The sequence below is a fragment of the Miscanthus floridulus genome, chromosome 10 (genome assembly GCF_019320115.1).
Source record: "Miscanthus floridulus cultivar M001 chromosome 10, ASM1932011v1, whole genome shotgun sequence".
Lineage (NCBI taxonomy): Eukaryota > Viridiplantae > Streptophyta > Magnoliopsida > Poales > Poaceae > Miscanthus > Miscanthus floridulus.
Window position 1 is genome coordinate 35752230 of NC_089589.1, and position 72089 is coordinate 35824318.

At 42.8% G+C, this 72089-nt stretch overlaps 1 protein-coding gene across 1 annotated transcript; it reads left to right on the top strand.

The window, feature by feature from the left end:
• The first annotated feature begins 19857 nt into the window (after nucleotides 1-19857).
• On the top strand, nucleotides 19858-28216 carry LOC136490007 (protein ACCELERATED CELL DEATH 6-like). Its single transcript, XM_066486519.1, has 6 exons — nucleotides 19858-19930; nucleotides 21455-22036; nucleotides 22192-22724; nucleotides 25237-25957; nucleotides 26058-26590; nucleotides 27617-28216. Exons 2-6 carry the CDS (start codon nucleotides 21460-21462, stop codon nucleotides 28214-28216), a joined length of 2964 nt encoding a protein of 987 aa, XP_066342616.1. The 5' UTR covers nucleotides 19858-19930; nucleotides 21455-21459.
• Nucleotides 28217-72089: the final 43873 nt, after the last annotated feature.

Sequence of the window (72089 nt, forward strand, 5' to 3'; positions counted from 1 at the left end):
GAGATATCTCGGACCGTCGCTCAGGACTTGGAAAAAGCGGCACTTGTGTTGCTCTGTAAGCTGGAGAAGATCTTTCCACCCGGCTTCTTCTTGCTGATGCAGCATCTGATTGTGCACCTCCCGTCCAAGGCACGTTTGGGGGGGCCGTGCAGGCCCGTTAGTGCTATCCAATCGAGAGATGTCTAAAGAGTCTTCGCAAAAAATGTACAAATAAAGCCAGAATTGAGGCTTCCATTGCAGAGGCATGCCTTCGAGAGGAGGTGGCAAACTTCACAACGCAATACTACAAGCCGAACCTTCCTAGCAATCATAATCCACTCCCTTGTTACAATGCTGGCGAAAATGAATCGACCCTCAGCCTTTTCCAAGGCCAATTCGACAGCGCAAGTGGATCAACCCTGAAACTATTGGGAAATGAAGAGTGGCGCAGTATCATGCTATATGTGTTGAATAACCTTACCGAGGTGCAGTCGTTCATCAAGTAAGTTCTCAACGAACTTGTTTCAATACGCCGTCACTATTCTACATCCAACCCCATTGATTCTCGTTCGGACAGGGAATTTGTTCGTGAATTCTGGCATCAATCAAGGGATCCTACCTTGCATGAACAAGACACCCTTGTTTTGCGGGGTGCGGGAGCGGGGAGGCCTGATTTCATTTCTTGGTTCAAACAAAAGGTAATGTCCAATTTAGCTCGTACGTTCGATCGTCCAAGGTGATCGTACGTTTGATTAATATAACGATCTATCATGCTTCACCTTGCAGGCCCAGACCGGTTCGTGCATGAGTGACGAGTTGAAATAGGTTGCAAACGGCTATGACGTTAGGGTGAAGTCATTTACCAGCTATGACGTGAACGGATATCGCTTCCACACAAGAAGTTACGAGCAGATTCGGCCTAAACAAAAAACCACAAATAGCAGAGTTTGTACGCCCGGCACTGATGGCCTCGACTATCATGGTAGAGTTGAGGAAATCTATGAACTCTCATTTCATGGAGACAAACCTCTTAAACCTATCATGTTCAAATGCCACTGGTTTAATCCTCGATCAACGAGACGAACCCCTCATCTTGGGCTAGTCGAGATTCGAGAAGATTCCATCTATCCTGGAAAAGATGTCTACATTGTGGCTCAACAGGCCATGCAGGTGTATTATACTCGATACGCCAACCAAGACAAAGAGGATCTTAAGGGTTGGGCTATTGTGCACCAGGTATCTCCACACGGTAAACTACCTACCCCAAACGATGATGATTACAACTTCAACGCAAACACAAATGATGGACAGTTATATCAAGAAGATGGGCTACCAGGCACGTTTGAGATAGTATTACCTGAAGCAATCGAAATGGAAGTAGACAACAAAATGGTTGATGGCGAGGTCGATGGAGATGTGGTGGTAAATGCCAAGGACATAGCAATGCTTGAGCGATTACTTCTAGGCAATGACTACGATGACAACATAGAACCTTCGGATAGTGTTGCCCATTTAGACAATTTTGACAGTGATGATGAGACCTATGATCCCAATCATGAAGATTATTCCTAATACATGTAATACTATGTTTTTTTAATTTGTGTTTTGTTTATATATTTTGAATCTATTTCTAATATATATACTAATTAGTCTTGTTCATTCTTTGTGATTGCAGGTGATTGAACAAAGATGGAGAGCAGACGTCCACGCCGTGACACGCCCTCGGTTTACGGGAGAGACCGCCCTCTCCTTCGAGGTGAGGGGTCGTCGTCCAGGGCAGCGTCCGCAGGAGGTGACGAGAGGAGGACCAGGGGCAGCAGCCGCAGGAGGCAGCGGTCTCCTCCCTCGCCATGTGATGAGGTGCTGGAGGAGGAGCACGTGACGGCCACGGCCACGTCCTCGTCGGAGGATGAGAGGGGTCAGCAGATGGGCGAGGTAGGCGAGGTGCTCGAGGGCGAGGGAGGCGAGGGGCTCGAGGGCGACGGAGGGGGTACTGCTACTCGGCCTCCCTACGAGCGAGGTCCCGTGAGCCTCCCTCTGGTTCCGCTTCCTCACAACCGCCCAGTGATTCGGCCTATGGCAAAGAGGTAAGTAACTATAGATGTTATCACAATTACTTCATAAGATATGTTGGAAATCATAAGAGAAACTGATAAATTTTCTTAATCACTTGTGCAGGGCCTGGTTGGTTTTGTCAGGTACTTTAGCACGCACCCCCGCGAGCATCCTTGGTGTTTTGTGCAGGAAATGGTACCTCGGCATTGTGCAACTGTCCAAAGAGCCGGTGGTGCGGGAGCCGGCCTCCAACTGGGACAGGTACGCGCTGGTCACGGATGACACTTACCGCAACAAGCAGAAGCGGGTATTGGCGGAGTTTTGGGTAAGTTTCTCTCGCACAACATTGCTTAATACAACTCATTCATTGGTTAAATGTTTTATTAAAATAATGAATGGATACATCGGTTTTGTATGCAGAAATTTTTCAAGGCCGAAGAAGGACTTGAGGCCCAAGCGGATCGGGCGGCTGTCGCAGCTTGTAGGAAGTACGTCACCGAGATGCACCACCATGGGCGCGTCCAAGCCCACATAGACTACTACAGGTCGGTACTTAAGCAGTCCCTCCCCAAGCCTCAAGCAAGACTGATTACGCTGACTCGGGACCAGTACCTTGAGGTTGGCGAATAACATTCATAATGATTCGTTTTGATATTAAGTAGGTTCAATTTCATCTTCTTATATGTCAAATACTCGATGACTTGTAGGTGATTCCCTAGTGGTGCCGATCGTATCCCGAGTGCTGGGCCATGATCGTGGACAAGTGGTTATCACAGGACTTTGTTGACACGCACGAGAGGCAGCAGGAACAGCGTCTGATGAGGCAAGGTCCAACTCACCATCAAGGCAGCCGCAACCTCCCCGGATACAAACAAGCATACGTAAGTGATTTCTTTCATTTATTTTAATGCTCAATTCTGCTTGATTTCTCACCATCTTCCCGTCTTTCTCGCAGGAGGCTGCGCACCCGGGCGAGGTCTCAGAGTTCTCTGTGTGGGCTATGTCCCACATGGGCAGGGCGTCGTCCTCTGTCTCCTTTGACCTGGCTGCCCCACCCCAGGTGTACTCCGACCCGAACGTGTACACTAAAGTCCAAGAGTACACGTCCTTGGTAAGGGAGATCTATGGGGAATATTACAATGTGCGCACTGAGCCCATTGATGCAGAGACGATCATGAGGCTAGGAGGAGGCAAGAAGCACGGGCGGCTGTGGATTGCAGACGGCGCCATCGACTCCACCACTGTTCCCTCCCTCGACGCTATCCGAGCACGGAGCACGAGCTCCAGCCAGCCCATACGCTCACGGCCTTCTCCAGCACTGTAGCAGGTCCAGGCACTCCAGGTAATTCCTGTTTTACTCGTCGTACGTTGATATTTACACACCTAAATACGATTTGTATTACTGATACATTGGAGTGAAATATTGCAGGCCGAGCTGGAAGAAACAAAAAGGCAAAGTCAAGAGCAGAACGCGGAACTGACCGCACAGCTGCAGGCCCAGCAGGTCACGTTCGAGGCCGCGCAGAAGCAGATGGCGGAGATGATGGTGATCATGCAAAGTCTTGGGCAAGCATCGGGTGTACCTGTGCAGTTTTCAGCTCCTCCACCTCCTACTCCTGCAGCTACTCCTACAGCTACTCCTGTAAGTATGAAAGTTCACTTTTCGCTTGTGCTTTGCATGTATGTCGGCCTTCGTGCCATTGTGGATGTCGACATTCGTGCCGTTGTGGATGTCGGCGTTCGTGCCATTGTTTCTTGCAGGTTTTGGAAACCCTCCTGTGCAGGGGATGTGCTGCCGAAATTTTCAATTGAGTCTAATCTTTTTGTATTCCTAGATTATTAGACGCAATCTCTAAGTTCCAATACTGTTTTCTTGGATTACTCACACATGCAATCTCTGCTCCTTTGTGCAGCCTCCGTCCGCGGGTTCCAATCATCCCGGTAGTGCGTCACCGGCTGATCCCGCCTTTCCTTCACCACCGTCTCATAGGCTACCTTGATGAGGACTAGTGCTAGGTGATGTGGTTGGACTTTATTGTAATATTTGTGGTTTATGGTTCTGACTTGTGCTTGGATTTCATGAACTTGTTGTAATAAACATGTGAATGATGATGAACATGTGACTTGTCATTGTAATATATTGTGATTTGTGGTTCATAATTATGGTTATGATATATTGTGAGAAAATGGGTTCTGTGTGATATATATATGAAATGCTTGTGTCGATGGAATGCAAAAAACAAAAAAAAATTAAATTTTTGCCTCTTTGCCGAGGGAAATGACCAAGGCCCTCGGCAAAGAAGGGTCCTTTACCGAGGGCCGTCCCATTGCCCTCGGCAAAGATTTTTTAAAAAAAAATAAAATTTCTGCAACATTTCTTTGCCGAGGGCCATGGTTGTAGGCCCTCGGCAAAGGCTTTTTTTTTAAAAAATAAAATTTCTTTGTCGAGGGCCTGCGTGGAAGCCCTCGGCAAAGAGTTTTAAAAAAAAAGAATAATTCTTTGCCGAGGGCCGTCCCATTGCCCTCGGCAAAGATTTTTTGGAAAAATTCTGCACATTTCTTTGCCGAGGGCCATGCTTGGAGGCCCTCGGCAAACATCTTTCAAAAAAAAATCTTTGCCGAGGGCCCCCCGGAGACGGCCCTCGGCAAAGACTCCGCCCCAGGCGCCGGCGCCGTGACAGCTGCTTTTCTTTGTCGAGTGCCGCTCCAGCCCTCGGCAAAGGCTTTGCCGAGTGCCCGATAAAGGGCCCTCGGCAAAGACCCTCTTCGCCGACTCAAAATTCCCCGAGAGCTCTTTACCGAAGGCCGCCCTCGGCAAAGCCTTTGCCGAGGGTTAATGGGCCTTTGTCGAGGGCCTAAGGCTCTCGGCAAAGAGGCCGTCTCCAGTAGTGAATACATCAAATAAAATAAGTTCATAGGTGAAACATGATTCAAATTTTATCTATTTTTCATATCTAAAATATGGTATTTTTCGATGTACTTTCAAGCATATAGATATGCTTCAGGTAATTAATGACCCAGTATTTGCTTATAAGTAATGACAAAGTAAGCATAGACATAATAGACACGGAGAAGCACGCATAGCAAGACGTCACTACGGGAGATGCACCCGATCTGGGGGCTCCACGGGCCAGCAGCTAGCGGCCAGGACAGCCGTACCATCAGACCACAGGCCTTTTCGCATTTCTACTCACCTCCTACCCATATAGGTTGAAGATTCCTTTCTTTCTATATAAAACAGAGTACTAGAAAGTTCCTAGACATGCAGACATAGACATCTATAAGGGTTTGTTTGGATCCATTCGTTTTGAAGGAATTGAAATTTACTTAATAGACTAAGCTATTTGGCTTAAATTTTGATATTCCATAACTTTCCAAATTTCAAATGTAAGCCTATCTTAAATTTATGGGGTGGGAGATGAAAATGGATTCTATAGATCCCAATTCTATGTTTCTACGTTACAACTTATAGCACGCTCTTCGACTCGCTTCCCTATAGTAGAAGTGTAGCACATAAGTATCTCACTTATGTGGCAAATAATAGTATATATATAAATATACTTCACATACAACTATATTAGCTTTATTGATTTGTGCCTAAATTATGATTATTTTTTGAGAAAAAATATTATGATTATTGGAATAGAATTCAAGAATTCCATATTCAATCCAAAAGGGGCCTAAACGTCTATGTAAACATTTACCCAATAGACCTTGACATTGATCACAAAGTCATTAGAAGTGGCTCGTATCGACGTGCACGTGATCTACTATTAAGAATAACCAATCCTAGATATGCGAGCATTCGTACGTATTTGCTACCACATGATGATGTTGTTGTTCCATATATTGAGCGGTGACAATCAAAACACTAGTTCAAAAAAATCTTATCTCGGCCCATTTCATATTTTCACCTCGGTAGCCATTGCTCTGCTTTTTCGAGAGAAAGGAGATGCCACGTGTCACAATAAAAAATGTGAATCCACACGTATAGGACACAACGGGACAATAAAAAATCTTATCTGCTTTTTCGAGAGAAATGATAATGGCCCAACTCTCTTTTTTTAGGGGTACTTTTGGTATGATCTCAAGAAGTTAAGAGAAAAAAACAAATATTTTTTTAGTTTTTCATGATTGAAATATTTTGTTGAGCAACCAATCTGCAATACCCAGCTATTTCGATAACTTGTAAGAACGCGTTGAGCGATTTGAATCTAAACTGCAGTTGTTGACTTTTCTTAAAAGTTGCAACATATATCTGTGAGCATCCATGAATGTATTCAGTTTCGGTAAAAAAAATCAAACTAAGACCCAAAATTATCAAAAATAAAGAGGAAGTCTGAAACATTTCACGAAATGAGTATTTCGATGAAATGAGGACCAACAAAAAGAAATATAAAACCACGAAACATCCATCTTAATTTCCATTGGCCCAACATTCTTAGCCAGCCCATCTAGTTATAGCCCCAAGCATTTCCAGCCCAACAAAAAGCCCATACAACTAAAAACATTGCACCCAATTACTAAGTGAAAGGCCATACATATACAGCAGTCCGAAAAATGAGTCACCAGTTTTCAACAATATGGCCTCGATATATGTACTTCAACTAGGAAGAGGCCTAGCTAGGGCCTTGTTGTCAAGACCTACTGGAGCATGTACATCTGTTACTCTTTGAATTATGTGTGCTAAGATAGTTATCTATTTTATCTGTTTGCACTTTCTCTATGAAGCTTTAAGCACTAAATTTGTAAATTAAAATATCTAACTTTTGTTACTAAAACACAACGCACTACTACACCATTAGAATTTTTTACCACACGGAAGAGGCCACCATTTATAAAGCCGCGCGTCCCTATACGATGGCAGCTACACCAAATCAGAAACCTACATGTCGGTACACAAGTTTTCTTTTCTTTTTTTTTTTTGATAAATTGACGCTGGGGGATCCCCAACGTGGATGATATATTGATGATTGGCTCTGAAATAGCCATTTGATTACAAATACACTTTTCGGATTTTGCTGGTGCTAAGAGTACAATGCGCTAGATATTACAAAGCACAAAAAAGAGGCGAGCTGTCAAGTTCTAGTCATGTTGCTGTAGACGAGCACCCCATAGGTAAGCTTCATGTTTGCGTGTCATGGTCCATTGACAACACCACAACTAAGAGGCTAAACTCTGCGACCTCCACTCCAACGAGGGTTGTTAAGCTTTGAGTCGATTCAGATAGATGACCGTCGTGATTACATTGTCTTAGAAGCACATCCGGGACCCAATTGACGCCCGCCAACGCCCAGTGAGGTGAGGAATTCTCAATGGAGGGAGGGCTAGCAAAAAGGAGCACGAGGAGATCTAATAGAGGGGACCATGGTCTCGTTAATGGCATTTGATGAAACAAGGCAACCAAGGATCATGGAGAAAGGGAGAGCTAGGCCACTGGAAGCGAAGCATGACAGTTAGAACTTATGCAAAACATCGGAGAGAAGGGGTTGGAACTGAGGCGGGGTTTTGAGAAGTGCACAGCATGTCATTGTGCACCGGCAAACAACACTCTCAAGTGACAAAACTCCGAGGACCTCCAATCTCCATGCAACTGTTAAGCTTTGAGCCAAGAAGGCAGACGACAGTCGTGATTTGCACTATCTTGAAGCACTTCCGGGATCCAATCGACACCCACCAACACCCATCAAGGGAAGGAAGCCTCGAAGGAGGGAGGGATGGCAAAAGGAGAACAAAGGGATCCAAGAGAGGGGATCATGGTCCCGCTAACCCAGCATTTGGTGAGACAAGGCAATCAAGGCTCATGGATGATGGTGGAGTAAGTACACTGGTAGCGATATTTTGGGCACCGTGAACAAATACTGGCATCAATGGCCATACCTGAGGCTGACAATGGCGAGGAGCCCCACCTCCACCTCAAGGAGCCCCTAGAGAGGCCGCCACCCTGACGACATGTAGCAGCAGCGACAAGCCTAGCGCGACGGCATGGTTCTTCAGCGACGCCTTCAAGAAGGAAATCGTCGTCGCTGGCCCAGCCTAGAGCTGGGCTGAGCTTTCGCCTAGAACCTTGCAAGTGCTCTTGCAGCTGACGCCTAGACGCCGCCCCACATTGCCACTACCACCGCGGGCACAGGCATGGGTGACACCACCAATATGAAGAACCGGCGTTCTGCCCTCCCCAATAGGGGGAGGGCGCCCACGGACACGCGGCCCCGCCGCTGGCTCATTGGCGGCCAAATTGCGCGCACCATGCTCGCACGTGAAGAAGAAACCACCCACAGGAATGCAGCCCCGCCGCTGGCATGCCCGCGGCCAAACCGCGCGCCTAGGGTCCCAACACACGCACAACAGGAAGAGCGCCGTAGCAGAGAGCAGCACCACCAAATCTTGCCGTGAGGTTGAGAATCCGGAGACAGGGTGGGAAGCCGCTATCTAGTTGAGCAGACACCCGTGCAGGGGGCTCCCACACCTGGGAGCGCCACACGGGGATCCCGCTTACCGTGGACGCTGGCAAGCCGTCGCCTTGGTCGCCACGGCCGGCCAGGGGGCCAGGCAGGCATGGCCCGGACAGCCACGGCCGTATCCAGGACTGTGAGCCCAGCCAGCCACAGCCGCTGGCCGAGGCGGGTAGGCGGCAGAGGTGGCGGATCTGGAGGTGGGAGCAGCAGATCTGGGGCCAGGGCGGCCGGATCCAACCGCCGACCGGCGGGAGACGCCCGGTCTTAATCCTACAACACAGTTACATCAAACTTAGTTATTAATTAGCAATAGATAAAATGTTAGAGCTATAACAAGAAATGCTACGCCTAGGACTTGCTTGTTCCATACTTCCAGGCTCCGCCCCTCAGCACATGGTGAAGAAATTAAATAAAGAAACCAAACGTAACATAAAGTTTTGTAATATCGTTAACCTATTCTAATGAAAAGAAACTGCTGCATCTGTGGGTAATAATGCTGACTCACATATATATATTATGGATCCCTGTCACCATCAGACTAATCCCATCCTCCCCTAGTCTTTACTGTGTTCTCCTCCCTGTGGACGGTACGTAGGTTCGTTCCATGCGCGGTGCAATGCATGCATGAAGGCTTCCGAACAAGATAGCAACAAAGGGCCCCTAGGAAAAAAAGATCATGGAGCTAGGTACTGGAGTGGAGTGCCTTGAGGCGAAGGAAAACATAAAGAGCTCCAACAAGCAAAAGATGATATGAATCATGAATGTCCTCAAAAACAAGAAGATTTGCTTTCACAAACATCATTGAGGTTTAATTTGCTTTCTTTAATTTGTATATTTTATTTGTGGCAGCTAGATGCATGTTCTTATTTCACCGATATAGTATATGCGTATGTGGTATCCCATTTTAATTAGAACGAAACCGGGCCCAGCCCGTCAAGACTGGCCAATAATTAATACGATGTGTGTTTGTGTAGTGCTAGCTGGCGTTTCCTTGTCGGAGTGGGGAGCAGAGATCGAGTCCTTCCCATCCGCCACATGTCGAAATCGACTAGGAATGTCTCGTGGTGGCCTGCGTCGGTGGTATAGGTTCTGTCACGCCCGTTCTAGATCGGCCGCTTCGTAATCCGGCAGCTTGTCGGAGTCCTACATTATTTAGTACGGCCCGGCCCGGTCTCTATATGGTCCTCTTATAATCAGTAAAACAGGCAGGTAGCTGCAGCCATCGACGCACACACACATACATACTCGCAAACTAGAGATCGAGCTACAAGTAAACGCACATAATAAAGGGTTCGATCGTCCTCAACCCCTGCGGCCGGGAGCACACGAGGAGGGCGAGTTCGTGGACGTCGACCTGGGATAGCAGCCGTCGGCGGCGGTAGCGAGCGCGGCCGAGCATGCAGCGCCGTGGGGCGCTTCTGTAGAGCGATCAGGGACCAGGTCTTCGGCTGCCTGTTCTCGTGTTTGTTGCGGCCTCCATGCGATAGGAAGGAGGAGCATTGAAAAATAAAAGCTGACGAAACAGATAGAAGAGGACCAGCGTTAATTAGATGATGCATGTACAATAGCGTTGCTCAGTGTAGATGTATGCATGACTAGTATAGAAAAAAAGTATGTCTCTGTCTCTCTCTCGCTCGCTCCTCAAAAGCACCTATTTGTTTTGAAATTAAAGGATTAGCTTTTACGATGTATATTTATTAGATAGATGATGTAGCAGTATCGATCTCTCTTTTAGGGCTTGTTCGTTTGATCCCAAACCTAAGAGGGTTTGAAAGGATTGAGAGGGATTCAATCCCCTGCAAGCCAAAATCCTCCTCTACGCCCTTCAATCCCTCCCATCTCAAAATCAAACGAACAGGGCCTTAAGCAATTAAGTTACATGCCGAAGTGAAATAGTCGTGAATATATATAGTAGGAGCACACATATGCCTTGAAAATATAAACAATTGGGACTCGAGCCACGATTCAAATCTCATTGGATTTCAGACCGAGTGCAACTCTTGGAGTCTCTCATGAAATAGTTCCATGGTGCACTACGGGAAACTGGCGATTTGCCGAGTGCCGGAGTCTTTGCCGAGTGTATTTTATCGGGCACTCGGCAAAGACCGTGTTTGCCGAGTGCCAAATAAAATACACTCGGCAAACAAAAACACACGGCAAAATACGTCTTTGCCGAGTGTTTTTTTCTGGCACTCGGCAAAGATGTATTTTGCCGAGTGCTATTTTTTGGCACACGGCAAAATACGTCTTTGCCGAGTGTTTTTTTCTGGCACTCGGCAAAGATGTATTTTGCCAAGTGCCTTTGTTTTGGCACTCGGCAAACAGGCTTTTTGCTGTGTGCATTTTTTTTGCCCTCGGCAAATCAGTTTTTCGAAGCAATTTTTGAGGCCCTAAATGAATTCAAATGAAAAACTTTTCAACTACAAAGTTGTATAACTTCTCAAGATCTACAAAGTTTATTTTGGTCATTTCTTCATTTAACAAAGCGACAATAACGTTGTTCATAAAATCTACATCTCTCATATTAGTTTCATGAAAGTAGAAGACAGATATATAAGATTTGTGAACAATGTTACTACCACTATGTCGGATGAACAAATGACCAAAATAAACTTTGTAGATCTTGAGAAGTTATGAAATTTTGTAGTTGGCAACATTTTGATTTGAAATCATTTTGTCATGCAAAAACGACGTTTGAATTTGAAAATTTTAAAATTTGAATTTTTTAAAAGACCTCGGATGGAAAAACTTCCTAAATAAAAATTGTAGATCTCCAAAAGTTATGAAACATTGTAGTTGGCAACTTTTTGATTTGAAAACATCTTGTCATGCAAAACTGCGTTTGAATTTCTAAATTTTAAAATTCAAATTTTGTAAACGACCTCGAATAGAAAAACTTCCTAAACTAAAAGTGTAGATCTCGAAAAGTTATGAAACTTTGTAGTTCACAACTTTTTTATTTGAATTCGTTTAGGGCCTCAAACAAACAATTTACACTCGGTTTAGTATAATATATTAGGAACTAAAACGGAATCCAGACACAAGTGACAGTGGGGTGTAGTGGTAGAGGAGGTTTGTGCGCAGCGGGAGGTCTCAGGTTCGAGTCCCGTCGGCCGCGTAGCCGTGAAATTGACGCGAAAAAAGCCGGAGATGGATGGGCGCTGACCGGTGGGGGCCTCCACCAATTAAAACAAATTTTTCATTTTTTTTGGGTAAAAATTCCTATTTTTTCGGGTTTTTTTCGGTTCCAACTCGGCAAAGGCTTTGTCGAGTGTCGATTTTTGGCACTCGGCAAAGAAATCTTTGCCGATAAAATCTTTGCCGAGAGACCTTTGCCGAGTGCGGCACTCGGCAAAGCCTTTGCCGAGTGCTTGGCTGGCTTTGCCGAGTGCCCCCAGCACTCGGCAAAGAGGGCGTCTACAGTTGTGGTGATGGTCTGCCAAAACAATTATCAAAGATGGATGTAACACATTTTTAATTAGAAGTGGGCACCTTGCCCGCCTCTATCTAGGCGCCTATGTTGTCCATAATAGAGGCGGTGCATGTCTATCTATGAAAATCGAGTATTCAGCCCATCGATGAGCCTGCCCTTGAGCCGAGTACCGAGCTCGATCACCGCCAAAGCCCACTGTCGCGTCGTGGACCGTGATGCAACACCACCTCCTTGCCCTTGCACATCGTCATCTCCTTGCCTCGACCCATCGCTTCCTCACCTATCTTGTTGCATCCTCGTGCCAGAGATAGAGAGCAAGCGAGAGAGAGAGAAAGGTTTAGAGGTGTGTCCATGCCTGTGAGTGAGATTGAGAGGAGAGGAAGTTGGTCCGTGCCGCTACACCTAGCCCTCGCGCTCACATCCACCAGTGAAATTAAAGCGGACTGGGGCCACACCAGTGCGCTGCCGCTAGGAAGGGGAGAGCCCATGCGTCGTAGCCAAGAGGGGCATACCCGAGCACTGCACGACGTGTCATGCCGCTTGCTAGATGTGTCGTGCCTCTTGCTCGATTTGCCTGTGGGAGATGGGATGGTAGAAGGGGAGCGGCTGTGCGGAGAGAATTGAACGAAGCAGATGGACGGGGAAGGGGATGGGTGAAATGTGAGGCGGCCCATGGCTGGGTGTGGTGGGGGGAGAGAAATGTGATCTCATCTAGGGTTTCCTCTATTATATACTGTGAATCCAAGAATGCTAGTGGGCCGAGACGTGGTAGCGGCTGGGCCTCAGGTAACAAAGGTGGGCCACTTAAGGCTTAAGAGACCAAAGGCGCTATTGACGTCAAGGCTGGCATAGAGACTAGCACAGCTTTCGCCAGCGTAGACCAACCCACCATAGCAAAACCTTGACGAAGCATGTCTCATACCACGTCGTTACCTAACACCAGGGACCTAACACCAAAAGCTCGAAGATGATGAAGGGTGTCCCATACCACATCGGCGCCAAACAATGAGGCCTTAAGCTCTTGTTGCTAGCCATGTCGTGCTCAGCCGAGATCATAGAATTACACCTGTGACAACTAATAAGGACAACCGGGGACAGACCCTGCCAGAAACAAGCACGTGGGGAAGGTGTCGGTAACCACCCATGCAGGCAAGGTCAACTGTGTTGCCGTGACTGATGCACTCCATGGATGTGGAGGGAAGCACCGCCACCAAGCCGACCATCGAGAATTGTACCGTTCACCATCGGATCTAGACGAATCCCACCATAGTATGTGAGGCGCCCATGCGAATTCGGCTGGATACCATGCCGATTAGTCATTGCCAGAACAAGAAGAGAGGGAAGAGATGAGTAGGAAAAAATGCTAGGATGAGGGAGGAGGCTCGCCCAGTTGCCACCGCCCATGCAGTCGGCTAGGCTTCCCGGCAACCTACTTAAGCTGTGGCAAGACATAGGAGGATGTTGTATGCACTACTGGAATCTCGCATTTTTCTGTGCGTGCAAAAACCCACAGAAAAATGCGAATACCGTCAGAAAAATATTTTTCTAACGGTGTACCCTCAGAAAAATACCCACAGAAATATAATGACAGAAAAATCAAATTTTTCTGTGGGTTCGCCGTCAGAAATAATTTTTCTGTGGGTATTACACGCATAGAAAAATTACGTTCGCCCAGATTAAAACTAATTTTTCTGTGTGTTAATCCACACAGAAAAAAGAAATAAACGCACAGAAAAACACGTTTTTTCTGTCGGTCCAGGTGAACTCACAGAAAAATTCATTTCGCCCAGATTAAAAAAAATATATCTGTGTAGCCAGCCTCACAGAAAAAAATAGTTGAACACAGAAAAAAAATTATTTTGAAATAGTAGCAACAGCATATTAAAATATATATTTTCCATACAGTGATTTCTTTGCATGACCAACAAGGTTTCATTCAAATAATACACAAATCGGTAGTTCATCATGAATGGAGTCAACACTTGCTCTCTCTCAAATAGTTCATTTCCAAGTGGACCAACAGCTGATTCATTTACTGGTTTGTCATTGAATGATCTACAAACAAACATGGAAGTTACTTGAATGATTTGCAGGCACTTGAATGATCTAAGGTCAATACCAGAACAAGATTCAAATATACTATTGTTTAAGTAATGGAGAAATCCAGTAATACCCGAGTCAAGCTTTAACTCAGGTGTATTCAATACTTTCCCAAGAGACCACATCAATGCACCATAAACTCTCATAAGCTGCATGTCAATGAGAAAAGGACTATTAATATGTAGAGCAAAACAAAGAAAAATGTCCCATCACGAGTTAAGACACAAAAAGATCCACAAATACTACCTGTTGAGTGTCTACTTGATCTGCCTTGTTCAAAACTACACGTATTTTGTCATCATGTCCACGTAATGATCCAATGACACGTTTGAACTCATCGCTGATGTCAAGCTTATGAGGATCAAACAGAAGAAGAATAAGATCACACTTCGCAGCAAACCATGATGTCACGCTAGTGAACTCATAGCTGCATTGCGTGCGTTGCTTTTCACCAGAAAGAACACCAGGTGTGTCAACAAATGTGATATGCTCTAGCAGCTTCAAGGTAAATGTTTGGTATCAATTTCCAGATTACATGCCTTTTAGGTTTTCACTTGCATCAAAATTAAATCTTACTGGATGTCGCATCTGAGAGCACTCAAACTTGGATAAAAATGCAGTCCCAAATGTTGTAAGACCGCTAAAAGGCATGTCAGCCTGAACAGCAATAGTATTTCCAGGAATAGTCCTAGGTTATACAATTCATAGGTGGCACACAGGCAATTCATACTGCTTATACTGCAGTTACATTGGCCTAGGTTGAAAAAACTGAAATTGGACAAAAAGAGTGTGCCAATAGGTGCTTAGTATCTATTGCCAGTTTCATAAGCAAGAATCTGCATAAATCTAGCAATGATGAACTTAAACTTTAATATTGATTTGGAGATGTGTGCATTATGCTTCTTTTACATCAGCTAACATTCCCAACAAACCCTAAGGAATCAGAAACAATCATAAATATGATGGCTGGCGATATAATCGTAGCTCAGCATTTCATAGAAAATTTAGAAATTACTTCACAAATCATAATAAGAAGTTTAAATCATTTGATGCACCTATTATACCTACAAAAATGACAGCATTTCTTTATATAGGGAAATGTCTTAATATTGGCACAAAAATATCTCTGTTGCTTAATAATGCATAATAGAAACACAAGTACTGAGAGCTATGTTGTCTTACAAACATTTTGGTGGACTGTGGGCTTCCTTTTAGACAACTTACATGCATCATATTGTTTCCAAAATTTCACAGAAGAAATACCACAAGACAGTGACCATCTCCAGAAATTTACCCATTATCAAGAGCAAAAGAACTCGAGAAATGGCTCAGATTTACCCATTATCAGCATGACAACTACAACTTAATTTCACCTGGAGCTTAATTTAATTCTCTCTCTCTCTAATGGGAATTGAACTGGCCACAGAACTGGTTGCTTGTACTAGTACAAGCCATCTTAGTTAAGTAGCAAATAGAACAAAATATCCCAAGTACAAGCTCATAAGGTGCTAAGGTGCAGAAGTTCTCTAATGGAAACTTGATTCATCACAGCCACTCAAGAGTAGTACAAAACAAAAAATGTCACAAGGCATAGTTAGGGAAGGGGAGAGCAGCACAGCACGAGACTGGGGTTTCATAGCATCTCCAACTGCAGGATGCACCCCCAAAATATTTTTGAATGTGTCACCTCAGTTTTCCCATCTAAAACAATGTAACAAAAAAGCCTGAGAGAAGGAACTCACTTGGAACAAAGAGACAATGTAACACAAAGAAGCGCAGTATACCTGGCTGTCTGCAGCCCTGCCATTGGAGAAATGATGTCATTAGTACAGGGGAAAGAAGCAACAGAAAGGTTCTTATCCGATAATAATGCTGCTCTGAAAATATTTCCAGAACTGAATTTTTTGGGATCCGATTACTTATCATTACTAAACTATTTTAAAAAAAAAACTATCCTCATAGAAGGGCCTTTCAGCAATGCATGCTGCCCAGTGAATTCTGTGGAAGGGGACCTTCATATGTTTAGGAGATCAAGCTAGGAAGTTCAGCTGTCCTTAATTCTATGGAAGAGCAGCGCGGCACGAGACTGTCAAAAGATATTTGAATGCTGAAAATATTATAGTAGAAGCAGCCAAGTAGGCATGCATACTCGGGGAAGGAAAAAAACAACAGCAAAAAAGCCATCAATCCCAAGCATGCTCATATTAATCCTAACAATTGAATACTGATTATTGTGGTGCTCTAGCACCTCCTACTAATCCGAACAATTCGGTTGCTGAAAGATGACAACTGCTAATTGTTGTGCAATAACGTAAGAACAAATAACCAACAAGATTATGCAACTGTATTTTCAATTCTACTACGAACCACATATCAATCTCACTAGATCTCTTTTTAATTTAATTCTAACACAACACATGACATAGAAATATTAACTTTTTACTAAATATACAAATGTTACTACTGCTAGTCATCATATAAATTCACATGTCTTATCCTTACTGGCACTTAAAGGCACTGGAATCACCAGCCCACAAACTGAAATAAGTACAAACTATGCAATGTAAATATGTATAACAAGATGAAAATCTATGTAACATAATTTTAAACAGATGCAACTATGCAAGCAAAAGCCTAGCAGCTAACAAGGCATACCTAGCACATTTTTTGTCAATGTAAATATGATAGTTTTCCATGAATTGTTACCCGCAGGCTAGGGTTTCGTGGAGCACAAGAACCGACGCGGACCGGCGGGAGGAGGCAGCACCGGTGAGCAGGCACGGCGCCGGCCACCGATGGAGCCCAGCCGCGATGCGCTCTCGGCCAGGGGGCTGCAGCTCGCCCCTGGCCCGCGCAGCCATCCCCTCCGCCGCCTAGGGTGCGCCGCCGCTGGGCCCCCGCCACCAGATCTCGCCGGTTGAGAGCGGGAGGGGACGGGCCACGCCGGGAAAGAAGGTAGGGGAGGGGGGAGAGGGAGGGGGCGGCACCGGCCGCCGGATCTCGCCGATGGGGAGTGGGAGGGGAGGGGCCGCGTCGGGGAAAAAGGTAGGGGAGGGGGGAGAGAGGGAGGGGGCGGCACCGGCCGCCGGATCTCGCCGGTGGGGAGCAGGAGGGGAGGGGCCGCGCCGGGGAAGAAGGTAGGGGAGGGGGGAGAGGGAGGGGGCGGCACCGGTCGCTGGATCTCGCCGATGGGGAGCGGGAGGAGAGGGGCCGCGCCAGGGAAGAAGGTAGGGGAGGGGGGGAGAGGGAGGGGGCGGCACCGGCCGCGCCGAGGAAGAAGGGGAGGGAGGGAAGGGGCGGGATGCGGCGGAGGATGGGCGGGTGCGGGTGCGGGTGCGGGAGGAGGGGAGGGGAGTGTGGGGGGGCTAGGGAGGGGAGGGGAGGGTGCGGCGGGGAAGAAGAAGGGGAGTGGGGAGAACGGGCGTGCGTGAGCCGAGCGGACGAGTCCGCGGCGGGTTAGGGTTAGGACTTCTGGGGTTATTTTTCTGTGCGTGGGTTTGTTTTTCTGTGCGTTTTAAAATAACCGACAGAATAATAGCATTTTTTCTGTGCGTGCATTTTATTTTTTCTGTGCGTTTTTAAAAAACTGACAGAATAAGTTTCATTTTTTTGTGAGTTCTGATTTTTTTCGTGTGTGTATTGTCACGCACAGAAAAATTATGCAATTATTCTGTGGGTTTTCGTATTTTTCTGTCGGGATATTTTGAAACCCACAGAAAAATCATACTTTTTCTGTGCGTGCCGAAAAAAACGCACAGAAAAATTCTTCACCCACAGAACAATTCGATTTTCCAGTAGTGATGGGATTAGGTGACAAGGCAGCGTTGGGCAGCTATCTAGTGAAACCAAAGATTGCACACCTCCAATAACAAATACTTTCTCTGTTCTAAATTATAAGATGTTTTGCCTTTTCTAAATACATTGCTTTTACTATGTATCTAGATATAGTGTATATCTAAGTGCATGGCAAAAGCTACGATTATTGAAAAGTCAAAATGTCCTATAATTTGGAACTGATGGAGTATTACTTATTTTGACCTAGTCAAACATTTGGAACTTAGATGCTTATTAGTAATTTAAAAAACATTTTGTTTGAGACAAAAAAATTATATGGGTAGATTTGTCTTGAAAAGTACTTTTATCTCACGGTAGTACTTACCTAACGTTATAGCTATTTTATGATAAGAAAAATTGTGGTCATAATTAAAATTCGGAGACCACATAATGCCACTTCTAGATCATGCATATGTTTTTCGTGTTTTATTAAAAAGGACATGATAATCTCTTCATTTACTTCACTATGCTTGAACCGTATATGTTTATCACGTACTCCCTCCATCCCAAATTATAAGTCATTCCAAGAATCTTGGAGAGTCAAAGTATCTCAAGTTTGACCAAATTTATATAATAAGGTAATAACATTTATGATACCAACTAAGTACTAATAGATTCATTGTTAATTATATTTTTATAGTATATCTATTTGATGTCATAAATCTTTGTAATTTTTTTTATAATTTTGGTCAAACTTGAGAAGCTTTGACTCTCCAAGATTCTTGGAATGACTTACAATTTGGGATGGAGGGAGTAGATCGAACAGATCACAACAGTACTGAGCAACTAACCCCACTTTTTACATGCATGTCCTTTATAGTTAATATTTATATATAATATATGTGAAGCATATGGTTTTGAGTCACTGGGACCAGACTAGCTAGCACGTACTAGCTACTACGTATATATCAACTTTAGCTGTTACTGTAAGCGTAGTAATCGATTCTTTGCTTTGTTCTAGTAATCTAGATAGGCATATAGGTATCTTTATTTTTTTTCCCTTTTTTTCTTTTCCTTTTTACCCTTTCCCTTTAACTGTTTTATTTTTGTCGATCGGTCGCATATAATAAGGCTGTGCAGCGCGTGACAAGTTCCTTGCCTGCCTAGCTAGCCTCTTTGTCACATTGAGAAGATTAATCCGTTCACCACCAGATCTACACGAATCCCACCATAGTATGTGAGACGCCCATGGGAATTGGGCCAATACCATACCGATTAGTCGTTGCCAGAACAAGAGGAGAGGAAAGAGATGAGTAGGAAAAAAAATGCTAGGATAAGGAAGGAGGCTCACCCAGCCGCCACTGCCCTTGGAGTTGACTGGGCTTCCCAGCGACCTACTTAAGCGGCGGCACGGCGTAGGAGGGCGTTGCATAGGATTAGGTGACGCGACGGCGTTGGGCAGCTAGCTAGTAAAACCGAAGATTGCGCACCTCCAATAAAAAAATAGTACATATTTTGACCTACTGGTTAAATATATGGAACTTCGACACTTAATAATTTTAAAAACATTTTGTTCGAGACATAAAAATTATAGGGGTAGATTTATATTGAAAAGAACTTTTGTCTCACAGTAGTACTTATCTAACATTACAGCTATTTTCTAAGAAAAGTTGCCGTCATTGGGAGACCACATAACGTCACTTCTAGATCATGCATATGATTTTCGTGTTTTTAAAGGACAGGATAATCTTTTCATTTACTTCACCATGCTTGAACCGTATATGTTTATCACGTAACAGATCACAACTAAGCGTAATCGATTCTTTGCTTTCTTCTAGTAATCTAGCCATCTAGGTATCTTTATTTTTTTTCCCTTTTCTTTTACCCCTTCCCTTTCACTGCTTTACTTGTCGATCGGTTTCATATAATAAGGCTGTGCTGCGAGCCTGCGAGTGACATGTTCCTTGCCTGCCTAGCCTCTTTCTCATATTGAGAAGATTAATCCGTTGTAACACCCTGTGGCCTCCTCACTTGTTTTGAGAGAAAAATAATAATTTGAGTGCGTCAAAGTGGCTGCTGGATCATCTATTGGCGTCCATGCTATAGCGGCCATATTCAATTCAACAGCCAGGTATTATTGGTATCCTTGTTTCTTCATGGCTAGTGTGAATATGTAATAAATAACGCGTGTTAGAAAAGTAAAGAGGAGCTCGGGAGATTGATGGCCAAATGCCACCCATCGCTGTATTGACCAGTGTATAGGAGAGAGTTTCGCTGCGGACGAGCCACCTAAAGTCCCAAATCAAAAAGGTGAATGAACAAATTAAATTTATGATAATAGTTTATATGTCTTATGAGAATGAAGAAACATGTATAGTTGATACCTGGAGTAACACACAGTTCTTAACATAGTCATCCATATATATGATGTGAGATTTCGGAGTTTTAACTGTATAAATGATGATGTGACATAACAATTAATTAAGAGGAAAGAGGAGATGAGTTTTTTCATCCTCACGAAACCTGGCTGGCATTGTTTTTCCAACGAAACTTCACCCCTTACGTTTTGGCCATCTTGTCTGACTTGCATTCTCGCTGTGCACCGCGCATCCCATATTTACCATACGCTATATGTATTTTATTTTGCATATGTGACTCTATTATATATTTTCTTATATCATATGAATATTGAAGTAAATTAAACTTTTGACATTTTTATGCTAATACTTAAAATTATATGTATATGTAGTATGCAAGTGACTATATTGTTTATATGGCATATTTGATCACAACACCATTCAAGAATTAATGCTACAGCGTATAGATAGCATATGAAACAGTGAATGAAACTTTGGATTGAGAGATGTTGTTCCATGTCCTTGTTTTAAGACTGCCACATCTTAGAAACAGATAGATGAAATCTTCGATTAAGACTGGCCTTACCCTTTGATCAAATGCATTACTATTATCTTTCATGCGTTTAATGTGCCAATGGCATTGCCTCCATAGAAATGAACAAAAGAATGGTATAAAACTATACTTTTGCCAAAATCATTGCAACGTTTGAATACTACTACTTGATACTAGTATACTCTCCTATTCCAAAATAAATCAACTTCTAAAAATTGTCCTAAGTCAAACTAATTTATATTTAACCAAATTTATAAAAAAAGACCATCAATGCTTATGACATCAAATTAGCATCACCAGATATGCCATCAAATATATTTTTATAATCTACTTATTTGGTATCATAAGCTTTGTTATTCTTAACTATAAAGTTGGTCAAATTGACTTCGGGTGATTTATGACTTAATTAATTTTGGGATGGAGAGGGTATCTTTTAAAAATCGACGGAGGTAGTATTTTATTATACTGCTTGGTTACAAACTTATACTCCCTCCGTTCCAAACTGTAAGGCGTTTTGGTTTTCTAAATACTTTTACTATATATCTAGACATAGTGTATATCTAAGTGTATAATAAAAACTATGTATCTAGAAAAGACAAAACGATCGACTTATAATTTGGAATGGCGGGTATAATATAAAGAGTCTAACAGCAGATACTAGTAAATAATAGCCAATACTATTGATTATGTCGTCGTGAAATAGTAATAAACAGATAAATCAGAAGTTCTCGGTAATCTTGTGTAGAAGGGATGGCAACTATGGATCGACGTCTCCTGAAAGCAGCCACATCCGGCGACGCTGCATCACTGAAACAACTGGCATCTCATGACCCGGGCGTGCTGCTTGGGACAACTCCACCGGGCAACACCTGCCTCCACATCTCGTCCATCCAGGGCCACGAGGAACTCTGCGAGAGCATCCTGGCGCTGGACCAATCCCCGGCGCTCCTCTCCGCCGTCAACAAGGACGGCGAGACACCGCTGCTGGCCGCCGTGGCAAGGGGCCGTGCGTCTCTAGCCTCTGCTCTGCTCAGGCGCTGCCGTGAGCGGCAGCTGAGCGAGGCGATCCTGAGGCAAGACAGGCACGGGTGCAACGCGCTGCACCACGCCGTCCGCAGGGGACACACGAAGCTGGCGCTCGAGCTGGTCGAAGTGGAGCCTGTCTTGTCGAGAGCCGTCAACGGGCGTAGCGAGTCACCTCTGTTCATCGCGGCGATGAGAAACTTCACGGAGGTGGCGGATAGACTGCTGGAGGTTCCTGATTCGGCTCACTCTGGAGCTTTCGGCTTCAATGTTCTCCATGCTGCTGTCAGAAGTGGAAATCTAGGTAACTGAATAGCACTAATAAGCATTGCATTGTGGTGAATCTTTTTACAAAATCTTGGCAGTGTTATGTACTACGTTCTTGCATCAATGCAATTATGCAATGTAGTAGAGTGCTTAACCTTTTTCTTTTTTGTCCCTTGATTTGCTTTCTTTCAGCTATCGCTAAAAAGGTTATGGAGACACGTCCGTGGCTAGCCACAGAGGAGAACGAGAATAGGCACACTCCAGTGCACCTGGCTGCATATGACGGCGAGATTAACGCGCTAGCAGTATTGCTGGAGCATGATCCGTCTTTGGGGTACCTAACCTCCACAGACGGTGACACTCTTCTCTGTGTCGCAGCATCTCAGGGCCATGGTGGTGTTGCTCGAGGGCTTCTTGAACACTGTCCAGATGCTCCCTACTGCGATGCAAGCAGCTCGACATGTCTTCACATTGCCGTGTTGTGTGGACATACAGAGTTTGTAAGATCTATCCTGGGGTTACAGCAGCTTGGCCACCTGATTAACATGCTAAATGGAAGCGGAGAAACTGCTCTGCATCTCGCTGTCAGAAACTCATGCAAGCCCGACATGGTTGCTGCTTTACAGCTTCACCAGGACATAGACGTAACGGTGCTTAACAGCGCCGGTGACCCGGCAAGCCGGGTGTTGCCTGATGCCGCCAATCACACCAAGGCTTTAATCTCGGTACGCTTTTTTTTTTCTCGCACCGTAAATATATATTTTAGTAGCAAATATGTCCTTGCATTTACAATGGGATGTACAATTGTATGGTGCTCGTGCCAATAAGGCAATAATAAACTGCCTACTTCATGTCAAATAAAAAAAAACAGCCTACTTTTGTTAGATTTAATTGGGCTTCGTCTAACCTTATTTTAATTAAATAAAAAAATCAAGGAAAAATATGATTTAATTAAGGTTGGCCTAACCTTATCTGGATCTGACATATTTACCTCCCCTAATATTAGAAATAATGATAAGTCCCCTAAGGGCTTGTTTGGCTATTCGTATTCACCTCAATTCACATGTGTTGGAGTGGATTGGGGTGAAAAGTAGTTAATTTTCCACCCCAATCCAACCTAATACATGTGGTTTGAGGTGAATACGAGTGTAGTCAAATAAGGCCTAATGGACATCTAAATTAAACAATTATTACATTAAGGAAAAAGATAAACTCAAAGTACCCACTATGTTGGTTTCTATTTCGTGGGTTCTGACTATTCATGAGAAACAAACTAACTCGACCATTACTAAAAATAACAAAAAAAAAAGCTTCTGGATTTACTGATATTTGATACTATATAAAACAATAACCCAGAGTACCCTCTACATGTGCTTCTAGATTATAGTAGGTTCTGCAAGTTTTCATATATGGAAACAAAATTTCATATCTTGGGCACTACAATGCAAGCTAGAGTGTGCCTATCTGTGCTATTGAAATTACAAAGAAAACAATCTATGATCTAGAATCCATGCCATCTTAATATTAGTAATTGGAGGCATCTAAGAGAGCCTCCATGTTAATCCTCACAAGATGCTAAGGAAAAACAACTAGGAATTCTCACAAAAATGAAAACCATCTCGCCTTTAATATAGTAGTCTCCAATCATCATCATAACAGTTACTGGATCTATTCTATTTTTCTAAAATATTACCCATCTTTTGCTATTACGAAAAATACATAATCTAACATCCTGAATTTGAATCTAAATTACCCACCTATAGCATTATAATAGATAATGCAAAGTAACCGCCTAAATTTCATTTTAAATTACACACATCTACCATTATGAAAGATAATATAAAATAACCCCTATAATTTGTATCCAAATTATCCATCTCTACTGTTATAAAATTTAAAACTAAAATATCCCTCAAATTTTTGTCTAGATACTAATATATAACCTATTATGGAAAAAATTCAATAAACATAAAGTATGACATATATGGTTCTAAATTACACATTTCTTCTACTCTTAAATTAAAATTAAGCATAAATGCTATGTGCCAACATTTTTTAAGGGCTGCAATACAGGCTCAAATGACTGTTTATGACATTGCAGCAACCAAGAGTGTAGTTAGAACATAAAATCTAATAAAATACAAAAGGGAAATTCTAAATAAAAATGCAGTAAGCACTAGAGTTTTGGGTTAACATATGGATAAAAAATAATTGCAGACAACTAATAAGATCAAAAGTTAAAAGCTAAAATATAGATTCATCATGTTGTAGAAAATAATGCAACAAGAACTAATATAACTTAATGCAAATGAAAACCCCATATAGGTGCAATTCAAAGTATGACAATATGTATCCTAATATTACTAACTTGAGGATCTAAACATAGCATCCATATTAATTCTTACAAGATGCATTAGCAAGAGAATAAATGCTACAAATTATCATAATAATAAAAAACATGTGGCAGTTAGTTCGTCAACTCTAATCATCATAGAGAATAATAATTATAGGCTATATTCTATTTTCTAAAAACAAACCGTTTTTGGCATTTAAAAAAGGGAATAAATAACCCCCTAAATCTACATAAACTACTAACCTTTACCATCTTGAAAGATATTTTAATTAATATCTTCCCTAAATTTTCTTTTAGATTACCTGACTCTACCATTATGGAAGATAGCACAAAGTAACCCCTTTAATTGCATCTAAATTTGCCGCATTTGCCTCTATCAAATAGAAACCAAAACATCCCTCGAATCTAAATCTAAATTACCAGTATAAGCTATTATCAGAAAGAATTAAATAACCATAAACTATACTATAAATATGGTTCTAATTACTTGGGTTCTACTACTGTTAAATTCAAAGTAGACATAGATGCTATGTGTCACCATTTATACCAAGTATACATGGATACATTAGTGATAAATATATATTTTTGTAGTTTATTGATCATGAAAATAAAATGTTCCCTTAACAAACCACATATAAATGACACCGATAATTCATTTTAAATTATATTGAAACTCTATGGCACTTAATTTTATAAGTTGCTAGTTTTTAAAAGGACAAGTTACTTTATATTTTTTATAAAACACTTATATATTTTAAAAATTTGCTAGCATATACAGGAGCAGGAGCAGGAGTCGAACCGACCAGTTAGATTTAATTTATTTGTTATATTCGATCAAACGTTTACTAACAAGTAGTAGCATTCTTATATTTCCTATATTTTAGACGACGGCACATCAAACAGCTACGGCCGCTGTTAATTCGACAGGAGCTGCCATAACCACACCCTCCGATGGAGCAACCATGATGAATTCATCATCAGGAGCTCCCACGACTCCACCACCATCAGTATCACTGGCAATCCACCAACGTCTCCTGGGCGCAGCCGTGTGCGGCAACTCCGCGGAAATGAAGCACATGGCCCTGCAGACCCCGGGGGTGCTGCTGGGAACAACTCCTCAGGGTAACACCTGCCTCCACATCGCCTGCATCCATGGCCACGAGACGTTCTGCAGGGACGTCCTGGCGCTGACGACCAACCAGCAGTCTCCGGCGGCGGCGCCTCTTCTCGGCGCCCTCAACGCGGACGGTGAGACGCCGCTGCTCGCCGCCGTGGCCAGCGGCCACGTCTCCCTGGCCTCGTTCATCCTGGGGCGCTGCCGTAACGAGCGGCTGAGCGAGGCGATCCTGACGCAGGACAAGCGCGGGTTCAACGCGCTGCACCACGCCATCCGCAGCGGGCACCGGAAGCTCGCCCTCCAGCTAATCGACGCGGAGCCCGGCTTGTCGAAAGCTGTGAACAAGTACGACGAGTCGCCCATGTTCATCGCGGTGATGAGGAACTACGCGGAGGTCTCCGAGAAACTGCTGGAGATCCCTGATTCTGCTCACGGGGGAGCGTATGGCTACAATGCTCTGCATGCTGCCGTCAGAAGTGGCAATCCAGGTATGCATGTCTTCTCTTCTTTTTATAAGAAGAATGTATGATGATGCCATGCATGGCTGTTAACCATGCATGTCCTGCCACGTACGATTTGGTTTCTCAGTTGTCGCGAAAAGGATCATGGAGACACGTCCCGGGCTGGCCAGAGAAGAAGACGAGCACAAGACGACTCCAATGCACATGGCTGTGCACTGGGACAAGATTGACGTGCTGAGAGTGCTGCTGGAGCATGATTGGTCCTTAGGATACGTACTCGACTCCGAAGGTCTCCCTATTCTTGCTTCAGCTGCGAGTCGAGGATGCGTTGGTGCTGCCCGAGAGCTTCTCAAGCATTGCCCAGATGCTCCCTACGCCCCTGCAAATGGCGCGTCGACATGCCTTCACCAAGCCGTGCAGGGTGGTCACATGGAGCTTCTGCAATTCTTCCTGGGGTCAAAGCATCTTCGGAAGCTAGTCAACATGCGAGACTACGGGAAAGAGACTCCTCTATACGACGCGGTCCGAGAGTGCAATCCCAAGATAGTCAAAGCTTTGCTGCAACACCCGGACACCGACGTCACAGTGCTCAACAGCTCGGGTATCCCGGCTACCTGGCTACTATCTCCTATGACCGACCACGCCAAGACTTTAAACTGGGTACGCTTAATTATTTTCTCTTGGACTTGCATTGTTTTTTCCGGTCCCCTTGACTATATATAGCTCCCTATATAATACATCAGTCCGTTCCCTTGACGACGTATATATTCATTACATACAAATACAATACAATAATATCAGCCTAAATATATGTTTTAAGTTCTCATCATATTATAAATCTATGTTTTCGATTTTTTCAAATGATCTCGAATTGATACATGACCTATATCAAAGTAGTAGTGCTCAATGTGATCGATCTAAAACTTTCTAATTGAATTGTTTTCGTTTGAGATAGTTTAGGTCGCCAAATATTTTATAAAAACATTCATAGAAGTTGATACAAGGGATGTCATGGTATATTCACTCATAGGTGACTGTGTGGTGTGTTGGTAGGGAATACTTGAGCGAGGTAAGATGACACAAGTTCAAGTCCTAGAAAATGCATGCACATGTATTTCTTATCGGTATACTAAGTAGTGGGTGCTAGTCTATGATTGTGGGTTGAAAGACAACAACACTATGGGGCAGAGCAGTCTGATTTTCTTTCCTTTTTTTGTAATTTTTAACAATTTGCAAGATAGAGGGTGTTTATATCTTATGAGTATATTTGGACACTTATGGACTTATACAACTACGAATGATTAAACGTTTACATATATTGCATAGCAGTCTGGAAACTTATCCTGTGCACATTAATAAACGATCCATACAAACTTTTTAGAGGGGAAAAAAACAAATGACCATGTTCAAATCAACAACCACCGCAAGATATGCACCATTAAATTGTTGAAATCAATGACAGATAGGTAAGCACCTAAAGATATATGGTTGTCAAAATGAATAAGTACTCTGTAGCCTTCTATTTTAAACAAGAGGATACTATTAAAACATTGTATCAGAAATATATCAGCACCTGAGAAAAACAGTTTGCTACCACTAACTAGTGTACACAATGGTAGAATATTGTCTTTTTTGAGTATTGTGCTGATGTGTGCTCCACACATACCTTTCTTTGAGACCTTGCAGAATGAAGTCTCCATGCTTATGCTGAAAGCTGATCCTGAAGCAGCAAATGATACTTATAACCTTCTTAAGGAAACCAAGGATCGAGTAACTTCTGAATCAAGGAAGGATATAAAGACATTGACTCAGGCATATACAAGCAACACTTCTTTAGTGGCAACCCTCATTGCAACAATCACCTTTGCTGCTGCTTTCACCTTGCCTGGAGGATATAGCAATGATGCTGGAAGTGAGGGGCTACCCATCATGGCAAGAAAGATTGCATTCCAGGCATTCTTGATCTCTGATTCCTTGGCAATGTTCTCCTCGCTGGTTGTTGCTTTCATATCCATAATGGCAAGATGGGAGGACTTTGAGTTTTTGATTCATTACAGATCCTTTACTAAGAAGCTTATGTGGGTTGGCTACATAGCAACCACCACAGCATTTGCAACTGGTCTATACACAGTTTTAGCCCCTCGCCTCCTATGGTTGGCTATAACAATTTGCCTTATGTCGGTTCTACTGCCCGTTCTTACGAAGCTACTAGGTGACTGGCATGTCTTGAAGCTTAGAATTCATCTGGGCAAAACATTCAAGTCAGAGCTCCTTGATATGGTCTGATTTCAAGAGCTCATCTTATTTCTTCCAACTACTGTCTGTTTTGCTATATTTAAAAAAATACTATGTATGCTTCATGTTGTTTGAATAAATTAAATGTCATTGTGATTTTGAATGACATGTAAACACTAAACTTTGTATTTTGATGTTTGCATACAAGGTAACCAGTGTAGCTCTGGCCCTTTATCTGCAATGGATGTGCATAATAATTTTTTCTATGTTGGTTCTACTACCCATTCTTACAAACCTACAAGCAGTGGCAGACACAAACAAAAAATCAGGGGAAGAGGGATTATCTTCAACCTCTAGCAGGGTGCAACGTCTTTAATCTCTTCTTCCTCTCTTCTACTCCTAAAAATTGATTGGTGGGGGCAAAGGGGTGGGGTGCGCATCTTCAAACTCTAGCAGGTCACAACGTCTTTAATCTCTTCTTCCTGTTTTCAACTATTCCTAAAAATTTATTGGGATCACAAGGGGTGCATGGCCAACCGATGAATGGTAGGGTGGGCTTGAGTCCCACTGACGGCCCCTTATCCTGCATGCAGTAGCAGGGACAATGTTTTGGGGAAGATGAAAAGGAGCGCTCGATCGTCGGAACCTCGGATACATGTGAAATGTATGTCTAGCTTCATAGCCATCATAAGGTGCATGCAAAATGGGGACATCATGCTTTTTTGGCGAACCAGATCACCATCTTCGTCAGGATATATGGAACAAATTTAAAGTGGAGAGTTCTAGGACTTGCAGTTATAGAGCATGCTAGGAAAAAGCAAGCTTCACAGGTCATGAACCTCAAGCTGGGAGACGCAAATTCAAAATTCTTCCACCGTAGGATCAACGACCATAGAAGAAAGAACCATATCCAACGGTTGAAAAAGGGTCACGGATGGTTTTCGAGGACAAAGAAAAAGTAATTCGTGATCACTTTGCCGCTATAATGGGGCGCCCCATAAAACGTACACTAGATCTCAATTGGGACAACCTTGACTGGCCTACGCTCGACCTTCACTCGCTTGATGATCCTTTCTCAGAGGACGAAATCAAAACTGCCATTTTCCAAATGCCAGCTGACAAAGCGCTAGGCCCGGACGGCTATGCAGGTGCTTTTTTCTGAGCATGCTGGGATGTGATAAAAGGCGATTTTATGGAGGCGGTGATTGCTTTCCACAATCTACGGATCTCGAGCATGAAGACCATAGTACCGCCTACACAGAGTGCATTTATTAAAAAGAGAAGCATCCATGACAATTTCATGGCTGTGCAAAACACAGCCAGAAGCTTCCATAGAAACAACATCCCTACCCTCTTCATTAAACTGGACATCACTAAAGCGTTCGACTCAGTGAGATGGGACTATTTGCGAACGCTTCTCCAGCGATTAGGCTTCCCTCCAAGATGGCGGGACTGGATTGCCTCACTCCTTACCACCTCCACCTCACGGGTTTTGCTCAACGAAGTCCCCAGCACCCCTCTGAAGCACGGCAGAGGCCTACGGCAAGGCGACCCCCTCTCACCGCTCTTATATGTTATCGCCATTGACCCGCTGCGACGCCTCCTGGACTTAGCAACAGAGAGCCATTCTAAGAAAGTTAAGGGGGACACACACACAACATTAGAACCTCCATGTACGCAAATGGTACAGCCCTCTTCATCAATCCTTGAAAGAAAGTCATCTCCACCTTGGCAAATATTCTTACTTGATTCAGTGAGGCAACAGGTCTCCTAACAAACTTTCAGGAGTCCATAGTAGTCCCAATACGGTGCTCCATTGCTGACCTCCCAGCAACATGAGTGCACTTTTTGATCAAGTACCTGGGCTTACCTATCACCACTACACGATTACGGCGTGTGGACCTTCAATTCCTTGTCGATAAGGCAGTTAGCAAATTTATCTCTTGGAATGGAAAAAACAGTACAAGTCCAGCAGGTTGACTCACGCTGATCAAATCAGTGCTCACGTCACAACCGGTTTACCTGCTCACAGCCCTGCAGGCACCCAAGGAGGTGCTAGATGAAATTGACAATAAGAGGAAACAATTTATGTGGGCTGGTTCTAAAGCTTTGACCGGTGGAAAATGCAAAGTTAATTAGAGCCATGCAAGAAGGCCAACGTGTTCTGGAGGCCTAGGGATCCTACACTTGGGAAGGTTCACTACGGCGCTTAGGCTTCGATGGCTGTGGCATGAATGGAAGTCAAGCGATAAGCCCTGGGTGGGGGTCAGAAATCCCCTGCAACAGAACTGACCGCCTCTTGTTTGCAGCTGCAACAAAGATTACCATTGGGGATGGCAAGAAACCTTCCTTTTGGTATGGGGCCTGGAGTCAAGGACAAAGGCTAAAAGATATTGCACCAAACCTCTTCAAAATTTCTAAAAGAAAAAATAGATCCCTTTTTGTTGCCATTCAAAATCAAAACTGGATCAAGGATCTTAACTTGCAGCACCGTGGCTTCAATGCACAACACTTTATCGAGTACGTGGCAATATGGCGTGTGGCAATATTGCAGCACAGCTGATGGTGAATATTTTGCAAACTCAGCTTACAGAGCCCAATTCTTAGGGTCAACAACAACCAATTTTGGCACACTCATTTGGAAGGTTTGGGAACCACCTAAATGCAAATTATTTGGATGGCTCGCCATCCAAAATAGACTTTGGACGGCAGATAGGCTCCAGGCGAGAGGTTGTCCCAACAACGTCGTTTGCCCCCTCTGTCATAGGGATCCAGAAATTGTCCTCCATCTTCTCGCTCATTGCAGATACTCCATGCGTATTTGGGAGGAACTTGCTGCTTCGATAGGACTCAGTGGCCTCTTTTTGCCTTCCTGGTCGCAAGCCGAATCGCTTCATCAATGGTGGACCTCCCTATCAGCCGTACCTTGCCACTCCAGGAAAGGAATGTGTTCTGTGATCATCTTAGTTCCATGGGAAATTTGGAATGAAAGGAATGCACGAATATTCAATCACAAAGAGTTACCTCATAATCAGCTACTTCAGAAAATAAAAGATGAAAGCGGGATGTGGATTATGGCTAGAGGGAAACATCTAGCAATTTTGATAGGCAGACACTGAGAGTTTCTCTTTTACCCTCCTTTGTATAGTTTTTTGTACAATCTTGTTCTAGCCTGTCTTGGCTCACCTTCTTTTTAATATAACAAGCAATCCTTCTGCCTTGTTCGTTTTTTTTTAAAAAAAGAGCTATATATGGGCTGCACCATGGGAGTGAACAATGTGGCTTGGCATCTCACATCTCAAACTTGATAAAAATATCCTTCAAAGAAAAATACTTGATCTCTCAGGGACAAACGACACCATCCTTGGATTGCTTGACATTAGAGTTACAAACCTGAAGAGGTCAAACGAGACCGATCGTAGGTTCAGATTCGCCGGCCAGCAGGACCGACCGAGCCCAGGGTAAGATTGCCCCTCCCCGTGACAACTGATAAGCTTAGCATCCGACTACCCGAGGGCTAAGGCTACACACCGTTCGCTATGGATGGCGCTGAGCTGCGAATGAAGAGATATGTAGCGGTAGCAGTTTTTTTTGAAACTTCAAGCGCCCGCTTATTCATTGTTCATACAGGGTTTACAAAGTCACAGGCTCCATATCACAGGCTTGGCACGGCACACGGGTCCCAACTCACACTAGAGCGAGCTAAATCGTGAGCATACGAGTTAGAAGAGCGATTAGAATGGACGATCACGACCTCAATGAAGGACGAAGCAATCTCAGCTCGAGCTTCCCTGAATAGCGAGCGGCCCACCCGGAGCTTGATCATAGTCACTGCTGGTTCAGAGAGCTCTTACCAGATATAGGGAATCCGTCTCTAGGATGATCCGTGATAAACCATATTGTATGGCTGTTTGTAAGGCTGCAATGCAGGCCTCTGATTCCGCACATAAGGCATCATGCACCGTGTACAGATTACTAAGCTTGGGCAGTTTCTCGAACAGATGTTTAGGACCCCTTCAGCGATGCAAAGCAAACACACAACATTAAATTTCGCAGACGAAGATTGTCGCCAGAGGCCCATACTTTCTACTTCTGGGCAAACACAGCTCTATGGGCCAAAGCAACTACAAAGAGTACGTGTCCCGCCCTGTTTCCTCATAGGCCTGTAAAATGATGGAAAATGGACGGGTCGATGGGCACCGCCAAAGCAGGCCCATGGGTTCATGTCACCTCACTATTCTTAACAGTGTATATACGAGTAAAATGTATAGGGCGATTTTGGACGAAGTTGACACCGAAGACGGGACAGACAAGCTTAATATATATAGAATAAACCTCATTCAAGATGAATTCGTACTAAATAAAACAAAATAAGGTAAAAAGTACTTTCTCCACTTCAACATATAGGTTGTATTAGTTAGGATTAAAAGAGGTGAAAATTTCAAAAAAATTTAACTAAAACCATTACTCAAATTTGATATAAATTTGATAAACTGATTATATCTTGCAACAGAGTGTACTTCAAAGATTTTTCCAAATGTTAATTTGCCTTGTAAAAATAAATGGAGGACGAGCGCACGCTGCTGCCGCGAGGACGAGCGCCGCTGTCGCGAGGACGAGAGCACGCTGCTGCCGCGAGGACGAGCGCCGCCGCCGCGAGGACAAGAGCACGCTGCTGCCGCCGTGCATCGACGCGCAAGGAAGGGCCACGCGCAAGGAATGATTAGTTAGTATAGTAAGTTAGTACAATAAGTAAACTTAGTATAGTTAGTAAAGTTAGTTAATTTAGTTAGTATAAGTAGTATAGTAAGTTAGTATAGTTAGTAAAGTTAGTTAGTTTAGTTAGTGAGTCTAGTTAGTTATTGTATTTAGTATAATTAGTTATTGTAGTTAGTCTTGTTAATATTAGATTAGTTAGTATAGTTATAGTTAGTATAGGTATTAATATTACTATGGATAGTACGTACGACGATTTCGACGGCTTGATAAAGTTTCTTGAAATGCTTTTTAGATGGATTGTTGTGTTAGATTTTTTTTTACGGATGAAGTGTTAGGAGAGAAGATGATATGTTTGAGGATATGGAAGAAGAATTGGAATGGTTTGATGAACCTTCTAGCTTCAACGACCTTTGTGTCCGTTTGAATGCAAAGTTTAAAAGTGATTTCGCACTGAAGGGGGGGTTTGATACTGGGAAGACTAGGGCACACTTTGTCCTGATGCCCTTACGCGACCCTGCTCACTGGTCCCGCTATAATAGGGTGCTCCAAGGTTCTAATATGCCCATGGCTGAGGTGGTGGTGGAGAATAGGTACAGGATGCAGGATGTTGGAGGCAATATTCTATCTATTTTGATATCTAAAATATTGTATTTCTCGATCTACTTTTAAGCATAGATATGCTTACAAGTAATGACCCAGTATTTGCTTATAAGTAATGGCAGAGTAAGCATAGACATAATAGACACGGAGAAGCACGCATAGCAAGACGTCACTACGATAGATGCACCCGATCTGGGGGCTCCACGGGCCAGCAGCGGCTAGGACACCCGGCAATGGGCAGCAGACGTGGTACCGGTCCACCACTCGGCTAGATTCTTATAGTAGGAACGGGAGGCATTTTTACTGTAGGGGTGGCTGGGGTTGAAGGCGCCCCTACAGTGGACGTCCTCGGGCCTCAGCAGCCCAAGCGTCTCTACAGATGGTACTGAAAGGGCGGCTGGTGATTGAGCTGTCCCTCCAGATAGCACTGTAGGGGCGGCTGGTAACCTGAGCCGCCCCTACAGTTGGGGCTGATCTATAGGGGCGGCTCAATCACCAGCCGCCCCTACAGTGCCCATTTGTCTTTTTCAAATTTCAAAATTTGAAAGGTTCAAATTTAGTCAAATGATAAGATAAACAAAATAAAAGTTGTAGATCTTGATGAGTTGAACAACTTTTGTATTCATCACTTTTACATATGAAATCATCTAGGGTTTGAAAATTTGGTTTGAACTTGTCAAATTTCAAATTTCAAATTTTAAAATGTGTAAAACATTGTCACATCCAAGTCTGATCAAACTTAAATGCTGAAGCATAATTTTAGAAATTTTTAGGAAAAAAAACCATCACATTTGGAGTTAGTATGAGGAAGAACAACTAGTTACAAAGTTTACCTACAGATTAAAAAGAGAAATCACACTGTTCTAGATGATCCCTACATTATTACAGTGAACAGTATGATTTCTTTTTTAATCTCTGGGTCAACTTTGTAACTAGTTTTTCTTCTCATACTAACTCCAAATCTGATGATTTTTTCCTAAAATTTTCTAAAATCATTCTCGATCAATTTATTTTGTTGGTTTTGTCAATATGTACATATGAAAAGTTTGAGCAATTTAAATTTTGAATTTAAAAAAAATGCAACTTCATACAAGATTTTGGTTCCCCAAATGATTTTAGCTAAAAAAGTGATAAATATCAAAGTTGAATAACTCATCAAGATCTACAACTTTTATATTGGTCATTTCTTCATATGATAAAGTGGTAACGACATTGTTCACAAATATACACATCTCTCATAAGGTTTTATAAACTATATGAGACATATGTAAGATTAGTGAACAATGTGTGCTAAGAATTTGTTAAATGAAGAAATGACCACAATAAAAGTTGCAGATATTCATGAGTTGAACAACTTTGGTATTCATCGCTTTTTATGTTGAAATCAATTTGAGTCTTAAATTTTGGTTCGAACTTGTCGTTTTTCAAAATTTCCAATTTGAAACGTTCAAATTTTGTCAAATGACAAGATGACTAAAATAAAAGTTGTATATATTAATGAGTTGAACAACTTTGGTATTCATCACTTTTTATGTTGAAATCATTTTGGGTCTCAAATTTTGGTTCGAACTTGTCATTTTTTAAAATTTCAAATTTAAAAGGTTCAAGTTTTGTCAAATGATAAGATGACCAAAATAAAAGTTGTAGATCTTGATGAGTTGAACAACTTTTGTATTCATCACTTTTACATATGAAATTATTTAGGGTTTGAAAATTTGGTTTGAACTTGTCAAATTTCAAATTTCAAATTTTAAAATGTGTAAAACATTGTCACATCCAAGTTTGATCAAACTTAAATGCTGAAGCATGATTTTAGAAATTTTTAGGAAAAAAAACCATCACATTTGGAGTTAGTATGAGGGAGAACAACTAGTTACAAAGTTTACCCTACAGATTAAAAAGAGAAATCACACTGTTCTAGATGATCCTTACATGATCATAGTGAACAGTGTGATTTCTTTTTTTAATCTAGTGGGTCAACTTTGTAACTAGTTTTTCTTCCTCATACTAACTCCAAATCTGATGATTTTTTTTCTAAAATTTTCTAAAATCATTCTCTATCAATTTATTTTGTTGGTTTTGTCAATATATACATATGAAAAGTTTGAGCAATTTAAATTTTGAATTTAAAAAAATGCAACTTCAGACAAGATTTTGGTTACCCCAAATGATTTCAGCTGAAAAAGTGATAAATACCAAAGTTGAATAACTCATCAAGATCTACAACTTTTGTATTGGTCATTTCTTCATATGACAAAGTGGTAACGACATTGTTCACAAATGTGACACATCTCTCATAAGGTTTTATAAACTATATGAGACATATGTAAGATTAGTGAACAATGTGTGCTAAGAATTTGTTAAATGAAGAAATGACCACAATAAAAGTTGCAGATATTCATGAGTTGAACAACTTTGGTATTCATCGCTTTTTATGTTGAAATCAATTTGAGTCTCAAATTTTGGTTCGAACTTGTCGTTTTTCAAAATTTCTAATTTGAAACGTTCAAATTTTGTCAAATGACAAGATGACTAAAATAAAAGTTGTATATATTAATGAGTTGAACAACTTTGGTATTCATCACTTTTTATGTTGAAATCATTTTGGGTCTCAAATTTTGGTTCGAACTTGTTATTTTTTAAAATTTCAAATTTGAAAGGTTCAAGTTTTGTCAAATGATAAGATGACCAAAATAAAAGTTGTAGATCTTAATGAGTTGAACAACTTTTGTATTCATCACTTTTACATATGAAATCATTTAGGGTTTAAAATTTGGTTTGAACTTGTCAAATTTCAAATTTCAAATTTTAAAATGTGTAAAACATTGTCACATCCAAGTTTGATCAAACTTAAATGCTGAAGCATGATTTTAGAAATTTTTAGGAAAAAAAACCATCACATTTGGAGTTAGTATGAGGGAGAACAACTAGTTACAAAGTTTACCCACAGATTAAAAAGAGAAATCACACTGTTCTAGATGATCCTTACATGATCATAGTGAACAGTGTGATTTCTTTTTTTAATCTGTGGGTCAACTTTGTAACTAGTTTTTCTTTCTCATACTAACTCCAAATCTGATGATTTTTTTCCTAAAATTTTCTAAAATCATTCTCTATCAATTTATTTTGTTGGTTTTGTCAATATATACATATGAAAAGTTTGAGCAATTTAAATTTTGAATTTAAAAAAATGCAACTTCAGACAAGATTTTGGTTACCCAAATGATTTCAGCTGAAAAAGTGATAAATACCAAAGTTGAATAACTCATCAAGATCTACAACTTTTGTATTGGTCATTTCTTCATATGACAAAGTGGTAACGACATTGTTCACAAATGTGACACATCTCTCATAAGGTTTTATAAACTATATGAGACATGTGTAAGATTAGTGAACAATTTGTGCTAAGAATTTGTCAAATGAAGAAATGACCAAAATAAAAGTTGTAGATATTCATGAGTTGAACAACTTTGGTATTCATCGCTTTTTATGTTGAAATCAAGTTGGGTCTCAAATTTTGGTTCGAACTTGTCGTTTTTCAAAATTTCCAATTTAAACAGTTCAAATTTTGTCAAATGACAAGATGACTAAAATAAAAGTTGTATATATTAATGAGTTGAACAACTTTGGTATTCATCACTTTTTATGTTAAATCATTTTGGGTCTCAAATTTTGGTTCGAACTTGTCATTTTTTAAAATTTCAAATTTGAAAGGTTCAAGTTTTGTCAAATGATAAGATGACCAAAATAAAAGTTGTAGATCTTGATGAGTTGAACAACTTTTGTATTCAATCACTTTTACATATGAAATCATTTAGGGTTTGAAAATTTGGTTTAAACTTGTCAAATTTTAAATTTCAAATTTTAAAATGTGTAAAACATTGTCACATCCAAGTTTGATCAAACTTAAATGCTGAAGCATGATTTTAGAAATTTTTAGGAAAAAAAACCATCACATTTAGAGTTAGTATGAGGAGAACAACTAGTTACAAAGTTTACCCACAGATTAAAAAGAGAAATCACACTGTTCTAGATGATCCTTACATGATCATAGTGAACAGTAGTGATTTCTTTTTTAATCTAGTGGGTCAACTTTGTAACTAGTTTTTCTCTCTCATACTAACTCCAAATCTGATGATTTTTTTCCTAAAATTTTCTAAAATCATTCTCTATCAATTTATTTTGTTGGTTTTGTCAATATATACATATGAAAAGTTTGAGCAATTTAAATTTTGAATTTAAAAAAATGCAACTTCAGACAAGATTTTGGTTCCCTAAATGATTTCAGCTGAAAAAGTGATAAATACCAAAGTTGAATAACTCATCAAGATCTACAACTTTTGTATTGGTCATTTCTTCATATGATAAAGTGGTAACGACATTGTTCACAAATGTGACACATCTCTCATAAGGTTTTATAAACTATATGAGACATAGTGTAAGATTAGTGAACAATGTGTGCTAAGAATTTGTAAATGAAGAAATGACCACAATAAAAGTTGTAGATATTCATGAGTTGAACAACTTTGGTATTCATCGCTTTTTATGTTGAAATCAATTTGAGTCTCAAATTTTGGTTCGAACTTGTCGTTTTTCAAAATTTCCAATTTGAAACGGTTCAAATTTTGTCAAATGACAAGATGACTAAAATAAAAGTTGTAGATATTAATGAGTTGAACAACTTTGGTATTCATCACTTTTTATGTTGAAATCATTTTGGGTCTCAAATTTTGTTTCGAACTTGTCATTTTTTAAATTTCAAATTTGAAAGGTTCAAGTTTTGTCAAATGACTAAGATGACCAAAATAAAAGTTGTAGATCTTGATGAGTTGAACAACTTTTGTATTCATCACTTTTACATATGAAATCATTTATGGTTTGAAAATTTGATTTGAACTTGTCTAAATTTCAAATTTCAAATTTTAAAATGTGTAAAACATTGTCACATCCAAGTTTGATCAAACTTAAATGCTGAAGCATGATTTTAGAAAATTTTTAGAAAAAAAACCATCACATTTGGAGTTAGTATGAGGGAGAACAACTAGTTACAAAGTTTACCCACAGATTAAAAAGAGAAATCACACTATTATAGATGATCCTTACATGATCATAGTGAACAGTGTGATTTCTTTTTTTAATCTGTGGGTCAACTTTGTAACTAGTTTTTCTTTCTCATACTAACTCCAAATCTTATGATTTTTTTCCTAAAATTTTCTAAACTCATTCTCTATCAATTTATTTTGTTGGTTTTGTCAATATATACATATGAAAAGTTTGAGCAATTTAAATTTTGAATTTTAAAAAATGCAAATTCTGACAAGATTTTGGTTCCCCAAATGATTTCAGCTAAAAAGTGATAAATACCAAAGTTGAATAACTCATCAAGATCTACAACTTTTGTATTGGTCATTTCTTCATATGACAAAGTGGTAACGACATTGTTCACAAATGTGACACATCTCTCATAAGGTTTTATAAACTATATGAGACACATGTAAGGTTAGTGAACAATGTGTGCTAAAAATTTGTCAAATGAAGAAATCACCAAAAAACATTGTAGATATTCATGAGTTGAACAACTTTGGTATTCATCGCTTTTTATGTTGAAATCAATTTGAGTCTCAAATTTTGGTTCGAACATGTCATTTTTCAAAATTTCCAATTTGAAACGTTCAAATTTTGTCAAATGATAAGATGACTAAAATAAAAGTTGTATATATTAATGAGTTGAACAACTTTGGTATTCATCACTTTTTATGTTGAAATCATTTTGGGTCTCAAATTTTGGTTCGAACTTGTCATTTTTTAAAATTTCAAATATAAAAGGTTCAAGTTTTGTCAAATGATAAGATGACCAAAATAAAAGCTGTAGATCTTGATGAGTTGAACAACTTTTGTATTCATCACTTTTACATATGAAATTATTTAGGGTTTGAAAATTTGGTTTGAACTTGTCAAATTTCAAATTTCAAATTTTAAAATGTGTAAAACATTGTCACATCCAAGTCTGATCAAACTTAAATGTTGAAGCATGATTTTACAAATTTTTAGGAAAAAAAACCATCACATTTGGAGTTAGTATGAGGAAGAACAACTAGTTACAAAGTTTACCTACAAATTAAAAAGAGAAATCACACTATTCTAGATGATCCTTACATGATCATAGTTAACAGTATGATTTCTTTTTTTAATCTATGGGTCAACTTTGTAACTAGTTTTTCTTTCTCATATTAACTCCAAATCTGATGATTTTTTTCCTAAAATTTTCTAAAATCATTCTCGATCAATTTATTTTGTTGGTTTTGTCAATATGTACATATTGAAAGTTTGAGCAATTTAAATTTTGAATTTCAAAAAAATGCAACTTCAGACAAGATTTTGGTTCCCCAAATGATTTCAGTTGAAAAAGTGATAAATACCAAAGTTGAATAACTCATCAAGATCTACAACTTTTGTATTGGTCATTTCTTCACTATGATAAAGTGGTAACGACATTGTTCACAAATATACACATCTCTCATAAGGTTTTATAAACTATATGAGACATATGTAAGATTAGTGAATAATATGTGCTAAGAATTTGTTAAATGAAGAAATGACCACAATAAAAGTTGCAGATATTCATGAGTTGAACAACTTTGGTATTCATCGCTTTTTATGTTGAAATCAATTTGAGTCTTAAATTTTGGTTCGAACTTGTCGTTTTTCAAAATTTCCAATTTGAAACGTTCAAATTTTGTCAAATGACAAGATGACTAAAATAAAAGTTGTATATATTAATGAGTTGAACAACTTTGGTATTCATCACTTTTTATGTTGAAATCATTTTGGGTCTCAAATTTTGTTCGAACTTGTCATTTTTTAAAATTTCAAATTTGAAAGGTTCAAGTTTTGTCAAATGATAAGATGACCAAAATAAAAGTTGTAGATCTTGATGAGTTGAACAACTTTTGTATTCATCATTTTTACATATGAAATCATTTAGGGTTTAAAAATTTGGTTTGAACTTGTCAAATTTCAAATTTCAAATTTTAAAATGTGTAAAACATTGTCACATCCAAGTTTGATCAAACTTAAATGCTGAAGCATGATTTTAGAAAATTTTAGGAAAAAAATCCATCACATTTGGAGTTAGTATGAGGGAGAACAACTGTCGATACGGGACCCATGGGGTTTCCCACGGAGAAGAGAGAAGAAGACCTAGTCCAACTAGGATTCCCTACATGTAATCCTACAAGAACTAGTTACACATAATCCTACTAGGATCTCTACTTTGTAACCGACTAGGACTCCCGCCTCTCCTAGACTATATAAAGGAGGGCAGGGGTCCCTAGATCGGCAGCGACAGACATAACCGACAGAACTCACAACGACAACAAATAGCGCAGGGCGCAATATACTATCCACCCCACACTAGACGTAGGGCGCCGTGATTTTCCGGTGTACCGAACCAGTATAAATCGTTGTCTCCCTGTGTTTACTACCGAGTTCCTGCATTTTGATGTCTTGGGTGCTCGGATCGTGGTCTGACCCGTGGAGCGACCTCGCCACCTCAGTGTACTCACTGATGCGGGAGTTGACGCTCGGGTTCGTGTATGCCTTGGGCGGGTCCTCCAGGTTGAAGGAGACGTCGGACGTCGCCTTGCCCTTGTGGGCGATACACCATGCCTGAAAGTCCGAGCAAGCCTGGCCACTATGTGACGCCGACTGCGAGAAAGACAACACGATGATTAGAAATCAGGCAGAACTGAGCGTCACAATAGATAAATGAATTCACGTACCCATGCTTGTTTGTATCCAGCGAGGCTGCGGCTACCTTGATGGTGTGCTGGACCTTGCATCTACAAACGACGGCCCCAGGCATCCCGTGGTGCAGGGTTTGTCACTTTGACACCTTTTGTAAAGTTCTTGATGTCTTGTCTGAATGGATGGTCAAGAGGTAGGAATTGACGATGTCTATCGAACGACGAATACTTGCCACCCTTCTGCAACCAAATGAACCTCACACCTTCCTTGCATATTGGGCATGGGAACTTCCCGTGAACACACCAGGCGCAGAATATCCCATACGCCAGGAAGTCATGCAGGGAGTAGTGGTTTACAACGTGCATTTTGAAGGTTGTCTTTATAGCTCGATCGTATGTCCATACCCCTTCGTCCCAAGCACGGACCAATTCATCAAACACGGGCTCCATGAACACACCCATATTACTCCCTGGGTGTCTAGGAATTATCAATGACAAGAATACGTTATGTCGTTGAAAGGAGACACCGGAGGGAAGATTAAGGGGGATAATGAAGATGGGCCAACATGTGTATGGGGCAGCCATCATTCCATAAGGATTGAACCCATCTGTTGCTAGCGCGACATGTACATTACAAGCCTATCTGCTTTGTCACGATGTTTGTCATTATAGCGGATCCAAGCTTCACCATCCGATGGATGTACCATCTTGTCAGGATTGTACCGTTTGTCATTTTTGTGCCATGTCATCTGTTTCACGGATTCCTCGATCATGTATAGCCGTTGGATCCTCGGTAGGAACAGAAGGTACCGTAGGATTTTCACGGGGATCGTAAGTTGCCTCTTCTGGCCATCATCAGAGTCTACCTCTAGGTACCTGGAGGATTTACACTTTGGACAGAACTTTGCATGCTCGTGTTCTTTCCTAAATAGGACGCACCCCTTCGGACAAGCATGTATCTGCTCATATGGCATCTTAAGTGCACGAAGGAGTTTCTATGACTCGTACATGCTCTTTGGTAGAATGTGGCCCTCCAGAAGCAGGGTGCCAATCACGGCCAACATCTTATCGAAGCTAGATCGACTCAAGTTTAACTTGAACTTCAACCCCATTAAGCGTCCAATGGCATCCAGTTGAGACACCGTTGACCGATCGTGAAGGGGTTTCTGTGCTGAGTCCATCACGTCGTAGAACACCTGTGCGGCTGCCTCCATCTCCTCCTTCTCACGTCCCTCGTCGAACTATCCTTGGTGAAAGTCATCTAACATGCCAGCTACCCCGACATCAACATCAAAAGCCTCCACCCTTGGTCTCACCACCTCCTCTCTCATACGATGGGCTTCACCATGGTGGACCCATTGGGTGTAGTCCGGCGTAAATCCATTCTTCACAAGATGTTTACCCATTTCCACCTTGTTTACCCTTCTCCTGTTTCCACATTTGCTACAGGGACACAAAACTAGGCAATGTCCTTTAGCAGCCTTGCCAAATGCACTGTTCAAGAAAGCATCGGTCTTGTTCATCCATTCCGTGGTGTAATCACTCTGACTTCTCCAGCCCATGTACATCCACTGACGGTCATCCATCCTCTAACATATGTATCAGTGAGTAATGTAACCATCAATTGCATCTACATGGTGTTCCTACTATCTAATAGGTGAGGATAGGTCCCAATCCCACCCACGGATGCGTAGATGAGGTTTGTTTCCATGCTCTACTCCTATCCGAGATAGAATTTCGGCAGCACCTCTCCGCTGTTCTCCAGATACATGTCCTACCAAAGAAGAGTGCGTATCCAGAGAACAACAGGGAGGTGATGCCGAAACTCTATCTCGGACCGGAGCAGACCATGGAAACTAACCCATCTACGCATCCGCGGGCTGTCCAAAAAATGTGGACAATCCGAAACAGATACGGTCATTGATATGCAAAGATCTGCATACCTCCAACCGTATCTCTTTCGAACGGGAGACGCCTAACTGGGTTATGCGATCTATGACCATGATACGGAAAGAGGGGTTATACCTAGGGTGGCGGCGGAGTCAGGCTAGCGGGGCCTTGGCGGGTCGGTGCAGTGGCGAGGCAACGTGGTGCAGGCAGATCGGCATGTCGACGGGAACTCTGACTCGGCTCCGACGGGCTCTTCTCTACAAAATGGAACAAAATACTGTCATTTTAAAAAAAATCAGCAGAACCTCCCCTGCACGGTGAGGTTTCCAAAACCTGTAAAAAACAACGGCACGGTGGTCGACAAGCACATATGTCTCAAGAGAAGCCAAGTAGTTTGGATATCAATCCATGCAGAAGAATATATCCAAGTAGTACCACTACTTCTACTACTACTTCCACTATTGCTACTACTACTACTACCCCACTATTGCTACTACTACTACCACTAGCTCTACTACTACTACTACCACTACTTCTACTACTACTACCACTAGTTCTACTACTACTACCACCACTAGCACTACTACTACAACTATCACTACCACGACAACAATAAGAGAGAGGGCATACCTGACGGGCATCGGGGTCGGGGTCGCCGGAGTCGGGAACGGGGTCGGGCACAGGCGGCGTTGGGGCGGGCGGTCTACGGGGCATGGCCGGTCCACGGGGCGCGGCTGGGGGCAGGGCTAGCTCCTCGGTGTTGGTGGGCCGGCGTGGGCGAGCTGGCCACGCTCGGCCACACGCGGGTGCGGGGGCGGGGCCAGGCGCCGGCGCGCGGCCCGGTGGCTGGCGAGCGCGGGGGGCGCGGGCGCGGCGCACGGGGAGGGGAGGGCGGCGCTTGGCTTAGGGGCGGGGCGGGGCCGGCGTGGCCGCGGAGGGGGTGCACGGCTCGGGGGCGAGGCCGGGCTGGCATGGCCGCGGAGGGGGGCGCGCGGCTCGGGGGCAAGGCCGCGGAGGGTGGCACGCGGCTCGGGGGCGGGGCTGGGCCGGCGTGGCCGTGGAGGGGGGGCTCGCGGCTCGGGGGCGGGGCCGGGCCAGCGTGGCCGCGGAGGGCGGCACGCGGCGCAGGGGCGGAGGCGGGCCGGCGTGGCCACGGAGGGCGGCGCGCGGCGCGGGGGGCGGGGGCGGGCCGGCGTGGGCGCGGATTGCGGCGTGCGGCGCGGGGGCGTGGGCGGGGTCGGGCTGGCTGGCTATCTGCTTGGACTGCCCGGCCGGCCAAAACTGATTAAGTGCCCCACCCGCCCTTTGCCGAGTGCTGGATCAGGGAGGCACTCGGCAAAGGAGGCAAGATTTTTTTTTTGAAATGTCTTTGTCGAGTGCCCCAGATCTGGCACTCGGCAAAGTTTTTTTTTTGGAAAATACTTGGGACTCGGCAAAGATTTAATTTTTTTTAAAATACCTTTGCCGAGTGCCCCTGTAGAGGCAGGCACTCGGCAAAGAGAAAATTTTTTAAAAAAATTCAAAACCCTCTTTGCCGAGAGCCTTATTCTTGGCACTCGGCAAAGACACCCTTTGCCGAGTGCCATACCCTGGCACTCGGCAACGTTTTTTTTTTGTTTTTGGACTCCAAATTTTTTGTGCAGCTCTTTTAAAGTACCAAGAACTCCTAGTTAGAATTTGGGGATTTTTTGTGGCTTTTTGATATATTTAGTTACTTTATTTCATTTACTTGAATTTTTTCGAAAAATATAAATTTGAACTGCACGTGGTATGAATAATGGAATTTAATGATTCAAAAATTGATAGTCATGTTAGTGAGTGTAGTGTGAGGCCGTATCCAGGAACGGACCCGGAATTGATAGTGGCTCAGTGTAGATGTATGCAATTCTAGTATAGAAAAAAAAGTATGTCTCCGTCTCTCTCTCGCTCGCTCCTGCGTATGTGGTATCCCATTTTAATTAGAATGAAACCCGGCCCGTCCCGTCAAGACTGGCCAATAATCAATACGATGTGTGTTTGTGTAGTGCTAGCTGACGTTTCCTTGTCGGAGTGGGGAGCAGAGATCGAGTCCTTCCCATCCGCCACATGTCGAAATCGACTAGGAATGTCTCGTGGTGGCCTGCGTCGGTGGTATAGGTTCTGTCACGTCCGTTAATTAGATGATGCATGTACAATAGCGTTGCTCAGTGTAGATGTATGCATGACTAGTATAGAAAAAAAATTATGTCTCCGTCTCTCTCTCGCTCGCTCCTGCATGGTGCTTAAATATGGTAGCAAAAAGTAGTAAATCTTATTCAAAAGCACCTATTTGTTTTGAAATTAAAGGATTAGCTTTTACGATGTATATTTATTAGATAGATGATGTAGCAGTATCGATCTCTCTTTTAGGGCTTGTTCGTTTGATCCCAAACCTATGAGGATTTGAAAGGATTGAGAGGGATTCAATCCCCTGCAAGTCAAAATCCTCCTCTACCCCCTTCAATCCCTCCCATCTCAAAATCAAACGAACAGGGCATTCAGCAATTACGTTACATGCCAAAGTGAAATAGTCGTGAATATATATAGTAGGAGCACACATATGCCTTGAAATATAAACAATTGGGACTCGAGCCACGACTCAAGTCTCATTGGGTTTCAGACCGAGTGCAACTCTTGGAGTCTCATGAAATAGTTCCATGGTGATGGTCTGCCAAAACAATTATCAAAGATGGGTGTATCACATTTTTAATTAGAAGTGGGCACCTTGCCCGTCTCTATCTAGGCGCCTATGGTGTCCATAATAGAGGCGGTGCTTGTCTGTCTATGAAAATCGAGTATTCAGCCCATCGATGAGCCTGCCCTTGAGCCTAGTACCAAGCTCGATCACTGCCAAAGCCCACTGTCGCGTCGTCGACCGTGATGCAACACCACCTCCTTGCCCTTGCACATCGTCATCTCCTTGCCTCGACCCCTCGCTTCCTCACCTATCTTGTTGCATCCTCGCGCCAGAGATAGAGAGCAAGCGAGAGAGATAAAGGTTTAGAGGTGTGTCCATTCCTGTGAGCGAGATTGAGAGGAGAGGAAGTTGGTCCATGCCGCTACACCTAGCCCTCGTGACGTGTCATGCCGCTTGCTAGATGTGTCATGCCTCCTGCTCGATTTGCCTGTGGGAGATGGGACGGTAGAAGGGGAGCGGCTGTGGGGAGAGAATTGAACGAAGCAGACGGACGGGGAAGGGGATGGGAGAAATGTGAGGTGGCTGTCGATACGGGACCCATGGGGTTTCCCACGGAGAAGAGAGAAGAAGACCTAGTCCAACTAGGATTCCCTACATGTAATCCTACTAGAACTAGTTACACATAATCCTACTAGGATCTCTACTTTGTAACCGACTAGGACTCCCGCCTCTCCTAGACTATATAAAGGAGGGCAGGGGTCCCTAGATCGGCAGCGACAGACATAACCGACAGAACTCACAACCACAACAAATAGCGCAGGGCGCAATATACTATCCACCCCACACTGGACGTAGGGCGCCGTGATTTTCCGGTGTACCGAACCAGTATAAATCGTTGTCTCCCTGCGTTTACTACCGAGTTCCTGCAAACGCCGATACCCCTCCGAACAAATCACCGTCCCGGGTACCCCGTGACGGGTTGCCGGTGGTAAAACATCGACAGCTGGCGCGCCAGGTAGGGGTTCTCGGCGCTTTGCGTTCGAGAGCTCGGTGGACCTTAAGATCAAGACATGCCGCGACTTTCGTCGGCTCCCGTCGACAACTCGCCACAGATCTAGTCGATCTTGTCAACAACTCGCCGTGTTCACACTCATCATCACCATCGTTCGAAGAAGAAAGTCGACCGGTCCTACTCCGATCAACACCAGATGCAGGGTTCTCGGCCTCAACGACCACAGATAGATGTGGCACCCGCACGGGAATCCTGTCAAGGAACGCAAGCACTGTAAGGCTACGAACAGCAAGCTTGCAACACGCAGAAACAAGGATTTCCTGCAAAAGTCAACCAAGTCACCGTACAAACCAAAAGGGATTAGCAAGCGTCAATTATGGAAATAGTTTTTGAGCCGCACTCGGATACGACCACCAAGAGTCCAAGACCGTATACAACTGCGTATACGTATACGTTTCAAATTGCTTTGAAGCCACGAGCAAGAGAAGGAAGGAAGCATGCAAGCAAGAAAGCACCACACGGCAAGCAAGTATTCTACCAAAGGAATTACATCACACGTCACCATCCATACGACATGCACATATACAGCTCATCTTCACGCGGATTCAAGTCCAACCCAGAAACAAGTCCTACTCCTACTCGAACAAGCAACAAAGTTCGTACAAGTCCAGAGCCAATTCTATCCAAGACAAGTACCGAATCAGTGCAGAACAGAGGAATATCAGGTTACGACGTCGTACCAAAAGAACTCGACTACATCAAGCGCGGAAGTAGTCCAAGCCTGAAGCGAGCGATCCGTCCGATGAACTCTGATCCAGAAACAAATTGTACTGCTACAACTTCGTATACGAATACATCACGGACATGCAAGAAGCTAACAAAGGAAGCAAGCAAAGCCAAAGGTGTTTGTGCATTGATTTATACATACGACATGCTCATACGAGAGAAGGTCAAGAAATACAAGCTACACGGTCAATAAAGAGAAGACCACCTACAGCAAGCCGACAAGTCACGAGCAAGCAACCAAATTCTGGGAACCCGGCAACACGTTCCGAGTTGTTTCGAGTACTCGACATGACAGTCACTCGTCTGGTTAAACTCATCAGCAAACAACTCGGACGAGCTGTCCGACGACTTCATCATGCTAGTTCGACTACATCAAGCAAGTTGTCGACCCATGAGGGTAGCTAAAAGCTAACACCCGAAACAAAAAGCAAAATGGCTGAAAACTTGCCTGAGCATCCCGGCCGAGAGCAAAATAGCTGAAAAGACGCTTGAGCCCGCCGATGAGGGTAGCTAAAAGCTAACACCCGAAACAAAAAGCAAAATGGCTTGAAAACATGCCTGAGCATCCCGGCCGAGAGCAAAATAGCTGAAAAGACACTTGAGCCCGCCGATGAGGGTAGCTAAAAGCTAACACCCGAAACAAAAAGCAAAATGGCTGAAAACATGCCTGAGCATCCCGGCCGAGAGCAAAATAGCTTGAAAAGACGCTTGAGCCCGCCTGATGAGGGTAGCTAAAAGCTAACACCCGAAACAAAAAGCAAAATGACTGAAAACATGCCTGAGCATCCCGGCCGAGAGCAAAATAGCTGAAAAGACGCTTGAGCCCTGCCGATGAGGGTAGCTAAAAGCTAACACCCGAAACAAAAAGCAAAATGGCTGAAAACATGCCTGAGCATCCCGGCCGAGAGCAAAATAGCTGAAAAGACGCTTGAGCCCGCCGATGAGGGTAGCTAAAAGCTAACACCCGAAACAAAAAGCAAAATGGCTGAAAACATGCCTGAGCATCCCGGCCGAGAGCAAAATAGCTGAAAAGACGCTTGAGCCCGCCGATGAGGGTAGCTAAAAGCTAACACCCGAAACAAAAAGCAAAATGGCTGAAAACATGCCTGAGCATCCCGGCCGAGAGCAAAATAGCTGAAAAGACGCTTAAGCCCGCCGATGAGGGTAGCTAAAAGCTAGCACCTAAAACTAGTCGACCGAAATTAAGCTTAAAAAGACCCTCTAGCTCTTCGTTCCGAAAAGCAAGAGGCTCGGGGGCTACATCCAGATAGGAATACTTTTTCCTCAGAAAAGCACAAGCGCCACTCAAGAAAGCACTCGGATGCCGAAGTTTGTCAAGGCAACATTCTATGCCGAGTCGTTTTACATAGCGCAGGCGAAAGGTTGTCAACACAAAGATCTACATCTAACAAGTCATAGCGCGGACAAAGCACTCGACGGATCACAAAAGAGGAAGAAAAGAAAAGTACTCGACAAATTCGAGGGATTTCGTCAGGATAACGCACAGAGTTGTTTACAGGGCAGAGTACAACCACGACATGCACATATGACGTCCGGGAAGCAATAGCGAGCAAAAGATTAAGATATATGCATATATACACTGAATACACATGCACATACGGATCTGCATGCATGCAAATGAGGAAGCCATCAATTTACTGGACACATAAATCATGATGGGACACGAACGATCCAACAAGGTGCAAGCACACGTCAAGTCATATACAGGCTGTCATCACATCTACAACTCCGAAATATCAAAGCCAAATCAGAACCAAGCCACGAGCAGCAAGCCGTCCGAGACCAAAGATAGCAACCTGTCCGTTCGAATGTCCGACTACTTCGAACACACGAGATGTCCAACCGTGCATCAAGACAGATAACAAGCAAGCCAAGACTGACTACTCGGCCGAGGAGTCCGAGTACTCGGATACGATTTAAGCAAGAAGAACACGCGATCTACATAACAACTCGGATACGGAAGCCAAGCCAAAAAGAGGAAGGCACACAAGAAAACCCAAAGCTGCAGGCTAGACAAAAGTACACCGAGTCTGCACGAACGCAAAAAGTTAAGATGAACTCGGATACTGAAGACCTCAGCATGAACGGTACAAAATCAAGATCAACTCGGATACGGAGGACTGACCATGAAGCAAGACGAACGACCAAAGAAGCAGGCAAGGCCAAGGCGTTTGTGCACTATTTATGTATGTGCACGCACGTACATATCAAGGCTCGTACATGATACGTACATTCCTATCGACAAGCTGTTCTAGCTGGCCAACAAGCAAGCCATCCGACTGGAAGCAAGCAGGCCACTACGACAACCCGGTAATAGCGCAACACTCTCCGAGTACTCCACGACGACGACGGATTCCGGCTACCACTACAACAACCCGCCGACTCCGCCGCGATGCTCAATGACTACCTCGACTACTACTCAGAACCAACAAACTAGTCGGTGACGAATTCCTGGATGCTCGACAGTGTCTACAACCAACTGCTCGGACGTGGTATCCAACTACTCAGTCCAAAATACCCAGCAACTCGGCTGCGGCGATCAACAACGCGGCCACGAACCAAGGGAGCTACATCTATACCATGAGATCAGGAAAAACACGCTCTTGAGAGCTATTTTACTCAGACAAGTCCAGAAACAACCTGGTTTGATCAAAAAAGAACGCCGATGAGGTACGGCAAGAACCAAGACAAGCTCAGAAAGAACCCGGATTGATCAAAAAAGAACCCCGACAAGGTACGGCAAGTACCAAGACAAATCCAGAAAGAACCCGGATCGATCATAAAACAACCCCGAAGAGGTGCTGCAAGTACCAAGACAAATTCAGGAAGAACCCGGATTGATCAGAAAACAACCCGGATAAGGTACATACAAGTTCAGAAAGAACCTGGACGAAGTGCAAACAACCTGGAAGAGGTACATCAAGAACCAGAGAAGTCTAGAAAACGACCTGGATGAATAAAAACAACTCGGAAGAGCATCACGACTTAGTCAAATCAGAAAACAACCCGGATAAGGTACATACAAGTTCAGAAAGAACCTGGACGAAGTGCAAACAACCTGGAAGAGGTACATCAAGAACCAGAGAAGTCTAGAAATGACCTGGATGAATAAAAACAACTCGGAAGAGCATCACGGCTTAGTCAAACACTAAGCTCGGGGGCTCGGCATTCGCTTCAACTACGCTCGGGGGCTCGAATTCAAGGATGAAAGACCAAGAATACAAGTACTCAAGACTACAACAAAGACAACACATCAAGACCCTTCATCCGATTTCTATTCTAAAGAAAAGTACTCGGAGAAGGCTCGGGGGCTGCGGGATACATAACCCCAAAATTTTTTGAAGACAAGAATCTGGACCCTCCAACTTTTGCAAGCAAAAGCAAGAGGCTCGGGGGCTACACTCAGTGAGTGCAATTTTTACGAAAAATTGCACCCACCGAAAAAGAACTCGGAGCAACCAAGAAGACTAAAGGGACCCTCTGGCTTCTTGTCCCAACAAGCAAGAGGCTCGGGGGCTACACTCACTGAGTGCACTTTTATCCAAAAGTGCACATCAGCCGAAGAAAAGACAAAGAAGACCATCTCAAGGTTTCACTTCAAGAAGAACCTCGAACGGATTTACAACAACTCAACGAAGACCAAGAAGAACAAGAAGGCTTCCGAAGCTCATCCATGAGATGCTCGGGGCTTGTCGATACGGGACCCATGGGGTTTCCCACGGAGAAGAGAGAAGAAGACCTAGTCCAACTAGGATTCCCTACATGTAATCCTACTAGAACTAGTTACACATAATCCTACTAGGATCTCTACTTTGTAACCGACTAGGACTCCCGCCTCTCCTAGACTATATAAAGGAGGGCAGGGGTCCCTAGATCGGCAGCGACAGACATAACCGACAGAACTCACAACCACAACAAATAGCGCAGGGCGCAATATACTATCCACCCCACACTGGACGTAGGGCACTGTGATTTTCCGGTGTACCGAACCAGTATAAATCGTTGTCTCCCTGCGTTTACTACCGAGTTCCTGCAAACGCCGATACCCCTCCGAACAAATCACCGTCCCGGGTACCCCGTGACGGGTTGCCGGTGGTAAAACATCGATAGTGGCCCATGGCTGCGTGTGGTGGGGGGAGAGAAATGTGATCTCAGCTAGGGTTTCCTCTATTATATACTGTGAATCCAAGAATGGTAGTGGGCCAAGACGTGGTAGCGGCTGGGCCTCAGGTAACAAAGGTGGGCCACTTAAGGCTTAAGATACCAAAGGCGCTATTGACGTCAAGGCTAGCATAGAGACTAGCACAGCTTTCGCCAGCGTAGACCAACCCACCATAGCAAAACCTTGATGAAGCATGTCTCATACCAAGTTGTTACCAAACACCAGGGACCTAACACCAAAAGCTCAAAGATGATGAAGGGTGTCCCATACCACATTGGCGCCAAACAATGAGGCCTTAAGCTCCTATTGCTAGCCATGTCGTGCTCAGCCGAGATCATCGAATTACACCTGTGACAACTAATAAGGACAACCGGGGACAGACCCTGCCAGGAACAAGCACGTGGGGAAGGTGTCGGTAACCACCCATGCAGGCGAGGTCAACTGCATTGTCGTGACTGATGCACTCCATGGACGTGGAGGGAAGCACCGCCATCAAGCCGACCATCGAGAATTGTACCGTTTACCATCGGATCTAGACGAATCCAACCATAGTATGTGAGGCGCCCAAGCGAATTCGGCTGGATACCATGCTGATTAGTCATTGCCAGAACAAGAAGAGAGGGAAGAGATGAGTAGGAAAAAATGCTAGGATGAGGGAGGAGGCTCGCCCAGTCGCCACCGCCCATGCAGTCAGCTAGGCTTCCTGGCGACCTACTTAAGTGGTGGCAAGACATAGGAGGATGTTGCACGGGATTAGGTGACACGGCGGCATTGGGCAGCTAGCTAGTGAAACGAAAGATTGCGCCCCTCCAATAACAAATACTTTCTCCGTTCTAAATTATAAGATGTTTTGCCTTTTCTAGATACATTGCTTTTGCTATGTATCTAGATATAGTGTATCTCTAAGTGCATGGCAAAAGCTACGTATATTGAAAAATCAAAAGGTCCTATAATTTGGAACTGATGGAGTATTACTTATTTTGACCTAGTCAAACATTTGGAACTTAGTCGCTTATTAGTAATTTAAAAAACATTTTGTTTGAGACATAAAAATTATAGGGGTAGATTTGTATTGAAAAGTACTTTTATCTCACAGTAGTACTTACCTAACGTTACAACTATTTTATGATAAGAAAAATTGTGGTCATAATTAAAATTCAGAGACCACATAACGTCCACTATGCCAGATTTGCACATCACTGCCGGCATCATCACTGCCGAATTTGTGAGAACCGGCAGTGACGTGCCTTCACTGCCGGTTATGAGCTTGAAAATGAAAAAATGACAGGTGCTGGGCTAAAACCGGCAGTGAAGGACCACATCACTGCCGGTTTATGGCTTCAACTGGCAGTGTTTTGGTGGGCACTCATCACTGCCGGTTTAAGCCAAGAGCCGACAGTGATTTGGCTCTATCACTGTCGGTTCTAGCCAAGAACCGATGGTGATAAGCCTACAACACAAAAAGACTATAGCCGTCCTCTCCTTCCTCCTCTCTTCCATCCTGAGAACAGAGGCGCGTGTTTGGACCCTTCCCTCCATTGTTGCGGCTGCTCTTTACCAAGAAGCTAGTGCTTGGATTTTGAAGAATGGCTTGATCTTTTTGCGTTAAGGTTAGTAACAAACATCCACTCCTTTGATTTTGTTGCTTAATTAGCTTCGTTTTGATGGCTACATTGCTTGATTCTCATTCTAGTTCTTTCTCCATTCTAGAGAGCACTTTTCCAATTGGACATTTGTGCAAGGCTCAAATTGTGGTGAATCCATCATTCAAAAGGTTGGTGTCTATGAACACATTTAAATTCCTAGCTAATTATTCCATGGTGGTCAAGATCATCATTGTTAGTATGTGATGCTATAATTAGTTCTTAGAAGTAGAGTAGAATAGTTGTTCTTCAATATTGTGCAATAATTGTTTTTTACTATGATTTTCAATTTACAGGGCCGGGGCTACCAATTTCCATTTTCCAATAATTAGTGTACAATAATGTTTACCAAAAATGGTACTTTCGAGCTACAATTGTTGTTCATGAAGCTCGATTTCTTATTAATTCTTTGTAATTACTGTCTCAGTATTTTTTTTTGCAGAGATGGATCAAGAGTGGATGCATCTGTCCCGAACGAACAAGCGGTACATGCATGGCATCAACCTGTTTATCACTGATGCCAAAGCCCATGCTGGGAATGTGAACCCTATCTTCTGCCCATGCAAAGATTGCAAGAATCATAGGAACTTTCGTCAAATTGAATCTATACGATCGCACTTGATTACCAGGGGGTTCATGCCAAACTATACGATATGGACTATGCATGGCGAGGTTGGTGTGAATGTTCTGCAGGAAAATGATGATGATGTGGACATGCCTGACGTAGCCATCCACGATGCTGACGAGGAACCCAGTGTCAACACGGAACCTATGGCCACAGTTAATAATGTGTTTAGAAACACGCTAGCAGATGACACCGAGGATAACAATAGCATTTCTCAGCTGCTACGTAATGTAGAGACCGGATGTCTTAGTGAAAGACAGCTGAGAAAGCTAGAGAAAATGAGACAAGATGGCAAAACACCATTGTATAGGAATTGTCCAATGAGCAAACTAGAAGCCGACATCATGCTGTTAGAGTTCAAATCAACAAACGGATTGAGCGATAAAGGCTTCGATCAGTTGTTAGGTATAATAAGGAAAATGCTCCCAGATAATAAGGACATCGGTGGAGAGGTAAGGCACCTTTGGTTTGCTTTGAGCACAGATGGGATGAATCCTTTCGACCAGGTTAGAAGCAATCATAGCACATGGCCAGTGACGCTCTGTATATACAACCTTCCACCTTGGGTCTGTATGAAGCGGTCGTACATCCAGATGTCACTACTGATCCAAGGGCCAAGAGAACTTGGGAATGACATCGATGTGTTTCTGGAACCAGTGATCGATGAACTAGTGGAGATGTTTGAAAAGGGTGTGCCAGATGTTTGGGACGAGTACAAAAAGGAACATGTCACGATCAAGGGAGTACTTATCGCTACAATCACCGACCTGCCAGGTCGAGGTTCATTGTTCGGAGAGAAGACAAAAGGCTATACTGGATGTGTCGAGTGCTTGGACGACACTGATGCGGTAAATCTACCAAATAACTCAAAGATAGTTTATATGGGACACCGTAGGTTCCTACCTAAGGATCACCCTTACCGCAAGAACATAAAAGATTTTTCAACGGTACTATTGAGAAACGCTTAGCTCCAAAATATCAAGACGGGCCTACGATACTTCGAGAACTCAACAAACTGGAGGTTGTCCTTGGGAAGGGGGACAATGCAGTAGCAGCGCCTGATGGGAGTGTTTGGAAGAAAAAATCGGTTTTCTAGAAACTACCTTACAAGCATTTCTGAGTGTATGCCACTGTCTTGATCCCATGCACATCACTAAAAACGTGTGCGCTAACACTCTTAACACCTTGATGGACACCGGGGGGACATCGAAGGATTCACTAGTCACACACCTGGACATGCAACACTTGGGAATTAGGAAGGAGCTGCATCCCGTGGAGCTAGAGAATAGCAAGTTCGAACTTCCGGTTGCATCATGGACATTGAAGAAGGAAGAAAAGCGTGCGCTTATTTCTTTCTTCAATGAACTCAAAGTCCCGAAGGGCTATTGGGCGAACCCGAAGAGGCTAGTGAACATGAGAGAACTCAAGTTCAACTATGGCCCTATGAAGGCCCATAACTGTCATGTCATTATGACTCAGCTGCTCCCTGTTGCCCTGCGTGGTATCCTCCCCCCAAAGGTCCGCGCCCCAATCATAAAGCTTTGCTCGTTCTTCAACGCGATCTCAAAAAAGGTCATTGATGTGTCCACGTGTTGATGCAAAAGTGGATCTGCAAACACAAAGGGCTAATACCCGAGTCGATATCCAAAGCGTGCCAGTCGATTTGACCTGTTAATCGACAAGGATGAAGATACGAGCACTTTGGTCCTGACAACAGCGATACGCCCGGAAGTCACGGCCAAGAGGTACTCACACGGAACTCGAGAATCGCCGATGGTCGCACTGAAGCTATGCAACTCGCCGAATCAATGAGAACTCATAAAAAGGAAAAATATGCAAATTGACGAAGTCACCGAAAAGTAAGTAGATGCAAATAGGAGTAAAAATTGGTTTTGATATTGATTCATGTATATCTATTACATTGCCCCTCACTCCATATTTATACCCTGATCTAAAGAGACACAACCAAACACAACTAGGACACCAAGCCCATATCTAAGGAAACACGTGACTCTTACATGAATCATACTCTAACAAATATAGAAAAGGAAATCAACTCCTAACTATTTCCCTGTCCGCCTCAATTACGATGGAAATCCCACCGTCCTCCTTTCCATCGACATACTCCCTGTTTCATCGGCAGTAGTCTTCAAGCCTTCCTTCATCGGCATCGACAATAACATCTCCAACCTTATCAGCAATGCCCGAGCCTAAATCAACCTTTCCATCGATCACCACCATTCATCGGCAACCATCTTTACAAACTGATTTTCATCGGCTATCAGCGTACATAGTAACTTTCCTCTGCCGATTAGCCCACTCTGATCATTTTGACACGTGCAAAAAACGGTGTCAACACATGCCCCCCAATTTCGGAGTATAAAACCATTAATGCTCCGAAATTTACTCCAGATAACGTTTGCCTTCGCCCAATTACCGTAACTCATCCTTCAAGCCAAAACTTGATCTGTTATCAAATCTAATCAAATCTAATCCTGATTCACGCACCTCAGTAAATATCGCACAATTGCCAACCACTCTTGCCTTGATTATGGTTAAGATATCGAAACAATAATCCATCGGCAAGATCCTAACATAATAATGCCGCCACTTTCAGAATTAAAACATCCTGTACCGATATTTCTTCCAAGTCATGATTACTTGCCATCAAATCATTTGTACAATCCCTTGATTATCGTGCGAACAGTTACCATATCCATCTGAACCACCTCGACCTATATGCGCGCGGTATAGAGATAAGTCCAAAATACCCTTACTCCAAGCGGCTTATAAATAGATTTCTCTGGAACGCTCGTCTTCTACCCTCAGACCCTAATCTTTGACATTCTCTCTTTTCGGCGGCGACTCCGACGAACAACTGCACGACCTCAAACAACAAGAACTTTTCTCCAGCGTCAACCTCGAGTCTCCGGCTCGTGCCCCCATCTACCTCAAGATAATGGCAATCAACTTCGACGTCCCTGCGGTTCATTCCACTTTTGTTACCTTTTACCTCGATTCCTCTGGTCTTTGCGAGTTCATACAGTCGATAATTTTTTCTTTTGTTTTGTTCTTTGGATTCTCTAAACTTAGGAACTGCGCAACAAATTAGTTATTCCAACCGATCAGCCACATGTCCAATGCCTAGGACCAATGGGTAACCCAGATCCAACCGATCTGATTAATGTAGAAGTCAATAGAATCCCCTTTAGAGCCCAAAATTTCTCTCTGAATTTATGGAAAGATACATTCCGATCTTGGCCCAAAACCACCAAAGGGTGGAAAGATTGGTACTTAAGGGTCAATAGGTCGATGCAAGTATACTGGGCAGAACGGAAGCTAGACCAATGCATTAGGCTATCTATTGCCGATATGCAAAAGAATGAGTCAATGATGATTGCAGCTGCTTACTTCTGGTTAGACACAACAAACACTTTTATGTTTGGACATGGCCCAGCTACTCCCACACTTGCCGATGTCCACATGCTCACTAGCTTGGATATTTCAACTGCCGATGAAGGCTCCATCTATGGCAGAAAATCTGAATATAGGGTGAATACCCGCAACATCGGCGGTTGGACGGGATACATTCAAGAATGCCAGAAGACCAGGACAATTAACCAGAGGGAACATGCCACATTCTTGAATATGTGGTTAGAAAAATTTATCTTCTGTGGTTGATCAGGAGGACCAACCAACGCCTTCCTCCCCGCAGCTGAACTTTTGGCTAATGGTGTAAGGTTCCCTCTTAGCCGATACCTTCTGAGCTCCACTTATCATCTTCTTCATCAAGTGTCTCAGAAACTTTTGCTTGGCGAAACCATCGGCAACTTAGGAGGCCCGTGGTGGTTTATCAACATGTGGCTGAATGCCCATATGCACAAACGTTTGCAATGGGACTTCTTTGCCCAACAATTCCCATGAGAAATTGCTGAAGACCATGTGCTTGGGGACGAGGAATCAGCAACATGCTCACCCCTCAATTTTGGTGAAGCCATAATTGTCCTTCCTGGAACAGAGGCCAATGAAGACCAGATCGGCAGATTCTTCCAAAGCTTCTACAATGGTCTTTCTCGTGATCATAGGGCCTGGGTACCTTATATTGACAAAGAAAACAGATTCCCCCTTCTTTTCAACTTTGCCGATGACACTCTAAATCAGGATAATGAACTCATGATGGCCATCATTACTCCCAGGGCAATTCCAGTAAACACATTCGGTAGCGGGAAAAACACCACTATCACGTACGAATTTTACAACCCATCGGCAGTATCCCGTCAATTGGCTTTTGGGCAACTGCCAATCAAACTTTGTTTTGCCGATGTGATCAAACCCAGAGAAACAATCACCTGCGGAACAGATTGGAACAAGGTAGTGCGACTTTCCCCTGATGCCGATACTACAGATGTTGATATATCCATCTGGACGCCAGTATCTTTCATCACCGAGTCATATAAGCAATGGTGGCAAGAGTGGAAGGAACAACTATTTGCAACATCTGCTCACACATATCGGCACATGATCGACCCTGAATACGCCATTCCTGACGATGCAGTAAGTTTCTCTTAACTCCCTTCTGCTTTTTCCTTTCATATATCGGTAACTAACTTTCTCATGACAGGTTAACAACCCAGCACCATCTGTGAGTAAAAGTGGGAAACCTTTCAATCTTCAGCCTGTTTCCCCGATATCACCGATCGGCTACAACACCCCCACCTTAGCTACTTTGACTCACCAGAAGACCCGTGCCAAGACCATCACGTCAAAGTCCAAATTGGCTACAGCTAGGGCCACTCCATTGGCTGCTGCTACAACCCTGATCAAGGCATTCAAGGTAACAATCCCGCTTAGTTCTACTCATGCCGATCACAAACTGTATTAACATTAATCATCAGGGTGTAAGAGCCGCTGCTGGATCATCATCGGCAATTCCTCCGACATCAAGCACCACTACTTCTGATAAACCTTTAGAGGTATTCCTTCGATTTTACGTTTTATCTGTTAAATATCATACCTTACACTTGTTTTGCAGCAACAAATGGGTACATCGGCAAGCGTACCAGATGTCCAAGCTCCGCAACCAACAAGTGCCGATGCCCCCTAGCCAACCGTTGCTGAGACCCAAGCAAAGCGCAAAGCCTTAACATATGCCGAGGCACAGCCAAAACGACAGAAGTCCATGCCGATCCCCACATCTGCCCCAACGTCTACAAATCAGCCAGAATCAGTCGATGCAACTGAGCAAGCAGTTAATCCCCCTGTATAGGACATACCATCGATCATCATACCCCAAGAGCCAACCACCGATGAGGCCACAGTGGATATCCCATCGGCAAGCTCAGCCGATCCTCCACACGGCATACTCCAGGCTGCTTCCTCCAGCCGAGCACAGGAAATTGCCTTGAAACAGGTAAGCCGATCGACCTAGTCGATTTATAATATTCATACTTATCCTTAACTGACCTCTTTTTCTTTTCCTTAGGAACAAGACTCCCCAAACAGCCTATTTTCCTTTGCCATTGACGTTTCTGATGATGATGGAGAGGAAACAAGTTCTTCTCTTGCACTGGGAACAATATCGGCAGAAATTAAGTCCAAGTTGGAAGCTCTCCTGAACTTGCTACAGCAGGATACCGCCCAACTGGTAGATGACTCGGACCCCGCAAAGGCAATTTTCAAAACAATCCGTGGCCAGGTCCATGCCGATGTTGAAGAAGTACTCTTCCTAGCAGCCCATTTAGAAAGCCGCCAACTGCAATATCAACGGGCTGCTCAACATATTGCCGATAGAGCAGCTCAAGCTCAACTCAAAGAAGAGATGCTACAACTGAAACAAATTGCCGATGAGAAGCACAAGGGCATCGGCAACTTGCAGACTTCGGGCGCTGAACTTAAGCAGAAAATCTTAGATTTATTGGCAAAGAAGATGGCTCTATTGGCTGAATTGAAAGAAGTCGATGCAGCCTTAACTCATGCTCAACAAGAAGAAAGCCAGCTACCCAATGCCATCAAGGCCCTTCAGCAAGAAAGAGACATCCAGGCTCACAAAGCTTTGGCCATGAAGAAAAAACTCAAGCCTGTGGAGGGTGCTGCCGATGACGACATCAAAGAAATGGAGGAAGCCGACCAGATTCGCCTGCGTGCGATATTAGCTATCCAATCCTTGTTAAACTTGTAATCTTGTTTATTGTATCGGCACTTTACGAGACATTGACATCCTTGCATAATTCTAGCCGATAGGACTATTATCGGCACTTATACTTTTATGCATCCATCCAGATACTAGGGTAATATTTCTTTAAATATTTTCCATTTAATGCTCTGGGAAATGCAACCCCTTCGAGGATTTCTAGAATATATGTGTTACCAGGAACAGACTGATTTATCCGATATGGACCTTCCCAATTAGGAGACCACTTTTCAAACTTTGAACTTTTAGTCCCAATCGGTAAAATCAATTTCCAGACCAGATCTCCATCGGCAAACTCCTTTACCTTCACCTTCTTGTCATACCATCTGGCTACTCTTTTCTTATTTTCTTCGATGCTAACTAAAGCCCTTAACCGATGACCCGCCACATCTTCCAACTCATCCTTCATAAGAGTATCATAATCATCAGCTGTCAGCTGATTTTGAGAACGTATTCGCCTAGAGCCAACTTTAATTTCCCAAGGCAATACTGCATCATGTCCATATACTAACTGATAAGGCGTTACTTTGGTTGCACCATGACATGACATCCGATATGACCACAAGGCTTCATTTAATACTGTATGCCACCTCCTAGGATTTTCTTCAATTTTGCGCTTAATGAGTTTGATGATCCCTTTGTTAGAAGCCTCAGCTTGACCATTAGCTTGAGCATAATATGGAGAAGAATTTAAAATTTTAATTCCCATACCTACAGCAAACTCATCAAATTCTCCTGATGTAAACATAGTGCCCTGATCGGTAGTGATAGTCTGAGGAATACCAAATCGGTAAACAATATGTTCTTTCACAAAATCAATCATATTAGCCGATGTCACCTTTTTTAAAGGAATTGCCTCAACCCATTTTGTGAAATAATCGGTAGCAACCAGAATAAATTTATGTCCTTTGCTCGATGGCGGATAAATCTGACCAATGAGATCGATAGCCCATCCCCGGAACGGCCAAGGTTTGATTATAGGGTTCATAGCCGATGCAGGCGCTCTTTGAATATTACCAAACTTTTGACACCCCTGACATCCTTTAAAATATTTAAAACAATCTTCAAGAATAGTCGGCCAATAGTATCCATTCCTTCTTATCATCCACTTCATCTTGAAAGCCGATTGATGCGCCCCACACACTCTTGGTAGCTTGGAACCTTATACGTCTTTCAACCTTTTTATATGGATCCTTTAAATAATCGACAATCTCCTTCCTCCAGTCATCGGTATCAACTGCCGATGTTAGCACTTCTTGAATAGGTTGATACCCGATCAAAGATTGCAATTCAGTCTTATTGGTAGGAGCAACCACCTTGTTAATCGCATCAATAGACTTCCTACTGATTTCGATGCCCCGCTGATGCACCATAAAACCCAAGAATTGTCCTGCCGATACACCAAATGCACATTTATTAGGATTCATCTTCAATCCATGCTTCCTTGTGCACTCCAGTATCTTTCGTAGATCGGTTAAATGTTTTGTGACATCTCCAGACTTAATCACTACATCATCAATGTAGATCTCCACTAATGTGCCGATGTATTCATGAAAAATAAAGTTCATAGCTCTTTGATAAGTAGCGCCGGCATTTTTCAAACCAAATGTCATGACTATCCACTCAAACAACCCCACATGACCTGGACATCTGAAAGCAGTCTTGGGAATATCTTCTTTAGCCATGAATATTTGATTGTAACCTGCATTACCATCCATGAAACTGATAATTTGATGTCTGGCTGCAGCATCAATCAACAAATCAGCAATCGGCATTGGATAGCCATCCATCGGTGTGGCTTTGTTGAGATTCCTGAAATCAATACAAACACAAAGTTTTCCATTTTTCTTATAAACAGGAACCACATTAGAGATCCACTCTGCATATCGACACTGCCGAATAAACTTTGCCTCAATTAATTTAGTTATTTCGGCCTTAATATCAGGAAGTATATTAGGGTTGCATCGGCGCGCTGGCTGCTGATGTGGCCGAAATCCAGATTTGATAGGTAACCGATGTTCAACTACCGATCGGTCTAATCCAGGTATCTCAGTATAATCCCAAGCAAAACAATCTTTATACTCTTTTAACAAATCAATTATTTGCTGCTTACACTTGGAATCTAACTTAGCACTAATAAAAGTAGGTCTTGGCCTATCGCCATCACCAATATCTACTTCTACTAAATCATCTGCCGACGTAAACCCTTGACCTAATTTTCCATCATCGGCAAACCTATCCATTAAAACTCTTCTTCAGAACTGACTGCTTGGATCGGTGGAATTTCATAATCAGCAACTCTAAGGAACTCTTTTTCCCAAATTTCTCCTGATATGCATTTAGTTCGCTCATAAGTATCTGATTCTGCCGATGCGATGATATAAGAAGAATCACTAGGGACAACCTCAATCTTATCCCCAATCCACTGTACGAGGCATTGATGCATTGTAGAAGGAACACAACAATTAGCATGAATCCAATCCCTCCCTAGAAGCAGATTATATGCACCCTTGCCATTAATAACAAAGAACGTCGTCGGCAAGGTTTTGCTGCCGATGGTCAATTCAACGCATACTGCCCCTTTAGCCGGTGACACATTGCCTTCAAAATCCTTCAGCATCATATCAGTTTTGGTCAAGTCTTGATCTCCCTTACCAAGTTTCCGATACATCACATAAGGCATAATATTAATCGCAGCTCCTCCATCGATAAGTATCTTAGACACAGGCTGCCCATCAACTCTGCCTTTCACAAACAAAGCCTTAAGATGCTGTCTCTTGTCATCGGTAGGTTTCTCAAAAACAGCCATCATTGGATCTAGTGTCAACTGAGCTACTTGATCAGAGAGAACAACTTCTTCCTCATTATTAGATAGTGCCAAAAACTCCATCGGCAACATGAATACCATATTAACATCTGCCGATGGACCCTTATTTTTGTGTTTTACCTACCACTGCTGATGACCAGACCTCTCATTGGAGGAATTTTCCTCTCGGTATAAATCCTCCTGATGTTCACGTTGCATTCTTCTTTTCTGTGTCTTTGTCAGACCCTCCGGGCACCATCGAGGAAACTTGGTTTTCTAAACCGGTTGATAACAGGTCCTAGTTGATTCTACACGGCGTATATTAGGGTCCCTGTAGAATATTTCTTCATCAGGAACTCTTGCGTTTGCCATCTCCTCAAGCTCCTCTTGATTCCTTGGAAAATATCTAGCGCGTTTACCAAGCCTCTCATGTACACTAAGTCTGCCCCCCAACCGATCATGCACTGATGCTCTGCCTTTGATCGGCTCATTAATAAATAAACCCTGATTGCCAGGTTGAAACCTCCTTTCTGACCGATTGACCCCATAATAACCATTGCACTCAGGGCAATTTTCAACAGTTGGCAATTTAATACCTTCTTCCCAGCAATGGATGAAAAACGGGCACCTCCAATGGTCTTTATGCCGATGCCATTCTTCCCGACGTCTCTCTTCTTGCTGTTGTCGATATCGGTCATTTCACTGACGCCAACTCTCCTGCTGCCTTTGATGAGTAATCACAAAACCAGGTTGAGGAGGATTTTTGGAACTACTGCTTTCTCCCAGCAAACCCTTACTTTTTGCATCATCGGTAGTTATCCGATGTTGGGGATCTACTAATGCGTTTTTCTCAGCAGCCTCTGACGTCAATACCTTGGTCTTCCCTTTGGCCTCCAACATATTTGCTGAAAAAGGGTGTTGATCAATTTTCATCGGCTTCTGGACCTTGGAAGTACCAAACTTAATTCTCTCAGATTCAATAGCCGATTGTAACTGTTGCCTGAACACCTTGCACTCATTTGTACTGTGTGAAGTTGCATTGTGCCATTTGCAGTACAAGATTTTCTTCAACTCTTCTGCCGATGGGATCACATGATTAGGTGACAGCTTAATTTGGCCCTCTTGAAGCAGAAGATCAAATATCTTATCGGCCTTGGTGATATCAAAGGTAAACTTTTCTGGCTCTTTCTGACCAAAGGGACAAGATATCGGCCTTTTATTCTTAACCCACTCAGCTAAGCCGATAACTAGTTCTTCATCAGAATCAGAATCTCCTACTTCTTCAACAAATGATACTTTTTTACTCCAATTCTTTTTAGGTTCAAAAACCCTAGTGTCTTGATCAGAAATCCTTTGCACAAGATGACTGAGACTTTCAAACTCCTGAGAAGCATATCTGTCTTTAAGATGTGGCAATAACCCTTGGAAAGCCAGATCGGCAAGCTGCCGATCATCCAGTACCAGACTGTAGCACTTATTCTTTACATCTCTTAGCCTTTGCACAAAGCTTTCTACCGATTCATCATTATGCTGTCTCAATTTTACTAAATCGGTAAGCTTCTTTTCATGGATTCCAGCAAAGAAATACTTATGAAATTATTTTTCTATATCAGCCCAAGTAATAATAGAATTTGGTGGTAATGAAATGAACCATGTAAATGCCGATCCAGACAAAGATGATGAAAATAATCGAACTCTTAATTCATCTCTGCTGGCTGCCTCTCCACATTGAATAATGAAGCGATTGACGTGTTCCAATGTTGATGTATCATCTTGCCCAGAGAATTTAGTGAAATCTGGTACCTTGTACCGATTGGGGAGAGGAATTAAATCATATGCAGGAGGGTATGGAGTCCGATAAGAATAAGTATTGACCTTAGGCTTTATTCCAAACTGATCCTTCATAATTTCTGCTATCTTATTGGCCCAAAAAGCATCAGCCTCCTGCCGACGAACTGGCTGAATTTCTACAGGAGGTACCTGCTGATATCCCTCCACATATCGTTGTGGCCCACGATCTCCAGCAATCGACATATTTGCCGTTACTTGTGGTCCATTAATCTGCTGGAAAGGATTCATCGGCTGAGCTACTGATACTTGATTCTAGAAACCAGCTTGCATATGACCTTGTTGAATTCCTGCAATCTGCTGATTTTGCTGAACTGTATGTTGAATAGGTAACTGTCCTGACCAACCATTATTGGAACTCATCGGTACAAAACTTACCGATGCCTGGTAATTTGCTGACATTGTTGGATAATTATAACCAGCTTGAGGCATGAACTGAACCCCAGTTTGACTCATAGTAGGGGCTTTTTGCTGCATCAACAGTAAGCTTGCCGATGGACTTGAATTGGGTGTTTGAACCAAAGGCATCTGGAAACCTCCTGGAGTTGGTTGCACAGTAGTTGCTGTGGCATATTGAGGCACTTGAGCTATCGGCGAAATAGCCGATGGTATAGGAACTTTTCCTACTGCATCAAACACTTGAGGTAACCCAGGATTGAAAGTAGATGACTCCGGAGGCATACCATATCCCCACCAATTAGCAGGAATCTGACTATTCTGGGACATAGGGCCTGACATAGCTGATGCCGATAGATCTGTATTAAGCTGAACTCGTCCTCCTGGTAGTACCTGATCTGATCGTATCGGTGTAGATTGAATATTAGGTAAGCCTACCGATACTAGAGGGGAAGTAACTTCTGTACCCACAACGGCCGAGGGAGCCGATGGAGTATTGACAGACGCCGGCTCTGGTTGGTGATAGGCAGGCCCAACGTAATGCGGTGACGCTTGTCCTTCTTTGAGAGTTCGGACCACAGCATTATGAACAGTATTGGACAGCACATTGGAATGATTAATCAAAGCATGATTTAATGCAGAATTAACCATCTCTTGAAGTTTACCAGGATTGGAGTCAAAGGTAACCTGCCGAGGCAACGACAAATCTTGCTTCTGGATGACTTGTCCACTCTTGTTCAAGCTAAACAATTTCAGACAAAGCTGCCTATATTCTTCTACAGCCTTTTCCATAGCCTGCCTCTGCTCTTCCTTAAGATCTTCTTCTGATACCGTGATAATGTTCTCTGAATTGATCTCAGAATTGAACATATTAATCGGATTGATTTGTCCCACCGGGCGTGCCAAAAGATGTGTTGATGCAAAAGTGGATCTGCAAACACAAAGGGCTAATACCCGAGTCGATATCCAAAGCGTGCCAGTTGATTTGACCTGTTAATCGACAAGGATGAAGATACAAGCACTTTGGTCCTGACAACAGCGATACGCCCGGAAGTCACGGCCAAGAGGTACTCACACGGAACTCGAGAATCGCCGAAGGTCGCACTGAAGCTATGCAACTCGCCGAATCAATGAGAACTCGTAAAAAGGAAAAATATGCAAATTGACGAAGTCGCCGAAAAGTAAGTAGATGCAAATAGGAGTAAAAATTGGTTTTGATATTGATTCATGTATATCTATTACATTGCCCCTCACTCCATATTTATACCCTGATCTAAAGAGACACAACCAAACACAACTAGGACACCAAGCCCATATCTAAGGAAACACGTGCCTCTTACATGAATCATACTCTAACAAATATAGAAAAGGAAATCAACTCCTATCTATTTCCCTGTCTGCCTCAATTACATTGGAAATCCCACCGTCCTCCTTTCCATCGGCATACTCCCTGTTTCATCGGCAGTAGAATTCAAGCCTTCCTTCATCGGCATCGACAATAACATCTCCAACCTTATCGGCAACGCCCGAGCCTAAATCAACCTTTCCATCGATCACCACCATTCATCGGCAACCATCTTTATAAACTGATTTTCATCGGCTGTCAGCGTACACAGTAACTTTCCTCTGCCGATTAGCCCACTCTGATCATTTTGACACGTGCAAAAAATGGCATCAACACCACGCTAGAGCAGCTGCAGCGAGACATAGCCAAAACTCTCGTTAGGCTTGAGATGCATTTCCCGCTGACTTACTTTGATATCTCATTGCAATTGCTCATTCATCTTGTTGACCAAATTAGAGCCCTTGGCCCAATGTACCTGCATTAGATATTCCCTTTCGAAAGATTGATAAAAGTTTTTAGGAGGTATGTTAGGAACAGATTCAGGCCAGAAGGGGCATGGTTGAAGGATGGACAATGAAGGAGGCCATTGAGTTCTGCACATATTATCTGGACATCAAAAGGGTCGGAGTTCTAGAATCTCGTCATGAGGAAAGACTACGTGGCAAAGGAACGATTGGGGAGAAATTTGTTACAGTAGACAACCTTGTTTCTTTTAGACAGGCACAGTTTGTTGTTCTCCAGCAAGCCGAGGGTGTGATGCCATACAATGATGAGCACAGGCAATCACTGCAAACTCTGTATCCAAGCAAGTCACAGGCTTGGCTGTATAAAAAACATAAGGAGGAATTTGTCAGCTGGTTGCGACGTCGCTTGCTTGGAATAAAGTTGGGTAATCAACTGGATGCCTTAGCCAAGGGACCTTCGAGTACATATCTTAAGTACCAAGGGTATGAGATCAATGGATTCATATTTTACACAAAAAAGCAAGATGGAAAGAGCACATACCAAAATTGTGGTGTTCGTTTTGATGCTCACGACGAAAACGGCAACATGCAGACGACATACTATGGTTTCATAGAGGAGATATGGGAGCTAGCCTATGGTCCGTTGAAGGCAGCTCTTTATCGCTGCCAGTGGGTCCGGCTCGAGGAAATCAACACTGACAGCGAAGGGTTCACTACCGTTGATCTCACTAAGACCGCATATAGAGACGACCCCTTCGTCCTTGCAAGAGATGTTATGCAAGTCTTCTATGCAAGGGACAACAAGACAAAAGGAAGGCTAAAAGTAGTCCTAGAAGGGAAAAGGAAGATTGTCGGTGTCGATAGAGTGACAGATGAAGAAGACTACAGGGGCTATCAGGAAATGCCTCCATTCAGGGCGAATGTACCCCTACCTATCCTTCAAGAGGGTGACGAACCTGCTTACGTACGAATTGATCACAATGAGTCCTTCATTGTTGATGTACCTAAAGATAGTTAGATATTGTTAACTATGTAATCATTATGCAGACGTTGTATCAGTAATTCGCACTGAATATTTAATTTATATTTTGTGCATATCTCTATAATTTAATTATTGACTATGTAATCAAATATTAAGATGATGTTCACAAACACTATTATTTGATAATTATAGACCATTAATTAATTATCATAGAATTAAATAATCAAGACACAAATTTTTGTGTTATTTTAGAATATAAACTAACTGCATTATTTCTATTAATAAATAAATAAAGAAAAGCAAACTAAGCGAACTCCCTATCCTAGCTCAGCGATTAAGGCCGCGCACTCTGTACTCTGAGACCCGCGCTCGAATCCCAGGCGGGCCAAACTTTTTTTGATTTTGCATTTATTATTTAGTAGTGCATTACGATGGGATAAAAGAAAAAAAATAAAACCATTCTAACCGAACTCCCTATCCTAACTCAGCGGTTAAGGCCGCGCACTCTTGACCCTATGACCCGTGCTCGAATCTCAGGCGGGCCAAACTTTTTTATATTTTTTACAAAAAGGCTACGATGGCAGGCTCCAAACCGACTGTGTTTTTTTTATTTTTTTTACTAAAAGATGGCGGCAGGGCCCTTCACTGCCGGTTTTGGTTTTAAAACCGACAATAATAGATTCTATCACAGTCAGTTGCTCAAACTGACACAGAAGGACCAATTCACTGTTAGTTTTTAAACTAAAACCAACAGTGATGTGTAGATGCTCCTCACATGCCAACAGTGCTCCCATGACCACAACAGTTGGAACACTGCTCCCACCTACCCCGACAACTTTAGTGCAGCAATAAAAATATACCACGACTACTAGCCCTTATAAAATGTCCCTCGGCCAGGAGCTAGCATCTCCATGCATGTTGGTTTTAGCCAGGCCTTATTAGCCATGATACAATATTTTCCTCTCATAACAAACCGCATATATCGTTATGCATCATAGTCCACCAAAATGGTGCACACATAAGGTACTAGAAGAATGCTACTGAAGATAGAGCAACATCGAAGATTGGAGATGTCACGAGGTTCACAGAGCCATTCGCTGTGGTGCGCTCTGGACTGTATGTCTAGAGAGACCTAGTGTGCTCTAGGCAATTTCCTATCCTGGAGCGGCATTGGTTCATTGGTGCGATGCCTAGCTAAATCCGGTGTGCTCTGGACTGTACTGAGAAAACGGCCATGTACAGCAGAGGCATGGATTCATCGATGCCACCTTATCATCTCCAACCGGTATAGCTCGTAGACCACCTCGGTGCTGTTGTTTGAACCCTAGTTGGTGCAAGAAGAATGCTACTGAGGTGGTTAAATTATAATATGTTGATACACATTGATGGTAACATTGACCTGTACGCAAATAGGTTTTTGTTATCGTATATGGAATTTTAGTGTAAGGTCTTTGTTATCATATATGTAACTTATTTCTAATTTTTTGTAAGTTTTTCATGTATTTCATTACTATCTAAATAAATATATCGTTCTTGTTAAAACTTTCCCACTGTAGTATCTAAATAAATATATCCTTTACATATATGCACCTTCACTGTCAGTTCTATTTAGAAACCGACAGTGATGGCCACCTTCACTGTTGGTTCTATTTAAAAACCGGCAGTGATGTCCATGCCCCCTATATAAAACAAACTGTCGGCCACATACATCGATCCCACCGACCCATGAACTCTCTCAGTTTCATTTTTCATGTTTCACTCTCACTTCTCAAGACATCCACTCCATCTCTACGTGATTTGGTCATGGCTCCTGCATTTTTCAATGGTATTGATATGTTGTCTTCTCCAATATTCTATATTTATATTCATGTTTCTTTGCATTCTACATTTATATATATTCTTATTCCTTGCATTCGATCTATATTTAATTATGTTGCCACATTTTACTTGGAAGAATTTTTTTTGTACATATATTTTATGTTCATATTTTTTTTTGCATTTTATCGATCAGGTGGTATGAACAGCGGACCTCCCCCACCACAAGAACCAGGTTTCCACCCTGGCGATGAGCCATTTGCTCCTAATGTGGCCATTCCACGGTTCCCTGTTCCAGCTATTGTATGAAATATTTTTCAACATCTTTTGTTTTTTGATGCTAACAAATAAGTGTAATTAGTTTAATATCATTGTTGCATGCATATATGTTGCAGACTATATCCCCAATAGATTGGCTGCGAACAACACTTAGCTGGTTCTTTATCTCGGACATCGTCGAGAACACGACATCTAATGCAAGTGGTCGGCTATGGACGTGTGAACTCAGTTTTTTCATCCCTGTGAGGGGTTCAAATCATCAGAACCATATCCATGGGACGGGAATATAGAGCCCGGATGTGATAAGCGCCCAATTAAGTATCGTGCGCATCTGTTCAAAGGCACTTCGATGTATTTGCTATGATGTGCCTGATTTCTGGCACTTCGAGACACTTGATTTGAATGCTGGTGATATCCCCGTCCCGCAAGCAAGCGAATGGTTTGCAAGCTACAACCATGCGGATGTGGTAAAATGGTCACTTATACCTGAGTCATGGTTATTTGTTGTTTATTATTGTAATAGCATTCTCTAATTTTTTTGTCCGCATGCAGATTGCGCTATAGGACCTTACCTATGCTACATGTGGCTTGTGGGCCGTTCTAGACCAAGCTACGGAGCAACTCGGGTACGATTGGGACTTCTGTAATGGAAACCTCGGCCAGCTCACTATAGAAGGACGCCAATACTGCATAAGGATTACTAACATGGGCAGTGGTCGTTCAGTAGGTTACATCTATGGCCGACCATTCTTTTGGTATTGTGAGGCATGAGAGAGTGCACTCATACGGGCATTGGACTTCATCAATACAAGCGGATACATAATCTGTGACATCAATTACCATATATGGCTATAGAGCCATGTTGGTGTGCGTGGCCCGATCGATCCCGGCAGTGATTCTGATAGTAATTAATGTTTATTTAGCTAGGTTTTCAAGGTCGTAGTTTAATTGGGTTCTAATTTTAATATGTACGACTTTGTGTGTTTAATTATTGTCATGCATGTAATTTGTGTAACATTTGTTGGACAATTAGAAATATACATTCCGGTGTCGTATTGGTCTCAAAATTATTCTCAGGCTTGCACGTGCCACGTGTGAAGGAAACACCAAATTTGGGATTTCCCCGAAATGGTTTGCTTTTGCTACTGAGGTTTAATTGAATTTCCGTGCGACAAGACCGTTTAATTATAGGTTGAACTGAGTCTACCCACGAAAAGATCTAGAATGATGCCAAACTTTTACACAGACTCTAATGTGCCCTAGGGATTAGAATTTTGTGGAGGTGGATGAAAAAATCTATTGGGTCCAAGATGAAATTCACCTTCTTTTGTCTCATTCGGCACAGAGAAAAATATAATTAATAAAAGAATGATTAGAAAAACCTAAGATCCTGTGTGGGATATTAATTTGGATGTACAAGCTTGCCAAAAAAAATTCAAGCCATTTCGACATAGGCGGAGTACACATGCTTCACAGAAGTACATGTGCCCTTTCATCGAACCATGACTATACACATAGGTTATCAAGGTTTCTATGGTACATATGCATTCTGGTGTTGTATTGGTATCAAACTTTTTCTTAGGCTTGCACGTGCCACGTGTGAAGGAAACAACAAGTTTTGGATTTTTCGGAGATGGTTTGCTAGTTTCTGAGGTTTAATTGAATTTCCACGCGACGAGACCATTTAATTATAGGTTAAACTGAGTCTACCCACGAAAAGATCCAGAATGGTGCCAAACTTTTACACAGGATCTAATGTGCCCTATGGATAATAATTTTGTGGAGGTGGATGAAAAAATCTATTGGGTCCAAGATGAAATTCACCCTCTTTTGTCTCATTCAGCACATAGAAAAATATAATTAATAAAAAATGATTAGAAAAACCTAAGATCCTATGTGGGATCTTAATTTGGGTGTACAAGTCTGCCAAAAAAATTTCA

Excerpts from the sequence above, each read along its gene's own strand:
- LOC136490007 (XM_066486519.1), top strand. The coding sequence starts at position 21,460 with ATGGCAACTATGGATCGACGTCTCCTGAAAGCAGCCACATCCGGCGAC. Across the intron at positions 22,037-22,191 it reads TGTCAGAAGTGGAAATCTAG|CTATCGCTAAAAAGGTTATG; the intron begins GTAACTGAATAG and ends GCTTTCTTTCAG. Across the intron at positions 26,591-27,616 it reads ACGCCAAGACTTTAAACTGG|AATGAAGTCTCCATGCTTAT; the intron begins GTACGCTTAATT and ends GAGACCTTGCAG.